The 68226-nt window shown below is 35.7% G+C and overlaps 1 long non-coding RNA gene across 8 annotated transcripts; it reads left to right on the top strand.

Moving 5' to 3' along the window:
* The first annotated feature begins 7644 nt into the window (after window positions 1–7644).
* Window positions 7645–40109, top strand: LOC110007847 (uncharacterized). Of its 8 annotated transcripts, XR_016059837.1 has the most exons (4): window positions 7645–7904; window positions 10460–10564; window positions 33788–33857; window positions 39906–40109. It is a non-coding gene; the product is annotated as an uncharacterized LOC110007847 (long non-coding RNA). The 8 variants fall into 8 exon arrangements; XR_016059839.1 differs by lacking the exon at window positions 33788–33857 and having other exon boundaries at window positions 10460–10525; window positions 39883–40109; XR_016059835.1 differs by lacking the exon at window positions 33788–33857 and having other exon boundaries at window positions 39883–40109.
* Window positions 40110–68226: the final 28117 nt, after the last annotated feature.

Here is a 68226-nt window from a genome sequence, read left to right as displayed (position 1 = left end):
GAACATAATTTTTTCAAAAAATCTCCTATCTTTAAAATCTGTTTAGGACTGATTTCTTCAAAAAGTCCGGATATTTTTAAGGGAACAATATAAATTCGTATTTTATCTTTTCTCAGAAAAACTTCTTCCCTATAATTTTATTTTTTCATTTAACATTATTAAATTTTAATTTAAAGATAAGCACATTAATTGTAGGAGTTAATTAAGGATCTTGATTTAACAGAAAAATCAATAAAAGTTTTTGCCAATAGGTTATTTAAGAAAGTACATGAAAAATTATATTTTTTCTTTAACGCTAGAGCGTCCTTATAAAAAGCAAGAGATAGATTCCATCACACTAAACAAATTTAAGCAATTAGGAATTCAATGTGAGATTCGAACTTGTTTATGCATTTTGTTGCGTTCTTTATGCATAAAGAATTTATGTATTTTGTTGCTTTCTTTTTGCATAAAGAATTTGATTAATTTCATATTTTTTATATCATTAGTGTATACGACATAGTATTTTTGATGGACCACTATGTTACATATTTGGATTTTTGTGTTTTGTTTTAATTAACTGTAATCTATACTAAGTGTCTTTTTTCCTTTTTTGAAAAATAATGCTATATTTTGACTTACAGTTCTTGTTATTTACTAATATAGTTGTATTCAGTATTGTTGTTGTTTCATTTTATGCTCCCAATAAATTTATGATATGTTTTGTGTTGTGACAACGGAAAAAGTATTTTTGTTGGGTTTATTGAAAGTTTAGATGATAAATTGTCAAACATTACTCTAATGGCACTAGGTAGGGCCATGAAATTATTATTCAATAGCTTTAATGTATCTATACAATAATTACGAATCATAATCCTATATTATGTGATCTTTGTATATCAAAAATTTTCATTCCATTTTTTCAGCTAAATCCGAAATATTTACGATTTTATAATATAACTTATTTTTTTGCGATTTGTATTTTTGACCCGACTTTTTCCTCTGCCTTTTTGAAATAAAACCGAGATATAACCATTGTTTTAGTTCGCCGATATAATATTATTTCCCGACTATCTAACTATAGTTCATACTGCTTCTTGTTCTAACCACACACCCGTTGAAGCATTTTTTTAAGGCGAACACATCTTGAGGCAGGAGCAAAACTTGCATGGTGAAAATCTCCCTTTAGATCATGGAACAAGCACGAAAACCTCTCGCGTGCATCACTCCCTGGATTCATCCAGTTGATTCCAAGAGGAACTGGGAGCCAAAAGAACCACCATAAAGCCGCCCAGGAAAACCCCCTACAAGATCGCTAGAACCAAGATGCAAGATCTATTAGAGAGAGCGTTGATTTTATTGCCTCCAAAGGCCTTGGCTTTTATATTAATTAAGTCAAAGAAACACTAAGTTTTTCGTACACTAGTTAACGCTCCATCATACATATTTCTTACCAAGTGGATGTAGTACCTAGAGACATTTTTTTTTTAGCACCCACCGAATCAAATCTCGAGGTACTCTATCATAAGCTTTATCTAGATCAATAAAGATCATGTTGACGTCTTTTTCATATCGACGTCTTTTTCATTTGCCTTAAATTTCTCAATCAGTTATCTAAGTAGAAAAATAGCCTTGGTTGTTGACCTCCCTAGCATAAAATCGAATTGGTTTTCTGATACACTCGTTTCTTGCCTTAGTCATTGCTTAATCACTCGCTCCTAAATCTTCATAGCGTGACCCATAAGTTTGATCCCTCGATAGTTCGTACAATTTTGTATGTTTCTTTTGTTCTTGTAAATAGATGCTACAATGCTTTTCATCCATTCGTCGGACATTTTCTTTGTTCTCTTTCCCTTGTTGAAGGGCTTAGTCTGCCGGTTAATGTCAATCTCTCCCATACACTTCCAAACCTCTATCAAGATATCATCTGGTCCGAAGGACTTTTCTATCTTTATTCTTTTCAAAGCTTCTTTCACTTTCGATACCCTAACCTATAAATATATCTATGACCTCCGCCCTCATTTATGCCAATGGTTATTTCTACCACTATGTTTCCATTGTGTTGGTCATTTAATAATTTTTAAAATAAACTCTCTGTCTTTCTTTGACATCTTTGTCCTTCACCAAGTCCCTTTGATCCTCACTCTTAATGAATTTAATAAGGTCTAGATCCCTGCATTTTTTCTCTCATTTTTTATAATTTGAAGAGATCTTTTTCATCTTTTCTTGTTCACAATTTCCTATATAGGTTATCATATGCCTTAAGTTTAGTCTTACTTCCTATTTGTTACACTGCCAAGTTTTATAATATAATCATTTTTCGCTAATGGCCTTTTGAATCTCATCACTCCACCACCAAGTTTCCTTATCGGAATTTATTTTCCCACTAGATCATCTTAAAACTTCATTTACCTAATATTATTATTTTTTATTGAATTTTCAAAATGTAATATATATATATAGGACGCAATTAGCATGTGGCCAAGCCACACATGTAGAAATGCAGGCTTGGCAATAAATATATTTTTTAAATATTTAGATAATATATAATCTTTAACATAAAGTTCATGAATATGAAAAATAAATAAATTGACAACTAGAAATAATAATTTATATTAAGAAAACATTTGGACCGTTAGTTACAATTATTTTTAGATGGACCACCTATTTGCATCTTTCTTTAAGATGGATGCTTTATACCTCTGGACCACATATTGTAGAAATGCGGTCCAGCCAGCATGAAACAATTGTTTGTAATAAAAAATATTTTGATGGTGTTGTTGCCCAAGAAAAATAGGTAGAGCCTCATTTGAAAACTCAATGAAAACTATAGTTCTGACAATGGACATCTTTAAATTGATCATCTCGACATTGATCATTATAATTGTGAAAGAAAAGTAGGATAGGGCTGCAGTCCTATAAAAATAAGTAAATCTTTTCCTTAAAACTCATCGTAAATTACAGTTTTGGTACCAAAAATCCTTCAAATCAAATCGATCATCTCAAATTTGACTATTATAGTTGTGAAAAAATTTAAGATTTCAAACCCAGAAAATAGTGTGTATTACAGCACAATATCTAGACCATTTATTTTGCCCTAAAAATGAGTGTGCATGGATCCGCAAGCTATTAGTTTTAGCTTCAAATTTCATTGTCGATATTAGCAATTGAGTTTAGAGCCATCATGAAGATTCTAATGCATAAAGTGCTTTCTAGACATGGATTTGGGGTAAGCCTTTACTTTGTTTTCATAAAGGTTAAGCCTCATAGAAACTTCATCCTTGATTAGTTAAGGGAAAGAGGTTTGAGTGAGGCCTAAGTTTTACCTAGATGAGAGTGTTAAACTACATTTTGAAAATTTCTCAAATTTATTTTATCGACCATACATTGTAAAAAAGGAAAATAGCTTTTAAAAGTCTAAATATCATATTTTTAGAACTCATTATCTAAATCATCTATTTGAAGTGTCTATAGTCTTGCTAGATCTGTATTATTTTTGGAGCTTTCAAATTTTATAATTAAGGAAAAAATAACCGCACCCTTAGTTAATAGAGGGGTGATAGTTCACAATAATAAAATTATAGTCTTTAATGGGTCAGAGTGTTGGCACATTCAAAAAGAAATTCTTCAAACACTGAAATGGAAAGTAGAGTATATAATGCTATGGCCTTAGAGAAACTATGTTCATAAAAAACATTCCAAAAAGAAACTCCGGTCATAAATGTTTATCACCATCCAATCAACAGATGAGTGATCATGAAGAGTGAGGGCCAATAATATGCATTAAAGTTAAAGTGCTAGGTGAGATTATTAACGATTTAATATACTCAAAACTCTCCCGTATCAGATAAGGATAGTATATGAATAGTTTCATGTAGAGAATATATGCCTATCAATGGACCCAACACATTGCATATAGCTGAATCTGGGCCAGATCTCATAGCATATCCAGTGCAAACTCACTGTATATTTAGTTATTTAAGATTGAGTGGGCCCTAGATGAATTCTAATTCAAAGGTGATCAGGTCTCTCTGAAGAGACCCAACCCTCTTTGGATTGTCTGTCGTGCTGGTTATAAAGCCCGTCAAAATTAATGAAAATAACTAAAAATAGACATAAGAAGCATAAAATAATGAAAATCAAAAGAGAATACTGCAAAATAAAGAAGAAATAGAAAACATACAAACAGCAGGACGTCAAGACTTACAAACGGCCAGGACGTCTGACTTGGCATCCAAAGTAGGATCAGAGCTTTATCCAGTGATTAAACCTCCTTTTCTGCTGAAATAACTGATTATCATGAATTTTAAATGATTTAGGTTATAAGGGCCTCCTGGGTTTAAGACATTAGGGCCAGGTGAAAGGATGATCTTCTTCCTGAGGTTGGATGACCATGGTTTTCTAGAAAACTAAGGTTTATGGTTGATAACTTGAAACTTGGGTTTCCTAAATAAACTACGCTAGGGTTTAAGGATAAGTTTAGCTAAGAGATCTAGGGTTTTTAAGAGTTCTATACATGAGAAATTAGAGGGGGTGATTTACAGCCACTCAGAGACTGACATCTGGCCACTGCACCATGCGATAATAGGTCATTTGGAATTTTTTTTGTAATTTTATACGGGCTAGGGTGATAATAGGTCATTTTCAAATTTTTTGGGATGTTGAGTTTGTACCTAGGTTCTTCTTAATGGCCAAAACATATTTAAAATGGCTAAGGTTAACTATTTCCTAAATTTTGGTCCTAGTATTAGGATTAAAAATATTTTGAAATTCAACCAGCTAAAGACAATGTCTATATTTCTTTGATACGCATCCAGTTCATGTCTAGAAAATAAACAACTGGTCAAGAAATGAAACAAAACTAAATAAATTGCTTTAATTCGGATTTTCTAATTATGTAAGGTCAAAAAATAGATGCTACATGAACAAGAAATGGAATTAAATAACCTACATGAAGGGTGTAGTTTACATAAGGTTGCAACCTTAAACAATCAAATTAAGGCGTACCTCTAAATTTTATCGTAAATATAATTTTGGTAAAAAGGAATTCTTTGGATGACTTGATAATCTATTTCATCTCTAATTATAAAATCTTAAACTTTAACAATGGTTCAAATCAAGTAGATCTTTAAACACTTAAAAATCGCGAAAATAAACAGTCCAGATAATGTGCTGCAAGATACAGTATTTTTAGGACTCAAATTTTTAATTTTTTTTACATCTCGATGTCGAGATGATTAATTAGATGGTTTCTAACATTAAAAGAACCTGTTATGATGGATTTTTTAGGTGCACCTTAATTTAACATTTAAGGTTGCAACCTTATATAAACATTTCCCCTACTTGAATTCTTGTTATCTAACTATGAAAGGACATCGATATCAAGTGTAAGCTTGGGATCAAGAGATCGGGATTGGCTTTGAAGGTATTCTTATAAGTTGAGTTATTTTTTCATCAAGCTGAACTTTAGCATCTTTTTTTATAGTTTAATAACTATGCTGGAGGATGTGGTGCTAGGCTTGTGAACCATCCCCATTGTTTTTTGAAAATTATTACTTTAAAAAAGCATTGACAATAAGAAAGAGTTTATAAAAATAATGGGAAAAACAGTCTACTGTCTATTATCATTTCTAGAAGATAAAAAAAAGAGATAAAAAGTTTGGAATAAGTAAATACTTAAGGGTATATTTTCAACCCACAATTGGTACATGCATCCTCTTGTATTTTCTGAAAATAAATCTTTAAAAACAAGTATGTAGTATGGGGTTTTTCTCAAGGAGGTAAAAAATAATGGGAAAAGGGTTGGGATTGTGGTGGTAGCACCCCCCACCCATACCTTAGTTGTACACCGTACTCTCCAATCCCACTAACAACCAAGTAAGGGCCGTCGTATTCATTCAAGAAAATTGTACTACAAATCCTGCAGGAAAATGTACATTCTTCCAATAAAATATTACCTTCTAATACGTTGTAAGCTTCTAGGAAAAGTAATCTATTGATTTTTTTGTTTTTTCTCTAAATTGAGAATATCGTTATAAAGAGGAAGATAGGCTATTCAATCACATCCAAAGATTTAGGACTTAGAGAACTACAATGAGGTTCAAATATTTGGATTTGTTTATGCATATTGCACGAGTCTTATTTTATTTTCACTTTGTATACATTAGTTTTATTGGTTTTATTTTTTGAATTTTTATTACGTGATTAGTGTATACAATACCACAATATAGATGAATTGCTATTTTATGTCTTACGAGTTTTTGTTAATTGAAATTTAAATATTATTTTTTCCCTAATAATTCAAAACCTTGTATTCTCATTCTTTCTGAATGTAATTGTTACTTTTAGTTTTGTTGTTGTTACTTCATTATATGTTCCTATAAGATCGTTGTATGTTGTGTGCCAGGACAGATAAAGAAAGCTCTCCGTCTTGTTGTATTTAACGAATAACTACTCGAGGCAATTTATTATGCTAGACATTGAATGCCACCAAGTCAGAAAAATTAGTATGTAATGAATTGATTGTATCACCACAATAATTGGAAATTGTAGCTTCATTTTATGTCATTGATATGTTTTCACTATTTTATATTCAAATATGGAATATTCATAGATTAACTTATCTAATTCTTAAAGATCTATATCTTTGCCTTGGTATTTTGCCTCCTATTTTTCATACCAAAACCACTTTATTGATGATTTTTGGGTTTGGTATCACATTGTTGTTCCTCAATTTGCGAACTGTAGATGCAGACTAAATGTTTTTCTTTACTGAAAGCCAGAAGATTTCATACTTCTGTAGGAATTTATTCTTTATTTACTACCAAAAGCAAAACTCAAGGTAAGATTATTTTTTAGATTCCAAATGTTGGGATATAATCCATAGAACCCAATGCCCAACCTCAAAGGAAAAAAGTAAATAAAAATACTCTCCCTCTTTATATGGCTTAAAAAAAAAAGACATTCCAAAAATCGTTCAATTTTTGGAGAAAAAAATCTAAATGTTCAAGAGCTTAGGATTTAATTATTATTAATACAATAATCATCTAGCGATGCTTCGATGGATCCTTAAATTACAAATATAATTTTTTTTAAGTTGCTATTTTACCCGAGGGAGTTGTTAAATATGCTCAGCGGCTTTTCACGAAATTTTTGAACAGTATATTTGCGGCTTTGATACACAACCGAGTTCGCTCTTGATATTGTATCATTCAAACACAATAAAATGCTTATCTATGCCTCCCATCTGTATGCTAGATGGACCGGTTATGTATCGCGTTCTCTACTGAGAATGTGTATCACGGGCTTTGTAGAACTCTTCTATAAGGAAAATGATTTGATAGGGCTGCAACATTATCTAAGTAATAAAACGTCATCTCATAACTCATCCAAAATTACAATTAAAGCATTGGAAAAAACTTACGTCTATCATCTCAAATTGAACATTACGGTCGTGAAAACAATTAAGATTCTAAGTTCTAAAAATAATGTATACTAAGTGTTCACATATCCGTAAAATCTGTACTATTTCTTTAATTTCAAATTTTATTTTTGGTGTTGGAAATTAATTTTAGAACCATCATATGTATTTTCTTTTTCGAAAGTGCTTTTGTGACGACGATTTGAGGTGAGACTTTATTTTGTTTTTATACATCCCAAGACATATAGAAACCTCATCTTTTCTAAAATAAAAACCGAAAAAGAAAACCTAAAAAGTTTCCAGTGAGCGGTGATAAAATAATGCAGCATTTCCCTCTCCCCAAAACCTAGCGCGTTTCTCTCTCTTGCTAAAAACCCCTCTCACTTTATAAAACCCTAAATCCATCTCTTTCCATTTCTCTTTCTCTTCTAATACCCTAGGGTTTCACACTTTCTCTTCACCAGTGCTTCAACATCGTGTTCTTCATCACTAATGAAGTTTTGGGGTGAGCAACTTCTCTTCTCTTTTGGAGCAACAAACGTGTCCCTTATTTTTCATTTTTCTCTCTCTACATATGTTTCATATTCTATTTGACAATATACAAAACGATCTCTTTCATAATTGTGGATGTTCTAAGGCTTTTCCATTATGTCGGTTCTTTGATTGAGTTGCTTTAAGTTTTTTGTGACATCAAGTAATAGTGGAGCGTTTTTATATGTATTATCCTATATGTGTTTGTTTTCAGTTTTATTTGTGTTAATGGTAGGTTCTACAAAGTACTCAATAGCTGTAAACTTATGTTTCTTGGTAATCTCTGGTTTTATTGGTTGAATTCATTATTATACAACTTCTTTTTGGGGTTTACCATGCATCCTTTTGGGGTTCAAGATTAAAACTCTAAGAAACAGGTTTTGTCAGATTTCATGCCTGGTAATATATTTTCCGGTGCAGTAGAATGAAACGAAATGGAAAGCCAAAAGTAAGTTACGTTTTAGAAAAACCATATTACTCACTGGTTATTCCTTTAAGCTTTAACCATACATATGTTTTTGTTATCGATAAGTGTGTTATGACTAAAAAGGGGTATGTCATACTTTTAATGGTAAAAGTAATCAACATAAATCGTATTGTGTTAACGTTGGCGGCGTCACAAATTGCTTGTCATGATACTATGGAGTTAGTGGCTCTTGTATTGTTGAATGATGATCATTGCAAAAGATGGAAAAATAATCTTTTGTCAAATGTTCATACATGCTGTTTTTTTGTTGACTTTTTGTCATTGCTTATATTTTACAGAATAACCAACTAAAAGTTCTTATCTTTAACAGTAAAACAATTTCATTAGTTCTTGTGTTGCTGTTTACAGATTAGTTGATGCTATTTGTAGTGGTTGTGGTTCACCTGTTCTCAATATTATTTATTTGTCTTGACAAATTATGGGGTTAACATGGGTACCTGGACCATTATATTTCCATGTTGATTCGACATAATAATTTTGTTCGAATAGCTTCTTCACATCAAACAAAGGTTTATGTACATTAGTAGTTGGTGCCTATACGAACATGTAGTAACAAAAATTTAGTCGCCTTGCCGTCTAGGTGGTGGTTTAACCTTTTAGGGGCACTACTTCATGCCATTGGCTTGCATTCGCGTTCTTTAAGTTTTAAAATCATAAGTTTGTAAGTTGTAACCAATAAAAATTAAGTATACAGTGGTTCAAATATGAAACTATTAGAACTTTAAAGAAAATAGATTACCTTGATCTAGTTTAGTCCTGTCTCACAACCATTTCCTATCTAAACGATCTTAAAACACATTTGTATCTTGGATATCCTTATCGAAAATGAGCCTCTCAAGGCATTCATAAAAGCCACTATAATTATCTTCCCTTAAAATTCCTATTATGTGTGAAAGAATTTAAAGTTCAAGTGGAACACAATTTTATGCCAGAGCTGATGAAGCTATTAACCAAGAGGAAACTTTGACAAGGGTGAGAATACATCAAGTGAGTGCACTGCCCCACTTTAAAAAGACTTGAACAAAATAGTGATGCATACCCTCTTCCCTAGAGCATGTTTGGACCACTTGCATATATATATATATATATATATATCTCGATTGTTTTAAGTCAGGAAAGAGGTTGGAAATTTTGTGAGCCCATGCATGGTGACTATTTTTTAGACACCATAAGCAATACACTAAATCAACATTGGGCTTGAGGCTATTGGCGAAGTCCCAAGATGAAGGGAACACTTGATAAAAGTAAGGTGACTGGGATTATATACTGTTGCAACTTTTCCCTTAAAATTGTCTAAAGTTAGGAAAGAGATGGAAAATTTTGTGACCTCATGCCTGGCTGTATCTCTTTCCACAGTGAAATTTTATACCATTCCAAGTGGAATACTGCAACAGTATATGACCACAATTATCTTACCTTTATCAAGTATTCTCTTCATCATGGCACTTCGCCAATAGCCTCAAGTATAATATTGATGTAGTGTGCTGCTTATGGTATTCGATGCTTTTGGAGCAATAAATATCAGGAGGCATATTGATTGTAGCCATGTCTGTTACCACCCAAACAAAATGCTCATCTTTGACTTCCTTATTAACCTTGTCAACCACAAAAAAGATATATTATGCATCATGAACACAAGCAGACGTATCGATAGATCTTAGAAATGTAATACACCATCAAATACTTTATTCCCATTCTTCTTCTATCACTCTATGAGTATGTTGAGATTGAAACCCCATAATGCACCCATGCATGCGCATGGGTATTGAGGTACTCCTACATCTTTATTTTAGCAATGGCTCCCTAAGCTCATAAGGTTTGGAGCCTTCAATCCTAGCTTATAGCTTTTGATGATCGCCATTGCATGAAGCTTTTTAGGTGGACATTATTTGATGGGTATCATTAAATACAATGTTCCGATACATCCGCTAAGCAATATATTGACGTGCGTGGCCTTGGTTTTCTTTTTCTGAACTTGTTTTAGTAATAACTTACTTTTTCCTTCTTCCCCTCACTTGTTTTTGTATCATTTACTTCGCCAGTTCACCCTGGGGGTTGCGAGGGGCTGGAGAAGAGGACATGGACATCCATAGGCTCCTTCATACAAGGTTTATTAAACACATTGATTCTCTCTTGGTGCATTTTTGGCAAGTAGATCTTCCCTTATCTTCTCTCCCGAATATTTGTCAGAACTTCCTTACATGGACCAACATCTTGTTAATGCTGGCACAATGTTTTTTTTATCTATGAATACGCCGATTTGTATTTTATTCCTGATACTTCCACATGATTTTATTTTGATCATTTTTTCTTTCCAACCTGGACCCCATTCCTACAAGAATGCGATCCAGACATATGGATAAATCTCAAAACCCCAATCTATCAAAAGAAGAGCTTAAAAGGAAGCTCTGGAGTGCAATCGAAGATAATGTTGAGAAAATGTCAACCTCCACTCAAAGTGACGAACATGAAGACTTTAGTTCAATGAATGGTGATGATTGCGCAGGAATTGAATTTTCTTAAAAATAAAGAAAATTCACAAGGGACCAGAATGACTCCAACCTATTAAGGACACGTGTCCCAGCCACTGTAGCCACTACCGACAAAGTCATTGTAGTAACTATCGATAGCCACTGTAGCCACTACCGAGTCACTTTAGCCACTACTGACACCCACTATAGCCACTACCGACAAAACCACTAAAGCCATTACAGACAAAGTCACTGTAGCCACTACCGACAGAATATGCTTTTTACTGTAGAAGATAAGCATCTTTAAATGCTGTCGGTGCAGATTTCAAATACTTTCAAATCCGTTTCACTTTGAAGGCTATAAAAGGAGGAAGGCTCCCCTCATTTGAGCATCCAGAGTTTTCTTGAGTTCGAAGTGCTCTGCTCTCTTTTCTACAGTCCTCTCTCTGCTCTCTTCTCTACAGTCCTCTCTCTGCTCTCTTCTCTACAGTCCTCTCTCTGCTCTCTTCTCTACAGTCCTCTCTCTGCTCTCTTATCTACAGTCCTCTCTCTACTGTATACCTAGTAGTGATCAGAGCCGTCTGGTTTCTTTTCTTCTATAAAGGTATAAGGGTCTGAAACTGGCATGTGCGACTCCTTTTGGAAGGATGTTCTTGACTACATCCCTGAGCAGCTGAAATTATTTATCAGCTTATGTATCTGAGAAACGTGAGTTTGTTTTGATTTATAGTCCTATTGTATGTTCCTTTCCGCTTTATATTATATGTTTCGCTTTATGTTTTATTGTATGGTATCAGAGCCAAGTTTATGTTACAATAGTTTAACTATTATTACTTCTTCTTTATTATTAACGCGTAGTGTATTACTAGTAGTAGCTGACTTATTAGATAAGGTTCTAATGAAATTTTCCATTGTAGTTCGAGTCAACTGGAAATGGTCCCTACACTTTTCTGGCTCTTCCTGGCCTTAGTGATCTTTGGGTCATAGCGAATTTGAACTACTACTGCAAATTTTTTTTGTTTAGAATCTTATTTAAAGGATCAGTTTTCTATTAGGGATATAGTTAAACTACTAAAACATAAACTTGGCTCTGATACTATACAATAAAACATAAAGCGGAACATATAATATAAAGCGGAAAGGAACATACAACAGGACTACAAATCAAAACATATAATCAAAACAAACTGATATTTCACAGATACAGAAGCTAGTAAATAATTTCAGCTGCTCAGGGATGTAGTCAGGAACTTCCTTCTAAAAGCAGTCGCACATACCAGTTTCAGACCCTTACACTTTGATAGAAGAAAAGAAACTAGATGGCTATGAACACTACTAGGTATACAGCAGAGAGAGGACTGTAGAGAAGAGAGCAGAGAGAGGACTGTAGAGAAAAGAGCAGAGAGAGGGCTGTAGAGAAGAGAGCAGAGAGAGGACTGTAGAGAAGAGAGCAGAGCACTTCGAACTTAGGAAAAATCCGGATGCTCAAATGAGGGGAGCCTGCATCCTTTTATAGCCTTCAAAGTGAAACGGATTTGAAAGTATTTGAAATCCGCACCGACAGCTTTCAAAGATGCTTATCTTCTATAGTGAAAAGCAAATTCTGTCGGTAGTGGCTATAGTGGCTGTCGGTAGTGGCTACAGTGACTTTGTCGATAGTGGCTATAGTGGTTTTGTCGGTAGTGGCTACAATGGCTATAGTGGCTGTCGGTAGTGGCTACAGTGACTCGGTAATGGCTACAGTGGCTATTGGTAATTGCTACAGTGACTTTGTCGGTAGTGGCTACAGTGGCTGGGACACGTGTCCTTTATAGGTTGGAGTCGTTCTGGTCCCTTGTGAATTTTCTTTTTTTTTAAGAAAATTCAATTCCTGCGCAATCATCACCGTTCATTGGACTAAAGTCTTTCTGTTCGTCACTTTGAGTGGAGGTTGTTATTTTCTCGCATTATCTTCGATTGCACTTCAGAGGTTCCTTTTAAGCTCTTCTTTTGATAGGTTGGGGTTTTGTTGCTGTAATATTGCAACATATTTTGATATTTTCATTTTTTGCTTTTGAGGTGAAACTGAATGTATAAGTTTCATTTTTATTTTGTCGGGATTTAGGGATTTATTTTTATAACTGTCCCACCATTTGATATGGATTTGTCTTCTTAATTCGGGAATGTAATCCCACCTGTCCATATCATCTGCTGAGATTTGATAATCCCATTTTAAAATCCACGGGACTTGATATAAGATCATAAAATATATATGGTAGTCTCTTTTAAGACTTTGTCTATTATATTCAGAGAATTTTCTCTGTGAAATTTGTAGCTCTTTCTGCAGAATTTGGTTAGTTGATCCCCATATAGATAACCAATTTTTAAACCAATTTGGTAACTCATTTGGCTCAGTTATTTTGAACAGAATATACCAGCTATGTGAATTTTTTTTATTATGGTATGAGAAGACTTCATCCCAAGGCTTTATGTATTCAAAGTAATGATAGGATTTAATTTTAAATCCTTTCGTATTGATGATCCTTGGTTTTAAAGGATCCATTCCCCATTTTTTGTAAGAAATAACCTTTTTGATTGAAATTTGGTATATGCTATTTGTGTATCATTATTTCTATAATTGTGAACTATGAAAACTGATCCTGTTTCCATAAAGATACTTTCGTACCATTCTCTACATCTGTCACCCATATTAGGATGCATATGTTGCTTGAGGTATAAGGCAGCTATTTCAATTGGATTTTTAGACTGATGATCATTTTCTATAATCAGCAAAGAAATATATTTTGTTTTTAAATATAAGGTTTTAGCACTAGGAGTTTGAGTGCTTATTAGAGCATTTGGTCTTGATGGTGATGTCGGGGATGATCCTGGACTAGGGATTATTTCATCCTCCTCTTTTGTAGGCTTCTTCTGCCCTCCCTTGCCATCTTGCAAAGATTTGCTTTGAAACGAGATTTTTTACATCTTTTTGAAGGATGTCCTTGGCTACTTTACAGTCAGTTCTTATAAAGAATGATTGGTTAAGCATGTCGCTTTGAAATTTTGTGACAGCATGGACAATAGCAAGTATCTCTTTTTTAACTGTTGAATAATTTTGTTGAGCTGGGTTCCAGGTTTTAGAGGTAAACCGGACCAATTGTTCTTGATTATTAGTTTTTGTTTTAAAACAACACCAAGTCCTTGTTCTGAGGAATCTGTCTCTATAATTTTAAACGTTGTAGGACTTGACAGGGCTAAGCATGGTAATTCCTTAGCATTTGTTTTAATTTTTCTGACTGCCTTGGTATGTTCTTCGGTCCATTATGGAGGATGCTTTTTCAACCTTTGGAATAACGGTTTTGCATCTAGGGCCAAATCTTTATAGAAGTCAGAAATATAATTTAAGTAACCAAGAAATCTTTGTAATTTAGTTTTTCCTGTGATCACATCTGGGAATTTAGATGCGAATTCTATTGCTCTATCAATGGGAATGATTCTTCCCTAAAATATATTGTATCCTAAAAGCCTTATTTTTGTCTGGCATAGATTTATTTTTCTAACGGAAACTACTAAGCTAGCATTTTTTATTGCTTTACAAATGTACTTAGATGTTTCCAATGTTGATCAATTGATTATGAGAAAGCAAGTACATCATCAATATAAACAATCATGAACTTGATATAAGGATTAAAGATTTCATTCATGATTTTTTGAAATTCGGATGGTGCATTTTTTAATCCGAAATGCATAACGTTCCATTCAAATTGTCCAAATGGAACATTAAAAGCAGTTTTATATTTATCTTTTTCGACAATCTGGATTTGCCAATAGCCTGATTTAAGATCAAATTTTGAAAATATGCAGGTATTTGCCAGTCTATCTAAGAGTTCTCTTTTGTTTGGGATTGGATATCTGATCCACCTTAAAACTTTGTTGAGGGGTTTATAATTTATAACCAGTCTCGGAGCCCCTCTTTTTATCTCTGAGGCCTTTTCCACATAAAAGCTGAACAACTCCAGGGTGATGAGCTTTTTCTGATGAGATTTTTGTCCAATAATTCTTTTATTTCTTTTTTATCGATTTCGAGTAACCTATTGTTCATTTGAATAGGCCTTGCTTTTGTAGGAATTTTTCCTTCTCGAAAATCTGGTTCAAAGGGGAGTTCAACTATATGTTGTTTTCTGTCCCAAAAAGCATTGGGGATATCAGCAGATATACTTCTTGCCATTTCTATTTTTAGATATTTAATTTTTTTTGGAGTTTTAGGAAGAGATATTTTTTCTTCCATATTTTTGTATTTTATTTCTTCTTTCAGATAATAAAGAAAATTTTCTTTAGAAGACATCTTATATTTAATGTTATTGATTTCATGAATTCTAGGCTTATCAATAAAGGTGAATTTAACCTTATGCCCTTCAATACTAGCTTCTATCCCTGTGTTATCAATTTTAATTGGATAGAGTATGTTTAAGAAGGGAGTCCCTAAAATAACAGGTTGACTTAAACCTTTTACCATTATGAAGGGGAATTTGAAACAAGCACCATTATTACATACTGCAGCATTTGACAATTTATAATTAATAAGCATTTTGCTCCCATCGGCAGTATTAAGAACTTGGGTAGTCTTGCTGAAGTATTTAGTTGGTATTAATTTTTTATTAATACAATTTAGATCAGCTCCTGAATCTATCAGGGCAGAAGTTTGGAAACTGTATTCCTTTTGAACTACAATTTTGATATTAGTAAACCATTTTTGGGTTATTATTTTGTCTGCTAGGTTTACATATTTACAATTTTGAACCTTTTCTATCACATTCATACCAGCTTTGGAGGTTTCAGGTTTAGGAAGGGTATCTTCAACCTCAGGTGGTAAAGGAATATTATATTCAGTTATTAGATTATTAAATTTTCTTTCTATGTGTTCTTCTTCAATTTCTTCGTTGACAGGATTTTGGGTTAATTCCAAGATTTGAACCCTTGCTTTCAGAGCTATCAATTCATATCTAAGCTCGTTGATTTCATATTTTAGCTCAGATATTGAAAGTTTTTTTTCTATCTGTGTTTTATTTTGTACCCTTTTAAGGATGTTTTGGAAACTATAATCTTCTTTTATTGGGACAAGAGAAGACTTGGTTTTGCTTGATGGGGTTTTAGACATATTGATGTATTGGACTAGGGCTTCTCTTTTAGCCTCTGGATCTGATATTTTGTCGATAAGCTTTATAATTAGATTTTCTTCTTTTGTATGGGTATTGATGCTTAATCCATTCATATCCATTATTGCCTTGAAAATATCACATTGGCAATTTTTTTCTTTTGGGTTATCTTCATCACCAGAGTCTGAATCAGAACTGCTGACAATGATATCTTCATCATTTATTTCTCCAATTAATATTTCATCTCTTGAATAAGAAGAATCAGAGGTTTCATCTTCTATTTGGAGTATTTCAAATAAATTGAGTTTTAATATTATCATCTATTTCCAGAGAGTTAATCTTTCTTTTAACTTTACATTTGTTCTTGTAATGGCCTATTTTGCCACAATTATAACAAACAGGGAATTTTATTTTTCCCTTATTTTTAAAAGATGGTTTATCTTGTAAGAATTTCTTGGAAAATTTTTCTTTTGTCTTTGAAGAATGTCTAAATTTTTTCTTTCTAAATTTTTCAAGGTTTCGTTTTATGAAAAGGCTTTGAAGGGGGTAGGGTATTATATCCAAACTGTTCTCAGAAGTCTCCTAACTCCTTTCTCCCCGTTATTCTCTGTTTCTCTAGTTGTCTTCGAAGTTTTAGGTCTGTACATAAAGCCAGACCTTCAACACAGATATCGACTGAACTCGCCTAGTGTATACAGAGAATAAGGAATAATTCCACCACGATTATTTTAGGCCTTGTTTTTACCTTTTCTGCGAAGAGGTGTGGTAGATCTGCTATAAACTTTTCTTTCCAATGGTCTGACTTACTATTTTCTCTTGATAGTAGTCTTGAGAAAAATACATCTTTGTACCATTTATAATGAGAGAGTGTTTGACATCTTAGATTTGATAACAAATCTTCAGACCTTGCTAGTAATAGAGCAGTACTTCCTACAAATTGGAGGGTGATAGTATATATCAGCGTATTGACTGCATCTCCTTCTTGTACAATATTGTCTTAGCTATTTTCACTTTTAACTATCCATTATTTTGAGGCATTTAATATTTGATTTTTTCATTCCTCATCCATATAAAAATCCCACCAGCCTCTTAGCCATCTTGTGAATCCACATATTATGGCTTTGGCTATCTCATAGTCTTGATTTTCGCTTGCCTTGCAGGCAGTGTCATACATGGTCATGTGTTTCATGAGATCTAAGATTTGATATGTTCCAGTTTACTATAGATTTTCCTGAATAGGAGATCGAAGTAGAGATAAGATCTTCTTTTATTTGCAGATCTACTAGGGTAGGTCTAGGATAGTACATTCGGGTTTGGGACACTGATCTTACTTTTATCCCATAATCAATTCTATTAATGTCTAAGCTTTCAGTTTTAAAAACTTTCTCCATATCAGAAATGTCTTTGTCAGGTGCCTTTTGCAGGATTTGAACATCTCCTTGTTTGGTTTTGGAAGGCTGACCCTTTTCATTGATATTTAACTTCTTTAATATTTTAATCAGTTCATCTATTAATTCAGTATTTTCCTCTGTTTTCTTTATTCCTTGTAAGCTAAATTTTCCTGTCTCAATAGTTGGAGGAGGTTTGAACAGGACAGCTTCTTTTTGCTTACCAATGCTTTTGGTTTCTGCAGTTGGATTTAACTTATTTAATGCATTTTCTATTCTTGTAGTTTGTTTTTCTATTGTTTGGAGGAAAATATTCGTATAATTATTTTGTTCAATAATGTGAGGTATTCTTTCAAGCTTAGCCATATTATGGTCGTTTTCTTTAGGTCTTATTTTGAAAGGTGAGACTTTAATTTCAATTTTCTCCCCGAACTTTTCTCCTTTGAGTTGTAAGCTAGTCTCAAGGGGATGAATAGACTCAATTGTTTCTCCTTTGGTGGTTTGAAAGGTTTGAAAAGATTTTTCAACCATATTAACCTCAAATTTTGGAATTTTTATTCCATAATCTTTTGCCATATATTTTAACCATTTAAAAAAATTTGACAGTTGCCTTATGTTTCATCATGAAACGATTAAATTTTAAATGGAAGGCATATCTAAGAGGCTCTATAAATCTTTTGAAAAACCATTCTCTTATTAGTCTTTTTTCTTCAGAGTAGAAATCTTTTCTGATCCATTCTTTATCAATCTCGAATTCTTCTTTTTGAATAACATGTACTTCAAAGTCAAGATCTGAGGGTGTTGGTTTTTGTTCTTCTATTTCAGAAGAACTTGGAGTGTCTACTCTATAGACTGGTTGATGAACCTGATTTGGAGTCCTATTAAGCCTTTCAATAATAGTTCTCCTTTGAGTGGGTATTCTTTCATATTCTGATTGCGGTACAGAAGAGGTTGAGCTTCTAGGAGGATCCTTAATACTTGATTCACCAATCCTTAAAGTACTTTTTCTGGAGGATGGAAAACTGATCTCTATCTCTCCATCAGAGTATTCTATGATTTGTTTAAGGTCTCTATTTTCAGGATTTTTAATCTGAGATTCAGATTGTAAAGACCAATGCTCTGGTAGTTTTACCTGAGACCGTGCCACTGACTTTGGTATAACTAAATTTGATTTTTCTATGTTTGTCTGGCAAAATATGGTTTGTCCTTTTAGATCCATTTGCCTACAATTTGAACACAAAGTATTCGTCACTTTGTAACATATTTTGTAAATAAATGCCAAATTTTGAGAACCTGGGTTCATATCAAAACCTCGAGTTTTAAGGTTTAGGGTCAGGACTTTTAATAAATTTGGGTTTGTTAAGGCTACCGAGAAATTTGGAAAACAGTTAAAATAGATGGGGCCATTACATAGACTGGATTCAACTATTCCTAACAAGGAATCAGTGATTTTGTGTCTGCTGTCTCTCACACAGAGCATAACCAAATTATTTAATCCCGTCCTTGTTAACGGTTTGACAGCTATTTGTACCAAACCAATATGCAAATATTTGTAGTCTTTCCTTTTATGATCTTCGATCATCCTTGGGGAAAGCCATTGAAATTTATCCCGAGTTTCCATTACAGAAATACTTTTTTCAATGAGGGAAAAACTACTTTTGAAATCAAAAGTTCCCTTACTGTAAACATCTGTTGTAGGTACCTCAGGTATATTCCAATTTTGAATTTACTTTTCTATATTATCTATTATTACTTCTTCTTTATTATTAACATGTAATGTATTACTACTAGTAGCTGACCTATTAGATAAAGTTTTAATGAAATTTTCCATTGTAGTTCGAGTCAACTAGAAACAGTCCCTACACTTTTCTGGCTCTTCCTGGCCTTAGTGATCTTTGGGTCACAACGACTTTGAACTACTGTAGATTTTTTAGAATCTTATTTAATAGATCGGTTTTCTACTAGGGATACAATTAAACTACTGTAACATAAACTTGGCTCTGATACCATACAATAAAACATAAAGCGAAACATATAATATAAAGTGGAAAGGAACATACAACAGAACTATAAATCAAAACACATAATCAAAACAAACTGACTTTTCACAAATACAGAAGCTGGTAAATAATTTCAGCTCCTCAGGGATGTAGTCAGGAACTTCCTTTCAAAAGTAGTCGCACATGCCAGTTTCAGACCCTTACACTTTTATAGAAGAAAAGAAACCAGATGGCTACGAATACTACTAGGTATACAGCAGAGAGAAGACTGTAGAGAAAAGAGCAGAGAGAGGATTGTAGAGTAGAGAGAGGACTGTAGAGAAGAGTGCAGAGCACTTTAAACTCAGGAAAACTCCGGATGCTCAAATGAGGGGAGCCTTCCTCCTTTAATGGCCTTCAAAGTGAAACGGATTTGAAAGTATTTGAAATCCGCACCGACAGGTTTCAAAGATGCTTATCTTCTACAGTTAAAAGTAGATTATGTCGGTAGTGGCTACAGTGGCTGTTGGTAGTGGCTACAGTAACTTTGTCGGTAGTGGCTACAGTGGTTTTGTCGGTAGTGGCTACAGTGGCTATCGATAGTGGCTACAGTGACTCGGTAGTGGCTACAGTGGCTGTCGGTAGTGGCTACAGTGATTTTATTGGTAGTGGCTAGTGTGGCTGGGACACGTGTCCTTAATAGGTTGGAGTTGTTTTGGTATATAAGTGCCTCTATTATGTTTCTGTAAATCTTGCACCTCTTTTTCTGATATTATAAATCAATGTTATTATGTATGAATGCTACTCATTATCCTTTATGAATTTTATTTTATTTAAGATGTTTTTTATTTTATTGGTCTGTTTTCCTTTAGTCTGGAGGAATAAATTTGTATAATTATTTTGTTCTATTATGTGGGGTATGGCTTCAATTTTAGCCATCTAGTTATCAGAATCTTTTGGTCTAATTTTGAAAGGTGAAGCTTTTATTTCTTATTTTTCTCTTTTTAGGTTTAGACTAGTTTTAGGAGAATGGATAGTTTCAATGCTTTCTCTTTTTACTGTATGAAAGGTTTGAAAGATGTTTGGACAATATTAATATTCTGGATGGTATTATCCTAAAATTTTGGTTATTTTATTCCTTCCTTTTAAAGGATATACTTAAGCCATTTAAAGAATTTTATATTTGTTTTATGTTGTATCATGAATTTGTTAAATTTAATATGAAAGAGTTCTTTCAGTCTTTTATTAAATTCTTTGAGGAACCATTCCCTTATTTGTTTATTTTCTTTAGACAAAATCATTTTTTACCCATTCTTTAGCTATGACAAACTTATCTTGGGTTTGAATTGTCAGGACTTCGAAATCAAATTCAGACATGGTTGGCTCATCAGGCTCAGTCTGAGAAGAGCTGGGAGTATTTACAGTATAAACTGGATGTTGTACCTGTTTTCAATTTTTTTTAATTCTTCTAAAATGATTTTGTCATCATTCGCTTTTCTCATAATTAGATTGAGGTATTGAAGAAGTCGAACTTCTAGAAGGAGTATAAGTTGAAGGTACATTATTCTTGGCATGCAACCTTGGAGCTAAAACAATATTTGAAATACTCAATCTAGTTCTTCTAAAGTATGGAAATTGGATTTCAATATCTCCTTTTGGATATTCAATTATTTATTTCTATAGTGGTGTACTATTGACACTGACCCGGTTTCTATTGAAATAGCTTCATACCATTCTCTACATCTTTCTCCCATATTAGGATGTAGATGATGATGCAGATGTATGGCGGCTAATTCAGTAGGGTTTTTTTTCATGTATTCATTTTCTATTATGATCAGCGGGATATAAGCTGTATCAAGAAATGAAGTTCCATCAGGGTTTGGACTGTTATAGCTTAATGGGGACTGTTGGGGAGATATTTGAATCTCTTAAGCTTGCTTTCTTGTTTATCTTGTAATTCTGGGTATTTTATTCCTTTTTTTTTAAAGATATATCTAAGCCATTTAAAAAATTTTATATTTGTTTTATGTTGTATCATGAATTTATTAAAATTAATATGAAAGAGTTCTTTCAGCCTTTCATTAAATTCTTTGAGGAACCATTCCTTTATTTGTCTATTTTTTAATTTAAATTTAAATTTAATAAATTCATGATACAACATAAAAAAATATAAAATTCTTTAAATGACTTAGGTATATCCTTAAAAAAGAAGGAATAAAATACCCAGAATTTCAAGATAAATAAGAAAGCTAGCTCAAGATATTCAAATATCTCCCCAATAGTCTCCTTTGAGCTCTAATAGTCCAAACCCTGATAAAACTTCATTTCTTGATACAGCTTATATCTTGCTGATCATAATAGAAAATAAACACAGGAAAAATACCCCGCTGAATTAGCCGCCATATATCTACGCCATCATCTACATCTTAATATGGGAGAAAGATGTAGAGAATGGTATGAAGCTATTTGAATGGAAACCGTGTTGGTGTGAATAGTACACCACTACAGAAATAAATAATTGAGTATCCGAATGGAGAAATAGAAATCCAATTTCCATCCCTTAGAAGTACCAGATAGAGTATTCCAAATACTGTTTTAGCTCTTAAGCTGTCTGTCAAGAATATTGTACCTTCAACTTATACTCTTTCTAGAAGTTCGACTTCTTCAGTACCTCAATTTAATTATGAAAAAATGCATGATGACAAAATCCTTCTAGAAGGGTTAAGAAAAAATGACAAACAGGTACAACATCCAGTTTATACTGTAAATACTCCTAGCTCTTCTCAGTCGGAGCTTGATGAGCCAACCATGTTTGAATTTGATTTCCAAGTTTTGACAATTCAAACCCAAGATAAGTTTGTCATAGATAAAGAATGGGTAAAAAGGGATTTTCTGTCTGAAGAAAATAAACAAATAAGGGAATGGTTCCTCAAAGAATTTGATGAAAGACTGAAATAACTCTTTTATATTAAATTTAATGAATTCATGATACAACATAAAACAAATATAAAATTATTTAAATGGTTTAGGTATACCCTTAAAAAAGAAGGAATAAGATACCAAGAATTTCAGGATAATACTATCTAGAATATTAATACTGCCCAAAACACCTTTCATATAGTAAAAGGAGAAATCATTGAAGCTATCCATCCTCCTCAAACTAGTCTAAACCTAAAAAGTGAAAAACAAGAAATAAAAGCTTCACCTTTCAAAATTGGACCAAAAGATTTTGATAACCAGATGACTAAAATTGAAGTCATACCCCATATAATAGAACAAAATAATTATTCCTACAAACTATAGAAAACAGATCAATAGAATAGAAAACGTCTTAAATAAAATAAAACCTCAAGAGAAGAAAGAAGATAAAGAAAATAGTACGATTTTATTCAAACCACCTCCAAGTATTGCTGTAGGAAAATTTAACCTGCAAAGAATTAAAAAGAAAGAAGACAATAAAGAATTGGTAGATGAGTTGATGAAAAGATTTGAAAAATTAGATATTAAAAGAAAATCAAGTATTGTCCAAGTACTTCAACAAGATAAAAGTTTTTTTTTGAAATATTTAAAATAGAAGAAGCTTTTAAACCAAAAAGCTTAGAGCTTAATAGGATTGACTATGAGAGAAAAACTAGGCCTATAGTCCCAACAAGAATGTATTATCCTAGGCTCACTCCTATAGATCTACAAATAGAGGATGACCTCATTACTACTTCAACCTCTTATTCCGGACGATCCATAGTAAATTGGAATATAGATGGGATGTCTGAGAATCAAATTCTCGATCTCATGAAACATGACTATGTATGCCACCGCATGTAAAATAAGCGGAAACCAAGACCACGAAATTGCTAAAGCCAGTGTATGTGGTTTTACTGGATGGCTTAAAGGATGGTGAGATTTTCATATGGACGAAAAAGAAAAAAATCAAATCTTAAATGCTACTAAACAATGGGCTGTTAATGTAGGACCTGGACATCTCCTTGAAAATATAGTAAATGCTCTAATATATACCATTACACTCTGCTTTGTGGGAAGTACGACCCTTTTATCAGCTAAATCTACTTTCAAATCTTCGTTGTCCAACTCTCTCACATTTTAAATGGTATAAAGATGTATTTTAGTCCAGACTGCTATTTAGATAAGATAGTAAACCTGACATTTGAAAAGAAAAATTCATTGCTGTACTTTCTCATTTGTTTGGGGAAAATGTTAAATAAGATTGAAAAATAAGCATGGAGGAATTATTCCTTATTTTTAGTATACTCTTGGAGAATTATCAGTAGAAATTTGTGCTGAAGGTCTTGCTTTATGCACTAACTTAAAATTGAAAGACAATTGGAGAAACAAAGAATGACGAGGAAAAAAGAATTGGGAGATTTTTGTGAGCAATTCGGCTTTAACACAATACCTACTTCCAAGCCCTCTCACAAACAGAAATATAGAGACGCTAGAGATTCTAGAAAGACAAAGTTTAGATATTCAAAAGGAAAGAAAAATACTTTTCCTAAAAAATTTTTACAAGATCACTCCTTTAAACAAAAGGGAAAAAGAAATATATTAGTTTGCTATAACTGTAGGAAAGTAGGACACTATTAATATAAATGTCATATGAAAAAGAAAATAAATGCTTTAGAAATAGACCTCGAAATAAAACAGCAATTGTTTGATATCCTCTTAATTAAAAGAGACGATTTTGAAGAATCTTCTGACTCTGATGAAGAAATGCTCATCGGAGAGATAAATGATGAAGAATTGATTTCCCCCCATTCAGATTTTGAAACAGATTTTGAAGATATTAATTGTCAGTGTAATTTCTTGAAAGACCTAAACTTAAATACTTTGACCAAGGAAGAAAATCTCATAATTGATCTAATTGATAAAATAAGTGACCCTGAGGCTAAAAGAGAAGCCGTAATTTATTATATCAACATGGCCAAAGAACCTTCAAGTTCTCTTGCTCCTAAACCGATTCTTGTTCCTACTAATGAAGATTATAGCTTTAGTGATATTTTGAAAAGAGTTCAAAATAAAACTCAAAACAAAAAAAAACCTACAATTCATGATCTAAAAAATGAAGTAAATGAGGTTCAAAATGAATTGATAACTCTAAAAACTAGAGTACAACTTCTTGAAATAGCAACCATTAAAAATAAAAGTGGAAATGAGGAAGAAAGTCCTGAAGAAGAATTTAATAATCTGATGCATGATTATAGTCAAAATCCGTTACTGCCCGAAATGGAAGATACACTCCCAAAAGTGGTAGACAATTCACAAACTTCCAATAACTGTAATATGTTGAAAAAAATACAAAATTATAAATATATCAACCTCCTGGATAAAGTAATACCCAGAGATGGTTTACCATCATAAAAATAGTGGTACAAATAGAGTTCACTTTTCAAACTACTGCTATTATAGATTCAGGAGCCGATCTAAACTGTATAAATAAGGGACTAGTTCCAATTAAATATTTCGACAAAACAACACAGGTTTTGAACACTGCTGATGGTAGTAAAATGATAATAAAAATATAAATTATCTGATACAGCAATTTACAATATTGGTGCATGCTTTAAATTTCCTTTTATATTGGTTAAAGGATTAAGCCAACCTGTGATACTTGAAACTCCTTTCTTAAACATACTTTACCCCATTAGAATTGATAATACTGGGATAAAAGCTGACATTGAAGGATATGAAGTAAAATTTGACTTCATTGATAAACCAAGAATTCATAAAATAAATTGTATAAAAAATAAGATTTCTACGAAAGAAAGATTTCTCTTTCATTTAAAAGAAGATGTTAAGTATAAGACTATTGATGAAAAATTAACATCACCACAAATACAAAATAAAATTAACAATTTCAAAATGATACTTGAAAAAGAAGTTTGTACAAAAATCCCTAACACTTTTTGGAATAGAAAGCAACACATTGTGGAACTGATGAACCAGGCTTCAACGAACAGAAGATTTCAACTAAAGCCCGACCAATACAAATGAATAATAGACTTTTAGAAATTTGTAAAATTGAAATACAAGAACTTCTTGACAAAAAACTAGTAAGGAAAAGTTCTTCACCTTGGAGCTGTGTTGCTTTTTATGCAGAAAAAGCTTCGGAGATTGAAAGGGGAGCCCCACGCCTTGTTGTAAATTATAAAACCTTGAATAAGGTTTTGAGATGGATTCGCTAACCTATTCCAAATAAAGGGATCTCCTTGATAGATTAGTCAATGCCTGTATTTTTTCAAAGTTTGATTTAAAATTAGGATATTGGCAAATTCAAATATGGGAAAAAGATAAATATAAAACAACATTTAATGTTCCTTTCGGGCATTATGAATGGAATGTAATGCCTTTTGGGTTAAAAAATGGCCCTTCAGAATTTCAGAATATTATGAATGATATTTTTAGTTCGTATACTAAGTTCATAATTGTCTATATTGATGATGTCATTGTATATTTTGATAATATTGACCAACATTGGAAACATTTAAATATATTTTTTAAAGCTATGAAAAATGCCGGTCTGGTTGTTTCTGTTAGAAAAATAAACTTTTTTAAAACAAAAATTAGGTTCATTTGGCATAATATCTTTCAAAGAAAGATAATTCCTATTGATAGAGCAATTGAATTTGCTTTTAGATTCCTTGACATCATAAAAGAGAAAAAAGAATTACAAAGATTTTTAGGATGTCTATATTATATTTCAAATTTTTATAAAGATTTATTTTGACTTTGACTTCGTCAAATTGGATATACCAAAGGTGTACCAATAAATCTTTGATCTTGGACAGGAAAAGAAGAAAAAGTTGTATCTAAGCACATCTACTAATTCATCCACGAAGATTGAATTGATGAAGAAAAAGAAATTCAATATAATTCATAGATAATTGGAATTTAGCTTTAGATGCTAAATTTTTATTCCCGAGACTTAAAAAGAATCCTCCAGATTGGACTAATGAGCATAGCATGACAGTTAAAAAATTAAAACAGAAGACCGAATAATTACCTTGTTTAGCTCTATCCAATCCTACAGCTTTTAAAATTATAGAAACCGATGCTTTTGAAATAGGATTAGGAGATATTCTTAAACAAAAAATCCTAGATGATGAACAACTTATACACTTTACCTCTAAAGCCTGAAATCCGGCACAACATAAATATTCTACTGTTAAAAAGGAAGTCTTAGCAATAATACATTGTGTCACGAAATTTCAAAGTAAACATGTTTAAAAAAAAATTCCTGATACGGACTGATTGTAAATCAGCCAAAGACATTTTAAAAAAAGATGTCAAAAATCTTGTCACCAAGCAAATTTTCGCTCGATGGAAAGGTATTCTTTCTGTTTTTTATTTTGATATTGAACATTTTAAAGGGAAAAATAACCATCTTCCTGACTTTTTGGCTAGAGTATTTTTGCAAGGAGGGAAGGAGAAGCCAACAGCTGAGAATACAGCCGATGGATATAGTCCCTAGCTCAGGAAAAGGCCTAACTTTATATAATAGCCCAAGAAAACACCTGGCTTCAAATAGTTATAGCCCAGAAAAATCCTTGGCTTCCTCATCAAATCCAAATGCTTTAATAAGAAAGCAAGCTCAAGAGATTTAAATATCTCCCCAATAGTCCCCCTTGAGCTCTAATATTCCAAACCCTGATAGAACTCCATTTCTTGATACAACTTATATCCCGCTGATCATAATAGAAAATGAACACAGGGAAAAAGACCCTGCTGAATTAGCCGCCATAGATCTGCTCCATCATCTACATCCTAATAAGGGAGAAAGATGTAGAAAATGTTATGAAGTTATTTGAATGGAAATCGGGTCAGTGTCAATAGTATACCACTGTAGAAACAATGACTCGGAAATAACATACTCAAAATTTCAAATACATAAAATTATCTCTTATAATGACTGGGGACTGAATCCCTTAAAACCAAGGGCATTAACTACCAAAGGATTTAAAATCAAATTATATCATTATTTTGAATATATCAAGGCATGGGACGAAGTCTTTGCTTACCAGAATACCAAAAATATACAATGCTGGTATGTGCAGTTTAAAAGAACTGAGCAAGCAGAATTTTCAAACTGGTTTAAAAGTTGGTTCTTGTTATGGGGATCATTAAGCCATATACTTCCCTTGGATTTTAAAATGGTCATACCAAATTTCTGACTATGATTTAGACCGGTGGGATTATATTCCAGAACTATAAAGACAAATGTCAATTAAATGGTGGGATAATTATAAGAATGATTATCTAGATCCCGATAAAATCTATATGAAGACAATTCTTTATTCCTCATCAAAATTAGATATAGTGTTTTTCGATTACATTGCTCTGATGCAATAGAAAAACCCCACTCTGTCAAAAGCTGAGCTCAGGAAAAAATTACTCTTTGCCTTGGAAGAAGAAGTAGAAGTTAAAATAACAACTTTATCAAATGATACAGAAACCGAAGATTTGGATCCTCCAAACGAAGATGATTATATGGGAATATTTTCCCAAATAAATTAGACAAAATATCAGGGACGGTATGACTCCATCACCATTCAGGACATGTGTCCCAAAGATGACAGTAAAAGAAGACTGTCAACACACCAATCACTATTTTCTACAATAAAAGAAGCATTATTGTGGACAAAAAACATTGCTGCTATAGTAAAAAGCCACAATAATCTTTCCTTTACCTTTGCTTTTACCCTGTACTTTTACATGAAAGAAAATGCATCTTACCTTGTTGGTGCGGACTTAAGAATGTTTGGAGTCCGCCCTCCCCTCTTCTATAGAAGGATCAGGCCTAGACACCTTGAGATTTCCCTTCTGAATATTATAGCTAGGGTTTTAATACTTTGTAAGTAAGTGCTTCGTGAGCGATTGTTGTAAGTCTGAGTGATTACTGTGAGTACTTCAAGTGAGTTATTGTTGTAAGTTTGAGTGATTACTGTGAGTACTTCAAGTTTGTTTTCTGCCACTCATCTCTGTTTCACCTCTGCTTCGAGCTTTCATGTAAGTGCCTATCTCTTTTCTGCTTCTGTAAATCTTGCACCTCTGTTTCTGTTATTATAAATCAATGTTATTATGTATGAATGCTACTCATTATTATATATATATATATATATATATATATATATATAAATGGGCAATGATTTCATGCAACCGTTGTATAGTAATATGATACAACAACTTTAAAAAACCATCTTATGACAATTTTTTTGATCCAAAATTTGAAATATACAATCTTTTCATTCTAATAAACAATCACAAAAAAAGAAAAAACTGAAAACGCAACCTAGAAAGTATTTTTTTAGCCCAATTAACATATGCCGTTCATTTTGGTGAGATGCTTAGATTTAGACCTTAGAAGGATTTTTTCATTTTCAATTTTTTTGGATGGCTTTATTATCATTAGATAAATGATGTTAAAAAAGAAAAAAATGATTTTGAGTTTATAAAGGTTAAGATCTTGAAATTCACAAAAATGAATGGTCTAGATTCGTTTTTTGGAGGGGACTCATTTTGATCGTAGCTAGGGTTCAAATTGAACTTTTTATTTTTTGGGGATTGTTTGTTGATATGAAGAGAGTGTGTGTACAAAATTTGGTGACAACAAATACCACAAACATGGTTTTTTAGAAGTGTCGTTGCATTATACTTTGATATACTTTGATACAACCTTTGCATTGGATTATTGCTCTCTCTCTCTCTCTCTCTCTTTATATATATATATATATATATATATATATATATATATATATATATATATATATATATATATATATATATATATAGTTTTTATAAGGATGCGACCTTATAATGTAAAACTGTAGATGCACCTCAAAAATCCATCGGAAAAGGTAGTTTTAATGTTGAAAACCCTTTGATTGATCATCTCGACATCAAGATGTATGATCATGAAAAATAAAAAGATTTTAAGTCTTAGAAATAGTGCATTTTACAACATATTATCTACACCACCAATTTTCAAGATTTTCATATGTTTATAGATCTACTTGATTTGAACCTTTTTTGAAATTTAAAATTGTAGAATTAGATATAAAAGTAAACTTTGAGATAATCCTAAGAACATTTTACATCAAAATTATATACCATGATAAAATTTGAAGGTGCACCTTACCTCTATAGCTACGGATGCAACATCGCTATATATATATATATATATATATATATATATATATATATATATATATATATATATATATATATATATATATAGTGTATTGTAATATAAAGCAACAACTTTCAAAAACCATGTTAGGCCTTTTATTAGATCCCAATTTTAAAATATATTCTCTTTTCATTCTAATGAACAATGACAAAATAAAATTTGAAAACGCAACCTCGAAAGTACTTTTTTAGCCCAATTAACATACACCGTCCATTTTGATAAGGTGCTTAGATCGCGGTCTTAGAACGATTTTTCGTTTCCAATTTTTTTGGATGACTTTATTATCATTAGATGAACAATGTTAAAAAGGAAAGAAATGATTTTTAGTTTGTAAAGGCTAAGATCTTGAAATTCATCAAATGAATGGTCTAGATTCCTTACTGGAGGGAACTCATTTTGACTACATCTAGAGTTCAAATCAAACATTTTTTCCCAGAGGGATTGATTATTGAGATGAAGAGAGTGTGTGTCCAAAATTTTGAGTCAATAAAAATACCATAAACATGGTTTTCTAAAAGTGTGGTTGCTTTAAACTATGATACAACCATTGCATTAGATTATTGCCCATATATATATATATATATATATATATATATATATATATATATGGCGAATAATCTAATGCAATATATATATATATATATATATATATATATATATATATATATATATATATATATATATATATATATATATATATATATATATATATATATATATATATATATATATATATATATATATATATATATATAGGAAAAAGCTACTGTCAGCCCATGGGCTCATGGAACAGTATAAGCCCAATGACCCAGATTGAATCTGGATCGATCCAATGATTACAATTATATTTCGTAATTGAATTTTAAATTTTTTTTTTCTACAGATCTAAATTATTTGAAATTTGGAGCATCTTTTCTTTAAGAATAATCAAATCTAATAAAAATATCAAAAAAATACTTCGCATAAATTAAATTGATTAAAATACCCCCGAAATGCTTCGAGGGTATTTTGATCAATTTATATTATGTGAATTATTTTTTTAATATTTTATTAAGTGCGCTTGATTAGAAGAGTATGTGCTCTGATTTTCATACTATTTAGATTTATATAAAAATATTAAAAATTTTATGACCGATATACAGTTCTGACAGTCAGATCGGCCCAGATTCATTCTGGGTCGTTCGTCATTCACTGTTCTATGAGCGGCTCATGGGCTCACCCTAGCATCTTCCATATATATATATATATATATATATATAATACTAGCCTGATCTGTTGGTCACGACTTCATTTCATGGTTGACTTTTAAGTTTTTTTATACAAATCCAAATAACTTGAAATTTTAAGAGTCTTTTCTTCTCATTAAGTCACACCTAATAAATATATTTAAAAAATAACTCTCAAAATATAAATTGACCAAAATACCCTCCAAATATTTCAGGGGGTATTTTGGTCAATATATTTCTTTCAAATTATTTTTTTGTTATTTTTATTAGATTATTCTATTTTTGAAGAACATATACTAAAAATTTCAAGTTATTTGGATTTGTATAAAAAATAAAATAAAATTCAAACACGAAATGAAGTCGTGACCATTAAATCGGTTCAGATTTAATCTGAGCCGTGGGCCATATGTTCATATGAGCTAGTAGGCTAATTTCAGCATCTTCCTATATATAGAATATATGAGCCCAACTGCCTAGATTGAATTCGGGCTGATTTGACTATCACGATAGATAACTTGAAATTTTAGGCGTCTATTTTTCTCATCAACGCACACCTAATAAAATTATTTAAAAATAATTTACAATAAATAAATTGATCAAAATACCTTAAAAGCATTTCAAGGGTATTTTGATCAATTTATTTCTTCGAAATTATTTTTTTGATATTTTTATTAGATTATTATATTTGTGAAGAACACATGCCTAAACTTTCAAGTTATTTGGATCTGTAGAAAAAAGTTTAAAATTCAAATACAAAATGAGGTCGTGACTGTCAGATCGGCCCAAATTCAATTTGGGCCATTGGGCTTATATGAACTCATTTGTTCATATGAGATAGTGAGCTAATCTCAGTATTATATATATATATATATATATATATATATATATATATATAGGGAAATGACATTGTGAGACCTTCCCACACCCATGTGTGTAGGACCCCAAAGGATCACCATTAAATTTGACACATATCTCTAGAAAAGTCAAATCCCACACCCATGTGATAACTTTTCTAGATATCTGTGTCAAATTTAATGGTTGTGATCCTTTGGGTTCAACACACATAGGTATGGGAGGGTCTCATAGGATCATTACTTATATATATATATATATATATATATATATATACACTACAAAACGTTTACATGTAAAAATAAACAGTGATTTCACCTACCCTCATCACCGTCCAAAGTTTATTGCACGGTCACGATTGTCCGATAGCATTTTATTTTTCATTTTTTTCCAAAAAATTGGAATGACCTGAAATTTGGAAGGTGTGTTCATAAAAAATATGCGGATCTACAAAAAATATCAAAAAAATATTTTACATGAAAAACATTAACCAAAATACCAAGAGAAGGTTTTGAGGATATTTTGATCAATTTATTTTCACGAATTATTTTTTTTATATTTTATTAGGTGCACCTCACTAAGATGTACACACGCTCCAAATTTCAGATCATTTCGATTTGTAGAAAAAAAAAATGAAAAATGAAACATTACCAAAGAATCGTGACCGTATGATGAACTTTGGACGATGATGATGCTAGACGAAATCACTGTTTTTGCTTATAGGCATTGGGAAGACTTATATATATATATATATATATATATATATATATATATATATATATATATAGGAAAAGTTTTCCCGACACCTATAGGGAACAGTGATTTTGCCCCCGTCTTATCCACTGTTACTTTAAATGGGATGAAAAGAGTGACTGGGATCGAATAAAAACAATGCACGCTAAAACAAAATCTTCAAACTCATCTGAAATTTCAACCTAGGCCTCCCTTCCCACTTCCCCTACTCTGCGAGCTTCCCTTGCTCTGCGAGCTTCCCTCTTTCTGGCTCACCCACCGTCTGCTATGCGAAGCCCTTTGTCTTGCTTACTCTTAACTTGGATTTGGGGACTATGACTAAAATCCCAATGGAATGGAAGTTAGGCCAAATTTTAAGAGGCCTTCATAATGAGAATTATGTTATGTTATGAATTGTTGAATATTCATGCTTATGATACAGTGAATGCTTATGAACTCTTGAATAATTGTGATAAGACGTGCTTGGGTATGAGTGAATGCTTATGCGAGATGCATGTGTCTAGTGATACTTTGAAATGATAAGATTGTGATATGAACCATTATGCAATGAGACATCCATTGGTAGTGAGAATCTGATATGATGAAACTATGATATGAATCACTACACAATGGGTCACCCATTGGTAGTGTGACATGAGATTCTGAGACTTTTGTGGGAGGCACTATGCAACGGGTCACCCGTTGCTAGTTTAATCTGTTCTGATATGTTCAGAAAGTTATGCCGGTAGTTAAGATCTTACCACGACCCCAATGATAGAAATGGAGTCGAGATGTGAATGTGAATATCTAGGAGGGTCGCTCCCCCAGGATCTATACGGGCACTACGTATTGGGTCACCCATTAGTGGTACAATGCCCTCTTGCTTGAAAGGCATAAGGAGAGGGCTGTGTCTTGCAAGACCACAGCCTATCAAAAGCCCCAAAAGACATTGGGGATTGTGTGTGTGTGAAGATATTACAAAATAGGTCATCCATTTATCATTGTCTTCCCTCCTGAGGGAGGGTAGAAGTTCCAAGTTACAAAATTAGCTTGGCCTGATCAAGGCAACTTCTACTTCGGCAGAAGGCGGCACTAAGATGCCTCTACGCACTATGTGTTTTGCCTGAAATTTTAATCTATTTTTGTGACAAAAAGATGGGGTAACTGTTAGGTCATGCTCTGTGTGATCTGATATCTGATTTACACTTATTTCACCACTGCTAAAGAACTGTGATACATCACTCCATGTTTTGACACCTACATGAATTTTGCGCAATTTTATGGATATCCTTGTATAGGTTGGAATACATGATATTGATCTGCTTACTGGGCTTTATAGCTCATCCCTTTGGCTTTCCCTGTGTAGAGTAATAACCTACGGTTTTTTAGGGCGGACAACTGGGCACTCGTGGCTAGTAGTTGAAGATTCAAGCTTGGAAAGAAAGGCCTTATCCTGATAGTAGGTGTCTAGTGGCGGTGGCCACGTTGTGATCTTATTGGAAGTATTGTAATTTATTTATTGGGCCTATAGTGCCTTGAACATATTTGTAATGAAATTGTGGAGACGTATATATTTAAGTTTGTTTTATTTTTTTCCAATTCTTTGTACCTTTATGTATAATTTTGTTTTCTTTTGTGGTTTTCTTTGATTCTTAGGAGAGATTTTAGGGGAATACAAAGATCCAAAAGGCCTTCCCGGTCGATATAAGGGATCATTGGCGCCCGGCCTGCTCTTATCATGGGTTGAGCAACCATTTTGTGGCCTCCAGTCAGGTAGATAGAATTTGAGATTGATGTGGTCCCTGGTACCACTCCCACCTCCAAAGCCCCTTATAGGATTGCCCCAGCCGAATTAAAGGAGCTGAAAGATCAATTGCAAGAATTGTTGGAGAAGGGGTTCATCCGACCTAGTGTATCCCCTTGGGGTGTACCTATTCTGTTTGTGAAGGAGAAGGATGGGTCCATGAGACTGTGTATAGACTATAGGCAGTTGAATGAGGTCACAGTAAAGAACAAGTACCCCTTGCCTAGTATTGACGACCTCTTTGACCAGCTTTGGGGGGCTCAAGTATTTTCTAAGATTGATCTCCAATCGGGCTACCATCATTTGCGGGTCAAGGGAGAAGGTACTCCCAAGACTGCATTTAGTACACGATACAACCATTATGAGTTTTTAGTCATGAAGTTTGGGTTGACCAATGCCCCTGCTGTCTTCATGGACCTGATGAATAGAGTTTTTAGACCCTTTCTGGATAATTTTGTGGTGGTCTTTATAGATGACATTTTGGTGTATTCGAATAACTTAGAAGAGCATGAGCAGCATCTAAGAATGGTCCTCCAGCTCTGAAGTAAAAAACATTGTATGGTAAGTTGAGCAAGAGTGAGTTTTGGCTTCCTAGTGTGGCCTTCCTTGGGCACGTTGTTTCTAAGGACGAGGTCACGGTTGACCCCTGTAAGATTGAAGCCATACTTAAGTGGGGAAGACCTACCAATGTGACAGAAGTCCACAATTTTCTGGGACTGGCAGGTTACTATAGAAGCTTTGTAGAAGGATTTTCAAAGATAGCCCTGCCCCTGACTCGCTTAACCTAGATGGAAGTAAAATTTTCATGGTCAGATGATTGTGAGAAAAATTTTCAAGAACTAAAGAAGAGACTGACCATGGCTCCGATACTGACCTTACTGGAAGGGAATGAGGACTTCATGGTTTACACTGATGCCTCTCATAAGGGCTTTGTTGTGTGCTTATGCAGCGAGTGAAGGTCATTGCTTATGCCTCCAAACAGTAAAGCCGTATGTGAAGAATTATCCAACTCACGACTTGGAGCTTGTGGCTGTAGTATTCGCCTTGAAAATCTGGAAACACTACCTCAATGGAGCCCAATTTAAGGTATTTATAGATCATAAGAGCCTCAAGTACCTGTTTTCTCAAAAGGAGTTGAACATGCGGCAAAGGTGATGGATAGATTTATTAAATGATTATGATTGTACCGTCAATTACCTCCCGGGCAAGACTAATGTGGTAGCAGATGCCTTAACAGAAAGCCCGTAATGTTAATGGCACACCTAATGGTTCGAGAGATGAAATTGTTAGCGGATGCAGTTGAGTGGCACCCAACTCCACCCCTTGGTAATGGGGTAGGTATGACTGCTTGTATAAAGGTGGAGCCCCAACTCTTTCAACAAATCCAGATAGCACAAAAGGGAAATCCCCTACTCACGAAAATTTTGGAAGAAATGAAACTACGGAAGAAAGACGATTTCTTTATGAGTAGTGATGGCTTGTTAAGATTCAAGGATCGGGTCTGTGTCCCGAATGAGGAAGATGTGAAGAGGGATATTTTAGAAGAAGCGCACTGCTCCTATTATGCTGTGCACCTAGGGAGTATTAAAATGTATCAGGACCTGAAGAGAACTTTCTAGTGGAATGACATGACAAGAGAAGTAGCACTATTTGTTTTTAAGTGCTTGACATGCTAGCAAGTGAAAGTTAAGCATCAGAAACCCACCGAATTCTTACAGCCCTTGCTCATACCAGAATGAAAATGGGAGCACATCACTATGGACTTCGTCTCTAGTTTACCTAGAATGGGTGCTATATGTGATAGTATTTGGGTCATTGTGGACCGGCTGACCAAGGCTGTCCATTTCTTACCGGTTCGCACAACCTATACCTTGGATAAATTGACCCAGTTATACATCAAAGAGATAGTGAGGTTGCATGGAATACTAGTTAGCATCGTATCCGATAGGAACACTAGATTTACCTCGAGGTTTTGGGCTAGTCTGCAGTCAGCTTTGGGGACAAGACTTACTTTTAGTACTGCTTTTCACCCCTAGACTGATGGATAATCGAGAGAATTATTCAGACCCTGGAAGATATGTTAAGGGCATGTGTTACTGACTTTAAAGGAAGCTAAGATGACCATCTGCCTCTTATAGAATTTTCCTATAACAACAGCTTCCAAACCAGTATTCAAATGGTGCTTTTTGAGGCCCTATATGGACGAAAGTGTAGGTCGCCCATCTGTTGGGATGAGGTTGGTGAAAGGAAGCTTATAGGGCCATAAATTGTTCAAGTGACCTCATAAAAGATTGTTTTGATTCGAGAGAGGCTTAAGGCAACTCAGAGTCGACAGAAGAGTTACGCCGACAACCGAAGAAGAGACCTCGAGTTTGAGGTAGGCAATCGGCTATTTCTGAAGGTGTCATCAACTAAGGGCATTATGAGGTTCGGCAAGAAAGGAAAATTGAGCCCCCATTTTATTGGACTTTTTGAGAACCTGGATAAAATTGGAAGCATGGTGTATCGAATTGCCCTACCACTAGAGTTGGTAAACATCCACAATGTCTTTCATATATCTCTATTGAGGAAGTACCAACCTGACCCGTCCCATATTCTAAAGTATAAACCAGTAAAAAGCAGAGAGAACTTGACCTACATTGAGGAACCGACTGAGATACTGGATTTGAAGAGTGTAAGTGTTGTGCAATAAAGAAATACCTCTGGTCCGTATATTGTAGCAATACCACTCACAGGAAGAATCAACTTGGGAATGGGAGGATGAGATTAGGGATAAGTACCCCCATTTGTTTGATTAACGAAAATATGATTTCGAGGACAAAATCTCTTTTAAGGGGGGGATGATGTAAGGAGATTTTCCAGCATGGTGAAGTGTGCGGCAATGAGGTACTATTGTGAGCGGCAGTGAGAGGCAAAAGAAGAGAGCCAGCCGCCATGCGCGACAAGGAGAGAGAGGAGGCTGCCGTGCACGACGAGGGGAGAGAGAAGGCCTCTGTGCATGATGAGGGGAGAGAGGAGGCTGTCCTGTGCGATAGGGAGAGAGGAAGCTGTCGTGCGTGACAAGGGGAGAGAGGAGGCCACCATGCATGATGACGAGAGAGGAAGTCGTCATGCATGATGAGGAGAGAGGAAGCTGCTGTGCGCGATGAGGAGAGAGAGGAGGCTACCATGCGCAATGAGGAAAGAGGAGGCTGTCATGTGTGATGAGGAGAGAGGAGGTCGTCGTGCATGACGAGGAGAGAGGAAGCTATTGTGCACGATGAGGAGAGAGAAGGCAATCGTGCGTGCAAGGAGAGAAGCCACCGTGCGTGATGGTCGCAGGCACCGTGCACAACAACGTTGAAGCCCATGCATGCCCTAGGTGCCACTTGTCTATTGCTGCCACTTGTCTATTGCATGTTGTCTCTTGCATGTCACTTGTTCGATTGCATGACACTGTGAGTGCCACGTGGAAAATCTGAGCTGCCACCTCCAACTCTTGGTGTACTTAAACCCCTTCTCTCCTCTTCCAAGCCTTTGTTCTTCCTCTCACCTTTGAAAACCCATTCTCAACATTTGGAGTTGCCACCCCTTGGAGCCATTGTTGAAGAGCTTGGGACTTAACTGTGTGATGGATTTTGGGACACAGTTGAGCACATGTAAGTGGACCTAACACTCATGTTTCCATAGTTTGATTAAAGCATGAAAATTAAGAAAAGTATAAGTGTTATTTTGATGGGAATATGGATGCATGCTAGTGAAATTGTGTGTTTGTGCATTGTTTTTAAAGAATTTTGGTCCTCATTGGCATGATGAATTTAGTACCGAAAATGACTCTGTTGGTCATGAAAATCTGTGGAGGAGTACCCCTGTTTGTCTAAATTAAGATGAAAAATATTTTGTGTTAAGATTCATTTTAGTTTAGAAGTTATTGATTATTCTATAATGTGTGTCAAAACTTTACTGTGAATTTCTAGGGATCCTACATGTTTTTGTAATGAACCTTTAACTAACCAAATGATGTCCAAATGACATAAAAATACTTTTAAATGAAATATCTGTGTGTCTACTTAAAATGTAGTTTTGGAATCATATTTAACTTCCTAATGATTTGAGAAATATGCCCCTATTTGCATACATATGTCACTATTGTAGGTTGCAGTGAATTTCCAGAACTGTTGCTCATTTTGTGCTAAATTTTAATTGGCCAAATGATGTAAAACTGACCTCAAACTACTTTTAAATGAAATATGGATGTCTACTTTAAATTTGGATTTGAAACTATATTGAAATTCATCATAATTTGAGAGTTATGTCTCTGTTTGTGTGGACATATCACTGTTATCAATAGCAAAAATTTCAAGAACTGTTTCTCATTTTGTACTGAATTGTTCACTAAGAAAATGATGTCTAAAGGACATCAAACAACTTTTATATGAATATGGGTGTGTCTACGTCAAATTTGGTTTTGGAGCTAGGTTGAACTTCAATGTGATTTGGGAATTATACCCCTATTTGCATGCATATGTCACTGTTATAAGTTGCAGTGAAACTTCAGAAATGTCGCTAATTTTATGGAAGACTATTCACTAATCCATATGTCTCTGAATAAGGCTAAACCAATTTCTAAGTGAAAGGTGGAAGAGTCTACTTTTAAGTTGGTTTTGGGGACTATGACTAAAATCCCCATGGAATGGAAGTTAGGCCAAATTTTAAGGGGCCTTCATAATGAGAATTTTGTTATGTTATGAATTGTTGAATATGCATGCTTATGATACAGTAAATGCTCATGAACTCTTGAATAATTGTGATAAGATATGCCTGGGTATGAGTGAATGCTTATGAGAGACGCATATGTATAGTGATAATCTGAAATGATTGTGATATGAACCACTACGCAATGGGACATCCATTGGTAGTGAGAATCTAATATGATGAAACTGTGATATGAATCACTACACAATGGGTCACCCATTAGTAGTGTGACATGAGATTTTGAGAATTTTTTGGTAGGCACTATGCAACGGGTCACTCGTTGTTAGTGTAATTTGTTATGATGTGATTAGAAAGTTATGCCGGTAGTTAAGATCTTGCCTCGACTCCAATGATAGGAATGGTGTCGGGATGTGACGTGAATATCTAGGAGGGTGGCACCTCCCGGATCTATACGAGCACTACGCATTGGGTCACCCATTTATAGTGAAACGTCATCTCGCCTGAAAGGCATAAGAAGAGGGTCGTGTCTTGCAAGACTACAGCCTATCAGGAGCCCCAAAGCACGCTGGGGATTGTGTGTGTGTGAAGACATTACGAAATGTGTCATCCATTTGCCATTGTCTTCCCTCCTGAGAGAGGGTAGAAGTTCCAAGTTACAAGATTAGCTTGGCTTGATCAATGCAACTTCTACTTCGAGAGAAGGCGACACTAGGATGTCAGTACGCATTATGTGTTTTGCCTGAAATTTTAATCGGTTATTGTGACAAAAAGATGGGGTAACTATTAGCTCATGCTATGTGAGATATTCTGATATCTGATTTACACTTCTTTCACCACTGCTAATAAATTGTGATACATAACTCCATGTTTTGACACCTGCATGAATTTTAAACAATTTTATGAATATCCTTATATAAGCTGTAATACCTAATGTTGATTTGCTTACTGGGCTTTATAGCTCATCCCTTTGACTTTTCCTATGTAGATTAATAACCTACGGTTTTTTAGAGCGGGCAGCTGCGAGCTCGTTGCTGGCTGTTGAAGACTCAAGCTTGGCAAGAAAGGCCTTATCTTGATAGTAGGTGTTTAGTGGTGGTGGCCACATTGTGGTCTTGTTTGAGGTACTGTATTTTTGTTATTGGGCCTGTAGTGACTTGAACATGTTTGTAATGAAATTGTGGAGACTGTATATATTTAAGTTGGATTTATTTTTGTCTAGTTCTTTGTACCTTTTTGTAGGATTTTTGTTTTCTTTCATGGTTTGTTGTGATTCCGCCTTCTAAATAGCGTTGAGAGCACTCCCACCTGAGTGGCATTCGCTACCTCTGGTCGGGGTTCTGCACTCTATTGCTCTCCGACAGGTACGGTAGGGGTCAAGGGGAGGGGTCGTGACAGTTAGGGTGCAAGGTGAGGTTTGAATGAGCCTACGTGAACTATGGTGTATGGTTAGTCGGTTAAATAAGGGCTACGGTGTATGGTGAGGTTAAGTGGTTTAGGGTGTATGAGGTGGTATGGTGAGGACTAGGGTGTATGGTGAGGTTAAGTAAGGTCCAGGGTGTATGGTAGGGTTACATAGTCTGGTTTGTAGCGTATAGTGTGGTTTAGGGGGAATGGAGTCTGAAAGTAGGGAGTGGGAGGTATAGATGTTCGGGGTATGGGAGTTTGGGAGCCCAAGGGTATTCTCTCAGAAGCTAAATGTTTCTATCTCCTCTCTCTTGAAGTGAAGAATGAAAGCACAATACAAGAAACAACTCAAGCCAATGCACATTTCTTTCAAATTATCTTCAACTTTGCCTTACATTCTTCAACTTAGGGTTACAAATGGTGAAAAGAACTTATATAGGATCTCTCCCAAACATGGGTGGATGATAAAAACAATGGTACATTGATAAAAAATTCATTTTTCTAAATTAAAAAGTGAATTTCGTTTTTGGAGCAAAATGACATTTTTGTCCCTTTTAACTTTCATGAAATGACAAAACCATCCCTAAAAGGGGGCCACTTGCCTTCATTATGGTCCAGGGCTCTTTTTCACGATTTTCGATAAGCTTTCTGATGAACTAACACCGTAAGAGTATCGAGCCCATCTAGACGATCGATTTGATATTCATTATTGAGCTTGAATTGAACTTTTGAGGTTGATCCCAAAATTTGGCCAAACCCATGTTCTTGAAATTTTTCTTCTTTCGATCTAGCTTTTTTGTTCTCCCTTGGTTTTGGTCACTTTCTTCATCACAAATCAAAGGGAAGGTTGTTGTGTTCATTTGGTAATGAAACCCCTTGATTTGGTGCTGATTTGATCACTTTTATAATTTTGGATGTTGTAGGAAAATGGGATTTTGGAGACCGGAAAATGTGCCTTCTTGCAAGCTCAAATTGAGTGCCTCCCCAACCTCAATCTCGTGGAAATTTTTCCTCAAATCGAAGCCCTTCGAGTTGTTGTCGCAAAGGATCCGTATTTGGGGCGACCTTCTAGCCGGACAATTATAGAATCTGTTTGCTCCAAACATTTGGGGGGGGGGGGGGGGGGGGGAGAGAGAGAGAGAGAGAGAGAGAGAGAGAGAGAGAGAGAGAGAGAGAGAGAGAGAGAGAGAGACTAAATTTGGGTTCACAAAAAAAAAAAAAAACCCTAACTTTGGCCTCTGATAAAGATCAAGATCCTAATGAAAAGGAGATCAATGATTAGAGAAGAAAAAGTGGCACAGATTCTTCAAGAATAGGAGAATTGTCTCAATGAAAAGAAGAAAATCTCGGGGAAATGAAGATGACACAAGAGTGACAGAGAGAGAAAGATGATTATAGAAGAGAAAATGAGGGTTTTCTTTTCTCTAAAGTGGAAAGAAGTTCTAGGTTACTGAAATTGATACATAGTGATATCTATGATCTGAGAGGCATTCAAACTCTTAGTGGGAATAAATACTTTATCACTTTCATAGATATTTCTCCAGCTATTTATATGGCTATTTGATTAACAACAAAGATGAAGTATTTGAGAAATACAAGGTTTACAAAACAGAAGCTGAAAACCAACTGAATTCTAAAATTAAGTTTCTTAGATGTGATAGAGGTGGTGAATACGTTTTCTTTGATTACACTCACTATTGTAAATAAAATGGAGTTATTCACTAGGTTACTGCCCCCTACACACCGCAACAAAATGGTTTAATTGAAAGAAAAAATTGTAGTATATAGGTGGAATGCTCCAACGGTTGGGATAAATCATCGAAGCATCCATGGTACACTTCAAAACTCCAAAAAATCTCATTTTCCTTGCAACTTTCCCTGCAAACTCTCTCTCTCTATTCCCTGCGAACTCTCTCTCTCTATGCCCCCTCCCTCTGTAACTTTCCCATCCCTTGCGCCCCTCTTTCCTTACGGATATAGTGAATGCCATACTCATTTGCTCAAACCTCCCTGTTAATCTTTGGGGAGAGGTCCTAATGTCTGCTTGTTTCTTTTTGAACTGAATACCATCTTCAAAATCTAATGCTATACCATACGAAGTTTGGAAACATATGAAACCTCATTTAAGATTTTTCAAGCTTTGTGATGTGTAGCCTTGGTAAGACTCCTTGACCTTAAGAGGCCCAAACATGGGCTTAGATATGTAAAGTGTGTTTTTGTGGTATACGTTGAACACAATAAAACATATAGATTTGTAGATCTGGAATCCAACATGACTCTAGGGATGCATAGTTTTTTGGACACGCATTTATTGGTGAGCAGAAGAATGAATAAGAAGCTTTTCTCCATGGTGAACTAGATTAAAAAAGTTATGTTGAGCAACCTGAGGGATGAGGGATTTGTGCTTACGGGACAAGAGCACATAGTTTGTAAACTTGTGAAATCCCTATATGGTTTGAAGCCAATACACAATTAATAGTGTAAAAAATTTAATAAAATTATTTTATCACATGGATTTTAGATAAATGATATTGATACATGTGTATACGCCAGATTTTGTGATAATGCAGAAGTTCTAATTTTCTAGTATGTAGATGATTTGCTCATACTAGGTTGCAATATTGCATGCATTAAGGACACATGACTTATTGTCTTATAAATTTAATATGAAAGACATGGGGCAAACTGATGTGATACTTGGAATAAAAATAGTGAAACCTAGGACTGGATGTGTTTTAACCCAGAGCCACTATAAAGAGAGTGCGCAAAAGTTTTGATCATTTTGATTCCAAGCCAGTTTCAACGCTTTATGATGCTCACATTAAACTGAAGGTCTTGTTTCCCAATTAGACTTTGCAAGGGTCATTGAATGTATAATGTATGCAATGTCATGCACTAGACGTGGTTTAACCTTTGTTGTGGGTAAACTGAGTAGATACATTAGTAACCAAGGTGTTGAGTGTGCATAAAAAGTTAGACGCTAACATGCAGTAGAGGTTGATCTAGCACCGATCCCTACATTGTTCCATTCACCCCCATTCATTCATGCTCGTTTAATGGATTTCGACACCGTGGAACACATCACTGGTGCAGCTCTCTGGCAAGACGTGTAGAAAATGAAATTTTTTTCTGATGAGAAAATTTGACATTTTGAAGGGAGAGTGAGACCTCCTCTCTGCTAGTATTAAGGCTCGCTTCAGAAGCTATTGTGCTGCCTACATATCACAGGCTAGAGAACAGGCGAGAACTGGCTAGTAAAGCTATAGGAACAACGAGCACACTAGGAAGAAGAGGGCGCCAAAGACAGCAAGTCCTATGATCTAAAAAAGCCTATTCCAGTACGGACTTGACAGCTTCATCGTACAAGATTTTTAGTTTACAATATATTTAGTCACCATACAAGACTAAGTAAATTTCTATAGACGCTCAATAAGTTGAAGGCACGATTAAAAGTCAAGTATTTAACAGACTCCGGATAGCTATCTTGACAAATATTGAATAATATATGCAAGTACGATTAGCATGATCCTTTAACATATTTGTAAATATATGCTCCTAATATGATATGAAGGATATAATATGTCTATGACTCATCATTTGAAGGCCCCAATATGCCTTTAGAGCTCTATTTGTTAGTCGACCTATATATGTCCTAACCTACGACTAATGTAAATAAGAGTAGTCAAACCATCCCAATGCAAGACAAATTCTAGGAGACACATACACCTTAGACACATGTATGCCTCTTCGCATGACCGGGGGGGGGGGTGTTCATGACGAGATAGAGAGAGGAGAGAAGACATTGAGAGAGAGGAGAGAAGGTAGGAAGGGCATACATACTAACTTCTGAATCTTACTTGAAGTATTTGTCCAAAACAAATGGGGAAAAGAAAAGAGAAAGATAAGTTCTTCAACATGTAGGTACCTCTCTATCCAAAACTCTCTCAAAGAATTATGTTTCTTGTAAATTTGATTTCGTAAAAAGATTATCTTAAACTATAACTTAAATAAGGTGGACACAACCGTAAACTATGTCTATTATAGATAAGCCTCCCATATATCACATATTTCCTTTCAAATGTTGTGATTTTCTAAAAGGCTCGCACACTTAAGGCCCTGGACACTACTTGGTTTTCATGAGCGCTCTAGGGAATGTCAGTTTCCCATAGGAACTGGCCCCCACTTTCACACTCATATTGGTCAATCCGTACAAGATGTCTACAGTGTAACGCCTAAGCCTAGGCCTTATATCATCTAGGCAAATGAAGTCATTAGGAGCAAAGCTCAACCTCTCAATTCATTCCAGTACATTGTACCACACAGTCAGCGATGGGGAAGAAACTTTATAAATTTCTAAAATAACATTTCGTAGTACTCATTGTTGTACGTCATTTTTGACGTACTTACATCCCTCATACGAGTAAGGAGAGAGCTAGTGACAACTCGGTCCAGCTGGTAAGGAGAGAGCTAGTGACAACTCGGTCCAGCTGGTACTCAAGACACAGTTAGACCAAAGTTGTGAAGCGAAATAAGTCTTGTACTAGACAATCTGGGAAGAGTGCTACCATGCCAAGAAAAGACCTTACAATTGTAGCCCTATACTAGTGGCTTCATAATAGTACCAGACTACCACCGTTGCATTTAGAACGTCGAAAAACCTCCAAGGACTAAATTTGGGCTCAATCGGACCATCCAAAAGAGGTCTATACCCAAATTAACTTAAAACAGGTAGGTTTTCCACTATCTCGGTGAGACCTCACTGAACCAGTCCCCAACCATGGAGGCTGCGACTTCACGTTTCGGGATGGACTTCAATGATCCACAGAACCTTCTTCTAGAATCGAGAAAAGTTCAAATTTGGATATGTTCTAGATCACGGTGACCCCATCATTTTGACTTAGGGCATGCACCATAGCATGACTTAGAGTCAAACCTTTGTTAAAAAGAAGGTGAGAATGAAACCAGAAAAATTAGGGTTTCAAGAAGAAAACATCTCAAACCTCGTGAAGCACAGCTCGAGACCCGCGCATCAGATCATTGCAAAACCGAGTTCAATGTGGCCACCTTGCGAAGAGCTATAAACTGGTGTAACTGTTGTACTTAATCTAAGGTCAGATAAGCACAAATCCCAAGGTTACAGAAAAAAAAAGCACGATCACCCAGTTGCCGGAATCCTTTTATTTGGTGACCTCCCAAATTAGGAAATACTGCAAATACAGACCCGAATGGACCAAACTTGGTGCAAAACGACTATGATGGTCTCCTCGTTCATTTGCAAACAAAGTAAAGACTCAGGACGCCATAGGTCGAATAGCATTGGCGACCAAAATTCACAATTCTAGTCAGACTTCCATCTTGTGGGAAAAGGCTGTCATCAAAATGGTCAGAATTGAACGAACATTAAAGATATAATGGAAAATCATCTGAACCATCACTACAAGTTTCCAAAAAAGATTCCAAGATTTGGCAACGGTTGGAGGCCCCTCAGAGAGGGATGGTTTTGTCATTAGCACAAAAGGTTTTAGGGGCATTTTTGTCATTATACCTAATTTTAGGATTTTGTTCTAAATTCTTTTAATGCTAATTAAGCATAGTTTTTTAGCATTCACCCCTATTTAGTCAGTTCTCTATATAAACAAGCTTAGGTCAATTGTAAAAAGGCGGATTATTTGTCCCTAAAACTTAATCGTAATACTTGTTTTCACTTGTCTTTTGCTTCTAAACCCTTAATCTCGTAGAGAGGAGAGAGAAAATACCCCTGAGTGCGCGGTCCCGTTCTCTTTCTTTCCTAAGCTAGGCCACACCTCGATTTAGTCACTCTCTCTCACACTCTCTATCTCTGCAAATGTTTGGAACAAGCATATTTTATAACCCTTTTGCTAAAAGATTGCAACAACAAAAAAAACAACAGAAGAGAGCACGTAATCCAACGAGTTTAAAGTTTTGCAGTAAACAGTGGCCGGATTCAGGCGATTCTCTGAAGTCATTTGTACAGACTCCTCGACTTCGTAACTTGGACCGTTTCTTGGAGTCCACAATGCCTTGCCTTCCAACTCCGTATCTTTCTAAGATTAGTAGCAGTGGTTTGAGAACATGCGTTATGGATTATCAACCCTTCTTCACCCTAAGATACTTACGTGAATCTTTCCAGGAATAGAGCGCAAAAGGTGCGGGTGCACTTTTGGTTTTAAATGGTTGTGAGCCAGTAGTATCCAAGGTAGTCTTTCAATTATTGGAGCGCATAGGGTACGAGTGTACCTTTTGTTTTAAATGGTTGTGAGCTAATGCTTTCCAAGGGTGTCTTTCAAGGAATGGAGCGCATATGGTACGAGTGTACCTTTAAATTTAAGTGGTTGTGTACTAGTTATATCCAAAGGAGTCATTCAAGGAATGAAGCACATATGTTGTGGGTGTACCTTTGGTTTTAAATGAGTTTCATCACTAATTCCACATTTTAAGGTCGCAACCTTAAACGAACTTTTTCCTTTTTGAAAAGATAACAAGTTCTAGTGCATTTATAAATTGAATAGTAATTTCTTTCATTCCACAGTCCAATGTCATGACAAGAAATTAACATACACATTCCAAATCTAAAAATTTAAGAAGACTAGAAAGCTAGTTAAATATATACCACATATTAGCAGCACCCTTCGAGGTATCTGCAAAGGGTTGATTGACGGAGTGGTATGGAACATAATACTGAACAATTGGCTCACAACCTTTTAAAACCAATGGTACACCTACACCATATGTGCTCTATTCCTTGAAAGACTCCTTTGGATACAATTGGCACACAACCACTTAAAACTAAAGGTACACCTACACCATATGTGGTCCATTTCATGAAAGACACCCTTGGCTACCCCAAGCTCACAACCATTAAAAACCAAAAGTACACCCGCACCTTATGCGCTCCATTCCTTGAAAGACTCCAGTAGGTATCCAAGGGTGAAGAAGGGTTGGTAATCCTTATCGCACGTTCCCCAACCCCTGTTAATCATCTTAGAATGATACTGATCTGGAATGTAAGGTGTTGTGGACTCTAAGAAATGCTCCAAGTTACTAAGTCGAGGAGTCTTTACAAATTAATCCGGCCACTATCCCCGGCAAAACATTAAACTTACTGAATTCCTGCCACTCTTCGGTTGTTGTTGTTGTTGTTGGAATACTCTAACTCAAGGAATATTGGACTATGTTTGTTCCGAAGATTTGTAAGGATAGAGAGTTAGAGAGAGAGTCACTAAACTAGGGTTCACAAAAAACTAAACCCTTACTTTAGCCTCTGGTAAAGATTAAGATCTCTAGGAGAATGACATCAATGATCAGAATAGAAATAGTGGCATGAATTCCCCAAGAATCTGATAATTATCTCAGCGAAAAGAAGAATGTTGTGGTGTAATGGAGCTGCTACAAGTGAGAAAGAGAGAAAAAGATGGTTAAAAAAAAAGAAATTTGAATTATGGATTCTAATGAATCCATATCTACTAGTAGATATATCTCCACTTGTGGTGGGGGCGTATTTATGAGATTTCCCAGAGGTAGACTTGTATCGCCAAATGATTGGAAAATATTTCCTTGGAACCCATAATGAGAAGACCAAGTGGCTGAGGACTTGAGAATAAATATACCACTTGGTCAAGGCCCATGCCTGCAGCCTCATACAGTGAGACTTTGAAACTTTTATATACCAAGCAAAAAATTAGGTTCTTAAAATCTAGTTAGGCACAGTCAGTTAAGACTTATGCTTGAGATGGATTCGTAACAGTACTCCATATTTGTTTTACCCCATACTTGGTTGAATATTAATAAAAGATCTTGCAAGGAACCAAGTCTGGAAGATTACTAACGGGATGGCATTGAGCATAAATATATAATGCCATAGGGCGATGGAACCCTAACAAGGATAAGGAGATCCCAAGTCCAAGGTTCAAAGAGAAAATAAGTTGCTCGTGTGATGTCTGCGGAACGTGGGTACTAATACAAAAATTTATAAGGTTTCTACGCCATCCCTGGTCGTGTGGTACAATTTACTGCAATGAGTCGAGAGCCACTTAGCCTCTAAATTATGGACTCTAAGGATATTTTTTCCAATCAATTGGAGAAACAAGTCTTCCTCTTGGAATCTCAAAAATATATCCCCACCACAAGAGGAGATACGTCTTCTAGTAGATATGGTTTCATAAAAACCCATATTCCAAATTTCTCTTTCTTTAACCCTCTTTTTCTCTCTTATATCATCACCATAACGCCCCAACTTTCTTCTTTTCATTGAGACAATTCTCCTATTCTTGTGGAATATGCACCACTTTTTATGTTCTGATTACCGAGGTCCTTATCCTGGAGAACTTGACCTTTATCAGAGGACAAAGTTAGGGTTTTTTTATGTGAACCCTAATTTAGGAACTCTATCTCTTACTCTCTATCTTCTAGAAATGTTTGGAACAAACATATTCTATAACCCTTTAGTTAGAAGATTGCAACAAGAACAACAGCAGCTGAAGAGTGTTCAGAATCCGGCGAGGTGAAATTTTTGTCGTGATCGGTGGCAGGATTCAGGCGATTCTCTGAATCCATTTATAGAGACTCCTCGACTTGGTGACTTGGACCATTTCTTGGAGTCCACAATACCTTGTTTTCTAGCTTTGTATCTTTTTAAGATTAGTAGTAGGGTTCGAGAACATGCATTATGGATAATCAACCCTTCTTCACACTTGGATACCTACGAGAGTGTTTCAAGAAATGGATCGCATTTGATGCGGGTGTACATTTGGTTTTAAATGGTTGTGAGTCAGTTATATTCAAGGTAGTCTTTCAAGGAGTGGAGCGCATATGGTGCAAGTATACCTTTGGTTTTAAATGGTTCTGAGCCAGTTGTAGCCAAGGGTTTGTTTCAAGGAATGGAGCATATATGGTGCAGGTGCCACTTTGGTTTTAAATGGTTGTGAGCCAGTTGTATCCAAAAGGAGTCTTTCGTTGCATTCAAAGGAGTCTTTCAACGAAAGAAGCACATATGGTACAGGTATACCTTTGGTTTTAAATGAGGTGCACCATTAATTCAACATTTTAAGTTCGCAACCTTATATAAACTTTTTCTTTTTTCAAAAGCTAACAAGTTCTAGTGGATTAATAAATTGATTAGTAATTTATTTCTTTCCACAATCCATTGGCATGACATGAAATTAACTTACACATTCCAAATTTAGAAATTTAAGAAGACTAATTAAATATATACCTTGTATTCGCAACACCCTTCGAGGTATCTGTATAGAGTTGATTGGTAGAGTGGTATAGAACATAATACTGAATAACTGGCTCACAACCATTTAAAACCATTGGTACACCTGCATCATATGTGCTCCATTCCTTGAAAGACTCTTTGGAATACAACTGGTTCACAACCATTTAAAACCAAAGGTATACCTGCACTATATGTGCTCCATTCCTTGGATACAACTGGCTCACAACCATTTAAAAATAAAGGTATACCCGCACCATATGATGTCCATTACTGAAAAAACACCCCTGGATACCACTAGCTCACAACCATTTAAAACCAAAGGTACACCTGCATCATATGCACTCCATTCCTTTAAAGACTCTAGTAGGTATCCAAGAGAACAATTGATAATCCATATCGCATGGTCCCCTACCCCATCTACTCATATTAGAAAGATAATGAGCTTGATCGCAAGGCGTTGTGGACTCCAAGAAACGGTTCAAGTTACCAAGTCGATGAGTCTCTACAAATGGCTTCAAAGAATCGTCTGAATCCGACCATTGTTCACGACAAAACTTTGAACTCGCTGGATTCTAGCCAATCTTCAGCTGCTGCTGTTGTTGTTGCAATCTTCTAGCATAAGGGTTATAGAATATGTTTATTCCAAGCAATTGTAGATGTAGATAGTGAGAGAGAGAGAGAGAGTCACTAAACTACGGTTCACAAAAAAATAAATCCTAACTTTTGCCTCCGGTAAACATTAAGATCTCTAGAAAAAGGACGTCAATGATCATAACATGAAAAAGTGGTACGAATTCCCCAAGAATCAGAGAAATGTTTCAGCGAAAAGAAGAACGTTCCGGCGTAATGGAGATGATATAAGAGAGTCAGAGAGAAAAAGAAGCTTAAAGAAAGAGCAATTTGAAATTTGAATTATGAATGTTAATGAATCCATATCTACTAGTAGATGTATCTCCACTTATGGTGGGAGTGTATTTATGAGATTTCAAGAGGTAGACTTGTATCCCCAAATGATTGGAAAAAATTTCCTTAATACCTATAATGAGAAGGCCAAGTGGCTAAGGGCTTGATGGTAAACATAACACTTGTTCAAGGTCCTTGCCTACAGTCTCATACAATGTGACTTTGAAGTTTTTGTAGGCCACGCGAAAGGTTAAGGGTTTATTTTTTAAAATCTAGTTATCCTCGCTTGCGGCACAGTCAGTTGAGACATATGCTTGAGACGGAGTCATAACAGTACTTCGTATTTGTTCTACCCAATACTTGGTAGAATATTAATAAAAGATCTTACAAGGCAACCAGTCTAGAAAACTGCTAAAGGGATGGGAATGAGCTTAAATGTTTAATGTCACAGGGCGATAGGAACCCTACCTAGGATAACGTAACAACCCTAGAGAGAGCCAGCGCCAGCTGTGAAGAGGGAGAGAGTCAGCACCAGCTGTGGAGAGAGAGAGACAACGCCGGCTGTGAAGAGAGAGAGGCAACGCCGGCTGTGAAGAGAGAAAAGAGCAGCGCCGTGTGTGGCACTGCCGTGCATGGTTAGTGTCCTCCATTTGTCCAGCTGCATGGAAGTTGTTTGCCACCTGTCAGCTCTGGGCTGCCACCTCCCACTGGGGGGAGTGCTTAAGCCCTCCTCCTCATGTTATTTCACTCCCACTCTCTCTCTCTCTAAGAACCAAATCTTGAGCCTTACCCACTGTTACCCCATTACTACTCTCTAAGGAAGCTTGAGGAGACTGTGCAAGGAGTTAGGAGAACTATTTCCTCCTCATGTAAGTGGAATTAGAAGCTATGTATTACTATTTTTATCCAAGCATGAGGCATATAAGAGTAGAATGTGGAAACATGTGTATGGATGTGCAAGAGTAAGTTTAGAAATCTTGAAACTTAAGTACTAGAATCCATAATTGTTTAGTTTATGTTAATGGTAAAAATTTTTGCAGAATATATTCACAAGTCGGTTTGACTGAATATTAGGCATTGGCTTGAAGGATATTGTTTGTACTTGTGTATGTAGTACAATTTGGGGAAATGAATTTTCAAGAACTGTGGGTGTTTTTGTATCAAATGGTTCAGTGACCAAACGATATCCAAATGGACTCAAATTAGTCTTGAATGAAAGATATGCCTGTTTACTACAATTTTTCTTCTTGTACTATCTTGAAATTATTTATATTTTAGGATTTACAATCACAAAATGTGTGAGCATGTCACTGATGATAGATAGCAGAAATTCCAGCCACTGTTACCTAATTTTATCGAACTTTTGACTACCCAATAAATGTCCAAATACCTCTAAATCACCGCCATTTGAACTGTATATACGTCTATTACAAAGTCAATGTTCAAACCTTGTTGAAATTCTTTACGAATGAGAACATATACTCCAAAATATGCTAACATGTCACTGTTACCAGAAACTGTGAAAGTTCAGAATTAGCACCTTAAATCGTCATGAGTTTTGATTAATCAAATGCAGTTAAATTGTTTCCAAACCACCACTATTTGAAATATTTATGTGAAAAATTAAATTTGCATGCCAAGGTTTTCTTGATAAACCCCCTAGATTGGAAGTTATGTTCCTTTTTAGGGGAGTATGTCACTATTGACAGAATCTCCCAAAAACTGTACTTGCTAAGTGTAAATGTTAATTAGTGAGTGCCATGTGATATTCAAGTGATGAATGTGAATGCTATATAATGAGTGCCAAATGGTGAATTCCATGTGTTAATCATGTAATAGGTGTAAACGACGAGTGATGGTTGTCAAGCGATGTGTAATCTGATGTTATGCTTCAAGCATTACCCTTTTGTGTTTGATAATTGTAAAGTGATTTAAGGGACGCTATGCATAGGTTACCTGTGGTAATATGTTGCAAACAGATATAAAAGTGAGGCCGACAGCGTTTCCTAACTTCTTATGATAGGAGGGGAGTTAGGTTGAAAGTGTGATGGGTGACTTGCTCCCCAAAAATTTCAATGCATTCTAAAAAGAAAATAGTGTACCGTGTCTGGCAAGGCAAGTGCCTATCAAAAGCCCCAAAAAGCGTTGGGGAATGTGTGTATGAGTGTGAGGGAATTACTGAATGGGACACTCATTGTCATGACCCTCTCTCTCGAGCGATGGTAGACGTCCTAAACAATGGGATTGGCTTGGCCTGATGAATAGGGCTTCTACTTCGGGGAATAAGTGAATCTAACGAGTGAGTAGTTAATGATTAAATGTGTGAATGTGAATGATGATAGTTATGCTGATTATATGATAACCATGATATTCGATATGCCATCAGTGATGAATATATTGATAATATTGCTACAATGAATATTTTTCGCCATGATTGCTTATAGTTAAAACAAATTATTTATAATGCCTAGATGGATATATCATTGATGCATAGCAACTAGAGCCTCTCACTGTGCTTTATAGCTCATTCATCGTTTTCCCTCCATGTAGAGTAGAAGCTACAGGTCAAGAACAGCTGGTGGGCTGATGATTTGATCGACGAAGGCTTGTACCTGCCAAGGACAACTTTTGCTTGTGTATGTCTAGCGGCCGTAAGCCTTGTTTTTGTCTATATTGAATTAGATGTTGTGTACTCAGGCCTTTAGTGCCTTGAACAATTGTATCACTCCAAGTTGTTTATGTAATGATAAAATTTTCAGTTTTATTTTATCCTAATCTTGTGCTTTTTGTATAAAGTTTCTTTGCTTTCATGGTTTGCTCCGTTTATCGCATTATTAGAGCGTCGAGTTCACTCCTACATGAGTGACGTTCGGGACCTCCTGACACGACCTCGCACTTTGTCGCCTTCTGGTTTGGGATGGCAGGGGCCAAGGGGGGGGGTCGTGACAGATAAGGACATCCCAAATCCAAGGTTCAAAGGGAAAAACAAGTTTCTCATTTGATGTCTGCTAGATGTGGTTAACACAAAATATTATTTTATAAAATTTATAAAGTTTATGCGCCATCCCTATGCAACGTATACTGTCACAGGGAGATGCGATACCTAGTAATTTCTTTCATTCCACTATCCAATGGCATGACAAGAAATTATCCTACACATTCCAAATCTATAACTTTAAGAAGATGATAAAACTAACTAAATATTTACCTTGTATTCGCATCGAGGTATCTGCATAGAGTTGATTGGCATATTGGTACGGAAGATAATATTCAACAACTGGGTCACAACCATTTAAAAAAAAAGGTTCACCTCCTTGAAAGACCCCCTTGGATAAATTTGGCTCACAACCATTTAAAACTAAAGGTACACCCGCACCATATGCGCTCCACTCCTTGAAAGACTCTCTTGGATACCATTGACGCAAACTATTTAAAACCAAAGGTACACTCACACCGTATGCACTCCATTCCTTGAAAGACTGCCTTAGATACAATTGCTCACAACTATTTAAAACCAAAGATACACCCACACCATATGCACTCCATTCCATGAAAGACTCCCATAGGTATCCAAGGGTGAAGAAGGATTGACGATCCATAATGCATAATCTCAAATCCCTGCTACTAATCATAGAAAGATAAGGAGCTGAAACGTAAGGTGTTGTGGACTCCAAGAAATGGTCCAAGTTTCCATGTCGAGGAGTCTCTACAAATGGCTTTAGAGAATCACCTGAATCTGGCCACTGTTCACGACAAAACTTATACTCGTACGATTCTAACAACTCTTCAGCTACTATTGTTGTTGTTGCTACCTTTTAACTGAAGGGTTATAGAATATGTTTGTTCCAAGAATTTGTAGAGAGAGAGCCACTAAATTGGGGTTCACATAAAAACAAAACCCTAACTTTGGCCTCTGGTAAAGATCAAGATCTCCTAGAAAAGCGCCTCAATGATTATAACAGAAAAAGTGGCACAAATTCCTCAAGAATCAGAGAATTGTCTCTACGAAAAGAAGAAGTTGCGGCATAATGGAGATGATTCAAGCAACACTGAGAGATAAAGATGGTTAAAGAAAGAGAAATTTGAATTATGGATTCTTCTCTTTACTTGTGGTAGAGGTGTACTTTTAAGATTCCAAGAGGAAAACTTGTATCCCCAAATGATTGGAAAAAATTTCCTTGGAACCCATAATGAGAAGGCCTAGTGGCTAAGGACTTGATGGTGAACATACCACATGTTCAAGCCCCTTGCATGTGGTCTCATGCAGTTTTACTTTAAAACTTTTGTATACCATGCGAAAGGTTTGGGGTTTATTTCTTAAAATTTAGTTATGCTCGCTTGAGGCATAGTCAGTTGAGACCTATGCTTGAGATGGAGTCATAACCGCACTCCGTATTACATCTACTCAATACTCGGCAGAATATTAATAAAAGTTATTGCAAGGCACCAAGTCTAGAAGATTCCAAAAGGGATCAGAATGAGCTTAAATATAAAATGCGACTGGGTGCTGAGAACCCTACTTAGGATAAGGAGATCTCAATTCCAAGCTTCAAAGGGAAAAACAAGTTGCTCGTGTGATGTCTGCAGAATGTGGGTACCACAAAATATTATTTTATAGAAATTTCCAAAGTTTATGCGCCATCCCTAGTTTTGGGGTACAATTTACTGCAATGAATCGAGAACCACTTGGCTTCCTCATTATGGGTTCCAAGGAAATTTTTCCTCATCATTTACGGAAACAAGTCTACCTCTTGGAATCTCAAAAATACACCCCCACCACAAGTGGAGATACATCTTTTAGTAGATACGGATTCATTAGAACCCATAATCCAAATTTCTCTTTCTTTAACAATCATTTCCTCTCTGTCTCTCTTGTATCATCTCCAATACGCCTCAACTTTCTTCTTTTTGTTGAGACAATTTTCTGATTCTTGAGGAATCTATGCCACTTTTTATGTTTTGATCACTATGGTCCTTATCTTGGAGATCTTGATTCTTATCGGAGGACAAAGTTAGGGTTTAGTTTTGTTGTGAATCCTAATTTAGTGACTCTCTCTCTCACTCTCTCTCTGCAAATGTTTGGAACAAACATATTACATAACCCTTTAGCTAGAAGCAAGCAACAACAGCAGCAGCAGCTGAAGAGTGGTCGCAATCCATCGAGTTTAAAGTTTTGTTGTGAATAGTGACAGAATTCGGGCATTCCCTGAAAAAATTTGTAGAGACTCTTTGACTTGGTCACTTGGTCAATTTCTTGGAGTCCACAATGCCTTGCGTTCCAGGACAGTACCTTTCTAAGATGAGTAGTAGGGGCTATAGAACATACGATATGGATTATCCACAGTTCATCACCCTTGGACACCTATAGGAGCCTTGCAATGAATGGATTGCATATGGTGTGGGTGTGCTATTGCTAATAAGGGGTCTATAGTACGTTAATTTTCTACTCCTGATGGATTTTTGATGTGAACCTTTAATTTTGTATTTTAAGGTCGCAACCTTATATAAACCTATTCCTTTCTCAAAAGCAAACAAGTTTTAGGGCAATAAATAAATGATTTGTAATTTATTTCCTTCTACAGTCCAATAGCATGATAGGAAATAACATACACATTCTAAATCTATAACGTTAAGAAGACTAGAAAACTAACTAAATATATGCCTGTATTCGTAACACGCTTTGATGTTTTCACGTAGAGTTGATTGGTAGAGTGGTATGGAACATACTACTGAACTGCTGGCTTACACCCATTTAAAACCAAACGTATACCTACACCATATGTGCTCTATTTCTTGAGACTCCCTTGGATACAACTGGCTCACAACCACTAAATAATAACAGTACACCCGCACCACATGTGCTTCATTCCTTGAAAGACTCCCTTGGATACCACTGGCTCACAACCATTTAAAACTAAAGGTACACCCACACCATATGCACTCCATTCCTTGAAAGACTCCCTTGGAAGAACTTGGCTCACAACCATTTAAAACCGAAGATACACCCGCACCATATGATCTATATTCCTTGAAAGACTCCTGGAGGTTTCCAAAGGCAAAGAAGGGTTGATAATCCATATCGCATGTTCTCCAACCTGTACTACTCTTCTTAAAAAGATACTAAGCTGGAATGCAAGGTGTTGTCGACCGCAAGAAATGCTTCAAGTTACCAAGTCGAGGAGTCACTACAAATGGTTTCAGAGATTTGTCTGAATCCGGCCACTTGTTCATGACAAAACTTTAAAGTCGTTGTATTCAGGTCACTTTTCAATTGTTGTTGTTGTTGTTGTTGTTATCTTCTAGCTGAAGGGCACAAAAAGTGTTTGTTCCAAACATTTGTAGAGAGAGAGGGTTACTAAATTTGGGTTCACAAAAAAGACTAAACTCTAACTTTGGCGGCAACATAATGGAGATGTTATAAGAGAGACAGAGAGAAAAATATGGTTAAAGAAAGAGAAGGCCACTTGTGGTGGGGGTGTATTTGTGAGATTCCAAGAGGTAGACTTATATCTCCAAATGATTGGAAAAAATTTCTTTGGAACCCATTCCCATAATAAGAAGGCCAAGTGGCTGTAAGTGTACCACATGTTCAAGGCCCTTGCTTGCAGTCTCATACAGTGTGACTTTGAAGCTTTTGTATTCAAAGTGAAAGGTTAGGGGTTTATTTATGGAAATCTAGGTATACTCACTTGAGCTACAGTTAGTTGACACTTATGCTAGAGACGAAGTCATAACAGTACTCTGTATTTTTTCTACCTATTGCTTCGTAGAATATTAATAAAACATATTGCAAGGCACTAAGTCTGAAAGATTTCTAAAGGGATGGGATTGTGGTTAAATTTATGATGCCACAGGGCGATGAGAACCCTACCTAGGATAAGGATATCCCAAGTCCAAGGTTCAAAGGGAAAAATAAGTTGATTGTGTGATGCCTACTAGATGTGGGTACCACAATATATTATTTTATAAGAATTTATAAATTTTGTGTGCCATCCCCAGCAGTGTGGTACAATTTATTACACTGAATCGAGAGCCACTTGGCCTCCTCATTATGGGTTCCAAGGAAATTTACTCCTTTCATTTGCAGAAACAAGTGTACCTCTTGGAATCTCAAAATACACGCCCACCACAAGTGGAGATACATCTGCTAGTAGATATGGTTTCATTAGAATCCAAAATCCTAATTTCTCTTTGTTTAACCATCCTTTTTTCTCTCTCTCTTTCTTGTATCATCTCAATTAAGCCTAAACTTTCTCCTTTTCGCTGAGACTATTCAAATATTCTTGAGGATTCCCCACCACATTTTCTGTTCCTGGAGATCTTGATCTTTATCGTAGGCCAAAGTTAGGGTTTTGGTCTTCTGTGAACCCTAATTTAGTGACTCTCTCTCTACAAATGTATGGAACAAACATACTCTATAACCCTTTTGTTAGAAGAAAGCAACAACAACATCAGCAGCTGAAGAGTGTCTGGAATCCAACGAGTTTGATGTTTTGTAGTGAAGAATGGCTGGATTCAAGCGATTATCTAAAACCATTTGTAGAGAATCCTCGACTTGGAAAGTTGGATTATTTCTTGGAGTCCACAATGCCTTGGGTTCCAGCTCAGTATCTTTCTAAGATTAGTAGCAAGGTTTGGAGAACAAGCGATGTGGATTTTCAGCCCTTTCTTCACTCTTGGATACCTACGGGAGTCATTCATGGAATGGAGCTTATATGGTGCGAGTGTATCTTTGGTTTTAAATGGTTGTGAGGCAATCATATCCAAGTGAGTCTTTCAAGGTATGGAGCACATATGTTGCAGATGTACCTTTGGCATTAAATGGTTGTGAGCCAGTTGTATCCTAGGGAATCTCTCAAGGAATGGATCCCATATGGTGCGTGCATACCTTTTGTTCTAAATGGTTGTGAGCCAGCCATATCCAAGGGTGTCTTTTCAGGAATGGAGCACAAATTGCACAGGTGTACCTTTAGGTTTAAATGGTTGTGAGCCAATTGTTCAGTATTATATTTCATACTTCTCTGCCATTCAACTCTATGCAGGTACCTCGAAGGGTGTTGCAATTATGATGTATATATTTAGCAAATTTTTTACTCTTTATGGATTTTTGAATTGCACCTTTAATTCTATATTTTAAGGCCACAACTTTATCTAAACTTTTTCCTTTTTCAAAAGTAAAGAAGCTCTAGTGCATTATTAATTTGATTAGCATTTCCTTTTATCCCACAGTCCAATGGCATGACAGGAAACTAACATACACTTTCCAAATCTATAACTTTAAGAAGACTAGAAAACTAACTAAATTTATACCTCATATTCGCAACACCCTTCGAGGTATTTGCATAGAGTTGATTGGAAGAGTTGTATGGAACATAATACTGACCAACTAGCTCACAACTAAGAAAGAGAAATTTGGATTATGGATCCTGATGAATCCATATCAACTAGCATATGTATCTCCACTTGTGGTGGGGGTTTATTTTTGAGATACCAAGAGGTAGACTTGTTTCTCCAAATGAAATTTATTCCTTTCATTTGGAGAAATAGATCTACCTCTTGGAATCTCAAAAATAAAACCCCACCACAAGTGGAGATACATTTGCTCGTTGATCCATAATCCAAATTTCTCTTTCTTTAGCCATCTTTTTCTCTTTGTCTCTCTTGTGTCATCTCCATTACACCCCAACTTTCTTCTATTCACTGGGACAATTCTCCAATTCGTGAGGAATCCTCTCCAGTTTTCTTGTTCCAATCGTTGACCGCATTTCCTTGGAGATCTTGATCTTTATCGGAGGCCAAAGTTAGAGATTAATTTTTTTGTGAACCCTAATTTAGTGACTCTCTCTCTCACTTACTCTCTCTACAAATGTTTGTAACAAGCATATTCTATAACCCTTGAGCTTCAAGATCGCAACAACAAAGTCCGCAGCTGAAGAGTGGTCAGAATCCAGCGAGTTTAAAGTTTTGACGTGAACGGTGGCTGGATCTAGGGGATTCTCTGAAGCCATTTGTAGAGACTCCTCGACTGGGTAACTTCGAGTGTTTCTTGGAGCCCACAACGCCTTGCGTTCCAGCTCAGTATCTTTCTAAAATGAGTAGCAAGGATTGGAGCACAAGCGATATGGTGTATCAAGCCTTCTTTACCCTTGGATACCTACAGTAGTCTTTCAAGGAATGGAGTGCATATGGTGTGGGTGTACCTTTGGTTTTAAATGGTACTGAGCCAGTTGTATCTAAGGAAATCTTCCAAGGAATGAAGTGAATATTGTGCAGGAGTACCTTTGGTTTTCAATGGTTGTGAGCCAGCTGTATTAAAGGGGGTCTTTTATGGAATGGAGCGTATAAGGTATGGGTGCACCTTTGGTTTTAAATGCTTGTGAGCTCGTTGGTCAGTATTATGTTCCATACCACTCTTTCAATCAACACAATGCAGATACCTCGACAGGTGTTGTGAATATGAGGTATAAATCTAGTTACTTTTCTAGTCTTCTTAAAGTTATAGATTTGGAATGTGTATGTTAATTTCCTGTCATGCCCTTGGACCTTGGAATGAAAGAAACTACTAATAAATTTAATAATGCACTAGAACTTCTTTGCTTTTGAAAAAGGAAATAGTTTATATAAGGTTGTGACCTTAAAATATAGAATTAAAGGTGTAACTCAAAAATTTATAAAGAGTAAAAAATTAACTAAATATATACCTCGTATTCACAACATCCTTCGAGGTATCTTCATAGAGTTGAATGGCATAGAGGTATGGAACATAATACCGAACAACATACTCACAGCCATTTAAAACCAAAGGTACACCTGTGCAATTTGTGCTACATTCCTTGACAGACACGCTTTGATATGGTTGGATCACAACCATTTAAAACAAAAGGTACGCACGCACCATATGGGCTCCATTCCTAGAAAGATTCCCTTAGATACAACTGGCTCACAGCCATTTAATACCAAAGGTACACTGGCACCATATGTACTCCATGCTTTGAAAGACTCAATTGGATATGACTGGCTCACAACCATTTAAAACCAAAGGTACACCCGCACCATATGTGCTCCATTCATGAATGACTCCCGTAGGTATCCAAGAGTGAAGAAAGGGTTGATAATCCATATCGCTTGTTCTCCAACCCCTGCTACTCATCTTAGAAAGATATTGAGCTGAAACATAAGGCATTGTGGACTCCAAGAAACAATCCAACTTTCCAAGTTGAGGATTCTCTACAAATGGTTTCAGATAATAGCCTAAATCAAGCCATTATTCACTACAAAACTATAAACTCGTTGGATTCCAAGTAATCTTCAGCTTTTGCTGTTGTTGTTGCTTTCTTCTAACATAAGGGTTATAGAATATGTTTGTTCCAAACATTTGTAGAGAGAGAGTGAGAGAGTGAGAGAGAGAGAGTCAGTAAATTAGGATTCAAAAAAGACCTAAACCCTAACTTTAGCCTAAGATAAAGATCAAGATCTCCAGAAACAGAAAAACGTGGCACAGAATCCTCAAGAATAGTAGAATTGTCTTAGCAAAAAGGAGAAAGTTGGGGCTTAATGGAGATGATACAAGAGATAAAGAAAAGGATGGTTAAACAAAGAGAAATTTGGATTATGGATTTTGACTAATCCTTATCTACTAGCAGATGTATCTCCACTTGTAGTGGCCATGTATTTTGAGATTCCAAGAGGTACACTTGTTTCTCCAAATGAAAGGAGTACATTTCCTTGGAACCCATAATGAGGAGGCCAAGTGGCTCTCAATTCAGTGCAGTAAATTGTACCACACTGCCTAGGATGTCACAAAAACTTTAAAAATTCTTATAAAATAATATTTTGTGGTACCCACATCTAGCAGACATCACACAAGCAACTTATTTTTCCCTTTGAACCTTGGACTTGGGATATCCTTATCTCAGGTAGGGTTCCCATCGCCATGTGGCATTATACAATTAAGCTCAATCCCATCCCTTTAAGACTCTTCCAAATTTATTGCCTTGCAACATCTTTCATTAATATTCTACGAAGTAATGGTTAGAAAAACTACAAGGTACTGTTATGACTTCGTCTCTAGCATAAGTGTCAACTAACTGTACCTCTAGCGGGTATACTTAGATTTTGATAAATAAACCTCTATGGAATACAAAAGCTTCAAAGTCACACTGTAGGAGACTGCAGACATGGGCCTTAAACATGTGGTATACTTACCATTAATTCCTAACCCACTTGGCCTTCTTATTATGGGAATGGGTTCCAAAGAAATTTTTTCCAATCATTTGGAGATATAAGTCTACTTGTGAGAATCTCACAAATGCACCCCTACCATAAGTGGTGCTACATCTACTAGTAGATATGGATTCATCAGAATCCATAATCCAAAATTCTCTTTCTTTAACCATATTTTTCTCTCTGTCTCTCTTGTATCATCTCCATTATGCTGCCGCCAAAGTTAGAGTTTAGTCTTTTTGTGAACCCAAATTTAGTGACTCTCTCTCTCAACAAATATTTGGAGTAAACATTTTTTACAACCCTTCAGTTAGAAGATAACAACAACAACATCAACAACATGAAAAGAGCGGCCTGAATCCAGAGAGTTAAAGTCTTATCGTGAACAAGTGGCCGGATTCAGCCGATTCTCGGAATCCATTTGTAGTGACTGCTTGACTTAGTAACTTGGACCATTTCTTGGAGTCCACAATGCCTTGCGTACCAGCTCAGTATCTTTATAAGATGAGTAGCAAGGGTAGGAGAACATGCAATATGGATTATCAACCCTTCTTTACCTTTGGATACCTCCGGGAGTCTTTCAAGGAATAAAGTGCATGTGGTGAGGGTGCATCTTTGGTTTTAAATGGTTGTGAGCCAGTCGCATCCAAGGGAGTCCTTCACGGAATGGAGCGCATATGGTGCGGGTGTTTTTAGTTTTAAATGTTTATAAGCCAGTGGTATCCAAGGGAGTCTTTCAAGGAAGGAGCACATATGGTGCAAGTGTACCATTATTATTGAGTGGTTGTGAGCCAGTTGTATCCAATGGATTCTTTCAAGGAATAGAGCACATATGGTGCAGGTATAGCTTTGGATTTAAATGGCTACAAGCCAGTAGTTAAGTATTAGGTTCCATACCACTCTACCAATCAACTCTACACAAAAACCTCAAAGGGTTTTGCGAATACAAGGTATATATTTAGTTAATTTTCTAATCTTCTTAAAGTTCTAGATTTAGAATGCGTATGTTAATTTCCGGTCATGCCATTGGACTGTAGAATGAAAGAAATTACAAATCAATTAACTATTGCACTAATCTTGTTTGCTTTTGAGAAAGGAAAGGGTTTATATAAGATTGCGGCCTTAAAATATAGAATTAAAGGTGCACCGCAAAAATCCATCAGAAGAAGAAAATTAACAAACTATATACCTCGTATTCACAACGCCCTTTGAGGTATCTGCATAGAGTTGAATGGCAAAAGGTATGGAACATAATATTGAACAACTAACTCACAACCATTTAAAACCAAAGGTACATCCGCGCATTTTGTGTTCCATTCCTTGAAAGACTCCCTTGGATACAGCTGGCTCATAACCATTTAAAACTAAAGGTACACCCACACCATATGTGCTCCAGTCCTTTATTGATTCCCTTGGATACAACTGGCTCTCAACCATTTCTTACCGAAGGTACCCCCACACCATATGCACTCCATTCCTTGAAAGTCTCTCTTGAATACGACGGGCTCACAACCATTTAAAAACAAAATGTACACCCGCACCAAATGCATTTCATTCCTTGAAAGACTCCCATAGGTATCCAAGGGTGAGGAAGGGTTGATAATCCATATCGCATGTTATCTAACCCATTGCTACTCATCTTAGAAAGATACTGAGCAGGAACCCAATGCGTTGTGGACTCCATAAAACAGTCCAAGTTACCAAGTTGATGAGTCTCTATAAATGGATTCAAATAATCCTTGAATCCAGTCACTATTCACTACAAAATTTTAAACTCACTGGATTCCGACCTCTCTTCATCTGCTTCTAATGTTGTTGCTATCTTCTAGTGAAGGGTTATAAAATATGTTGGTTTCAAACATTTGTAGAGAGAGAGAGAGTAAGAGAGAGTCCTTATATTAGCATTCACGAAAAAAGTAAACCCCAAGATCTCCAGGAAAAGGACATCAATGATTAGAACAGAAAGAGTGGCGCGGATTCCTCAAGAACCTAAAACTGTCTCAGCCAAAAGAAGAAAGTTGGGCGTAATGGAGATGATACAAGACAGATAGAGAGAAAAACATTTTAAAGAAAGAAATTTTGATTATGGGTTCTGTTAAATCCATCTTGACTTGTAGATGTACCTGCACTTGTGGGGGGTGATATTTTTGAGAATCCAAGAGGTAGAATATTTCTCTAAAAGATTGGAGAAAATTTCCATGGAACCCATAATGAGGAGGCCAAGTGGCTCTCGATTCATTGCAGTAAATTGTACCACATGACCAGGGATGGTGCAAAAACTTTATAAACTTTTATAAAATCATATTTTGTGGAACCCACATCCAGCAAATCTCATACGAGTAACTTTTCCTTTGATTCTTGGAATTGGGATCTCCATATCCTAGATAGGGTGCTCATCGCCCTGTGACATTATTCGTTTAAGCTCAATCCCATTCCTTTAGGAATCTCGCAAACTTGGTGCCTTGCAAGATCTTTTATTAATATTCTACCAAGTATTGGGTGGAACAAATACGGAGTACTGTTATGACTATGTTTCAAGCATACATCTCAACCGACTGTGCCTCATGCTAGTTTAAATAGATTTTAAAAAATAAACCCCTAACCTTTCGCTTAGTCTACAAAAGCTTCAAAGTCACAATGTATGAGAATGCAGGCAAGGGCGTTGAACAAGTGGTATGTCTACCATCAAGTCCTCAACCACATGGCAGTCTCATTATGGGTACTAAGGAAATTTTCCAATCATTTGGGGATAGAAGTCAACCTCTTGGAATCTCAAAAATACATCACCTAGTAGATATGGATTCATTAGAATCCATAATTCAAATTTCTCCTTCTTTAACCATTTTTTTTCTCTTTGTCTCTCCTATATCATCTCAATTACACTGCGACTTTCTTCTTTTCGCTGAGACAATTCTTCGATTCTTGGGGAATCTCCTCCACATTTTTTTTTCAAAGCATTGATGTCCATTTCCTGGAGGCTAAAGTTAGGGTTTAGTTTTTATTGGTAATTCTAATTTAGTGACTCTCTCTCCCACTCTCTATTGTGTTTATTAATGCACTAGAACGTGTTAACTTTTGAAAAAGGAAAATGTTTATATAAGGTTGCGACCTTAAAATGTAGAACTAAAGGTGCACCTCAAAAATGCATAAAGAGTAGAAATTTAACTAAATATCTACCTCATATTCGCAACATCCTTTGAGTTATCTGTATAGAATTGAATGGTAGAGAGCTGTGGAACACAATAGTGATCAACTGGCTCACGACCATTTAAAACCAAAGGTACACCCATGCAAATTGTGCTCCATTCCTTGAAAGACTCCCTTAGATACTGGTGGCTTACAACCATTTAAAACTAAAAGTACACCCATACCATATGCTTTCCATTCCATAAAAGATTCTCTCGATACAACTGGCTCATCACCATTTAATACCAAAGGTACACCCGCACCATATGCGCTACATTCCTTGAAAGACTCCCTTGGATACAGCTGGTTCACAACCATTTAAAACCAATATTACACCCACACCATATGCTTTCCATTCATTGAAGGACTCCTGTTGGTATCCAAGGTTGAAGAAGGGTGGATAATCCATATCGCATGTTCTATAACCCCTGCTAATCATCTTAGAAAGGTATTATGCAGGAACGCAAGGCGTTGTGGACTCCAAAAAATGGTCCAAGTGACCAAGTCAAGGAATCTCTACAAATGGCTTCAGAGAATGCCCGAATTCAGTCTGTGTTCACAACAAAACTATAAAATCGTTGGATTCCGGCAACTCTTCAGCAACTTCTGCTGTTGTTTCTTACTTCTAGTTAAAGGTTTACAGAATATGTTTGTTCCAAACATTTGTTGAGAGAGTGAGAGAGAGAGTCACTAAATTAGGGTAACCAAAAAAACTAAACCCTAACTTTGTGTTCCTATAATAATCAAGATCTCCAAGATAAGGACCTCAGTGATCAGAATAGAAAAGTGGCATCGATTCTTCAAGAATCGGAAAGTTGTCTCAATGAAAAGAAGAAAGTTGGGGTATAATGAAGATGATACAAGAGAGAGAGAGAGAAAAAGATGATTAAAGAAAGAGCGATTTGGATTATGGGTTCTGATGAAACCGTATCTACTAGAAGACGTATCTTCACTTGTGGTGGGGGTGTATGTTTGAGATTCCAAGAGGTAGAAATGTTTCTCTAAATGATTGAAAAAAATTTCCTTGGAACCCATAATGAGGAAGCCAAGTGGATCTCGATGCATTGCATTAAATTGTACCACATAGCCAAGGATGGTGCATAAACTTTATAAATATTTTTAAAATAATATTTTGTAGTACCCACATTCAGCAGACATCACACGAGCAAGTTGTTTTTCCCTTTGAACCTTGGACTTGGGATCTCTTTATCCTAGATAGGGTTCCCAGCACCCAGTGGCATTTTACATTTAAGCTCAATTCGATCCCTTCTACCAACTATTGAATAGACGTAATACGGAGTACTGTTATGACTCCTCAAGCATAAGTCTCAACTGACAATGCCTCAAGTGAATATAACTAGATTTTAAGAAATAAACCCCTAACCTTTCGCTTGGTATACAATAGCTTTAAAGTAAAACTGCTTGAGACCGCAAGCAAGGGGCTTGAACATGTGGTATGTTTACCATCAAGTTCTCAGCCACTTGTCCTTGTCATTATGGGTTCCAAGGAAAAACATTTCCAATCATTTAGGGATACAAGTCTTCCTCTTGGAATCTCAAAAGTACACCTCTACCACAAGTCGAGATTAGAATCCATAATTCAAATTTCTCTTTCTTTAACCATCTTTATCTCTTTTTCTTTCTTGAATCATCTCCATTAAGCCGCAACTTTCTTCTTTTCGTAGAGACAAATCTCTAATTCTTGAGGAATCTGCGCCACTTTTTCTGTTATGATCATTGAGGTGCTTTTCTAGGAGAACTTGATCTTTACCAGAGGCAAAAGTTAGGGTTTTGTTGTTATGTGAACCCCAATTTACTGACTCGCTCTCTCACTCTCTCTCTCTACAAATGTTTGGAACAAACATATTCTATAACCCTTCAGAAAGAAGATAGCAATAACAACAGTAGTAGTTGAAGAGTGGCCAGAATCCTACAAGTAGTATTGTCGTAAACAGTGGCCAGATTCAAGTGATTCTCTGAAGCCATTTGTAGAGACTCCATGACATGGAAACGGTCCAAGTTTCTTGGAGTCCACAATGCCTTACATTCCAGCTCCTTATCTTTCTAAGATTAGTAGCAGGGGTTTGAGAACATGCATTATGGATACCTACGGGAGTCTTTCAAGGAATGGAGTACATATAGTGCGGGTGTACCTTTGGATTTAAAATGGTTGTTAGCCAATTGTATCCAAGGTAGTCTTTCAAGGAATGGAGTACATGTAGTGTGAGTGTACCTTTGGCTTTAAATGGTTTTGAGCTAGTGGTATCCAAGGGGGTCTTTCAAGGAGTGGAGCGCATATGTGCGGGTATACCTTTAGTTTTAAATGGCTATGAGCCAAATTTATCAAAGGGGGTCATCCAAGGAGTCGTACCTTTGGTTTTAAATGGTTGTGAGCTAGTTGTTCAGTATTATGTTCTGTACCACTCTGCCAATCAACTCTATGCAGATACCTCGAAGGGTGTTGCGAATACGAGGTAAATATTTAGTTAGTTTTCTAATCTTCTTAAAGTTATAGATTTGGATTCTGTAGGTTAATTTCTTGTCATGCCATTGGACAGTAAAATGAGACAACTCATTTCGCCCCAATTTTCTTATTTTTGCTGAGACAATTCTCTAATTCTTTAAGAATCCACCATGTTTTTTTCGTGAACCCTAATTTAGTAAGTCGCTCACTCTCTTTCTCTCTACAAATATTTGGAATAAGCATATTCTATAATTGTCTAACTAGAAAGTCATAGCAATAATAACAACTGTTAAGGAGCGGCCGGAATCCAGCGAGATCGAAGTTGTCTGGTGAACAGTGATCAGATTCAGGTGATTTTTTGAAACCATTTGTGGAAACTTCTTGACCTGTTAACTTGGACCATTTCTTGGAGTCCACAATTCCTTGCGTTCCAACTTAGTATTTTTCTATGATTTGTAGCAGGGGTTGGAGAACATGCGATATAGATTCTCAACCCATCGTCACCCTTCGATACATATGGGAGTCTTTCAAAGAATGGAGCGCATATGGGATTGGTGTACCTTTAGTTTTTAATAGTTGTGAGCTAATAGTATCCAATGGAGTCTTTCAAGGAATGAAGTGCATATGGTGCGGGTGTATCTTTGGTTTTAAATGGTTGTGAGCCAAAGATATCCGAGGGAGTCTTTCAAGGAATGGAGCGCATATGCAAGTGTACCTTTAGATTTAAATGGTTGTGAACCAGTTGTATCCAATGGAATGTTTCAAGGAATGGAGCACATATGATGTTGGTGTACCTTTGGTTTTAAATGGTTGTGAGCCAATTAGTATGTTCCATACCTCTCTTCCAATCAGCTCTATGAAAATACCTTGAAGGGTGTTGTGAATACCTGGCAGTGTGGTACAATTTACTG

This window comes from Amborella trichopoda, chromosome 7 (assembly GCF_054954075.1).
Source record: "Amborella trichopoda isolate Santa Cruz 75 chromosome 7, AtrichopodaSantaCruz75HAP2 v2.0, whole genome shotgun sequence".
NCBI lineage: Eukaryota > Viridiplantae > Streptophyta > Magnoliopsida > Amborellales > Amborellaceae > Amborella > Amborella trichopoda.
This window is presented reverse-complemented; position numbering and strand designations above follow the sequence as displayed.